Source organism: Cornus florida, unplaced genomic scaffold, assembly GCF_030987335.1.
Source record: "Cornus florida cultivar Cherokee Brave unplaced genomic scaffold, ASM3098733v1 CherokeeBrave_3.0.0_Hap2_Chr06, whole genome shotgun sequence".
Lineage (NCBI taxonomy): Eukaryota > Viridiplantae > Streptophyta > Magnoliopsida > Cornales > Cornaceae > Cornus > Cornus florida.
The window spans coordinates 53,633,862-53,704,996 of NW_026775576.1; the positions used below are offsets into that span (position 1 = coordinate 53,633,862).

Here is a 71,135-nt window from a genome sequence, read left to right on the forward strand (position 1 = left end):
GATATGACCTCTGAACAGAAAAGAAGGGAGAAGACGAACCAAAGAGAATGGAGGAGATGAAGAGAAGAGAAGGGAGGAGATGAAGGTAAAAAAGAAATAAAATACGATACCGAAAGACGAAGCCTCTGAACCAAAGAAAATGGAGGAGATGAACCAGAGAAGGGACAAGGGAGGAGACAAACCAGAGAAGGGAGAGAGAAGATGAAAAGTAAAAAATCATAAGTGGGTCCCAAATATAAGTTAATTTTGTATATAGTATTCATAAATGGTATCAATTTTGTATACAATATTCATACATGGTAAAAGAAAGTAACTTTCATACTTCAGTGCTGGGTTGGCGCTTAGTAGGCAGTGACAAGGCAATGACAAGGCAACTTTAGCTGACTTGGCTTCATCCTAACCATTGGATCTGCCATGGACACCCTCCAGTGAGAGGTGCTATGGAGAGAATTTGCGCCCTCATTTATATCATTGATTCCAATGATATGTCATTTGCTCATCTAAAAATGAAATGAAAAATGAATGAATGATACCACTTACAGAAAAATGTTTTGTTTTTGAAGGGTGACCAAAAAGAAATTTAACAAAAAAAAAAAAACATATACCTGTATGTTTGTCTCATAGGTGGTCTATAATTTGGACGGTTTTGATTTATGATTTTCTCATCTCTGACTGTGCCTAATAATTTAAAATTATTTTTCTTTATACTCTGTATACTGCAGTAAAACAGAATTGTGATATAGCACTGTTCTAGGTTTGTGAGTCATCCATTAGCAAATTCTTACTCAGAACTATAGTTGTAGTATGTGTAAACTGTCTTCATTCTTTTGCCTACGGAGCCGGTATGTGCCTATGGGGCACATGCCCCCGGCCTGCCCGTCAGGTATAAAATATGGTTATTTTTTAATTTAGTTTTATATTTATAAGAAATTTTTTATATTATACTCTTCTTAAAAATTTTAATTTCTAAAATTATCACTTTTTTTTTTCTTTTTTTTTTTTTCTTTTTTTATCTCTTTTACTCTTAAAATTCCTTTGATTTCCTTTCTTCTTCTTTTTTTTTTTTAAAGAATAAATTTTCATTATTTAATCAAAGTCTAATTTTATTTTATTTTTGTGCAATTTTTTTTTCTCTTCTTCTTATTTAAATTTATTACTATAATTAATAAAATCAATGGGAATAATTTTAATGCATCACTTTCAAAATACAAAGACTTTATATTAAATAAAAATATTAATTACTAAACAATATTTTAGTTCTTACTAATATTTTTTATACTAAAACATATTGTTTTGCAATGAATTTTTTACGTTAAATTTTTTCTTTTTTACACTGCCCTCCTGAATTGAAATCCTGCCTCCGTCCCTATAAGAAGATAATATAGATGAAGATTTTCTTCAATAAAAATTTCTAAAGCTCAATCATATATATATATGGTAAGGTGAGTTAAGAATTGAGATCTAAATATATGATTTTAAGAGGCTCAAATTATTATTTTAATTAAAATTTTCAATGTTTGGATTTTGATCCTTATAGTCTTCAAAAGAGTAATCCAATAAGGATTACACAAATCGGTTTGTCTTTTTAAAAATCCTACATAGTTACCTCAATCATGTAATTATTACAGTATTACTTGAGTCAATTTTTACTACAGTCGTCAAGTTTGTTTTTCTTTTCAAAGATTGCAAACAGTTTGATCAATGAGTAATATTTGCAAAACTAAAATGATTTGATTGAAGTCTCGGTGGATCAAAAAAATTCAGAATTCTTTTTCTTGAAATCCAAAATAGCTGGATCAGATACTCATCCACCAAAACTTGGAATATAACTCTCCATCAAAAGCTCAATTAGTTGCTCGCTCAATCAATCAAAGTGACAGGCTTTTTTACTTGATCTAAGGCTCGATCAATCAGCATGTGCAGGAACATACTTTTGAAAACACTCTCAAAGCATATTTTAAAAAGATCTTACATTTGTTTTTTCAATTATTGAGCCTCAATGAGTGTCTCCCTCACGCTCTGCTATGTGGGACTTAGGTTTAGCATGAGTTTATGACAAAAGGAACTGAAAAATTCTCAAGAGAAAATTTGGTTAACGTGATTGTAAATTTCTTTATGTGGCATTTATTTTCTTAGGTTTTTCACGTAAAAAAATAATAGTAATAATCTTGTCGGAATTTTACATTATTTACTGATTTATGTGTCTCTAATTGCAATTGAGATACAAAACAAACTAAAAAACTGGATTTAAAATAAACATTAAATGAATATTGAAAAGTTAGGTTGTTGCAATTTGATATCCATAAAGCTTATCCACTTGCTCGGATTTAATTAATAATCATGGACTCGAATATATAACATTGAAGATAAATTAACTTCTTGAATGAAATAGGGATATTTCATGAATATATATATATATATATATATATATATATATATATGAAGAATAATGATGAAAAACCTTAACTAGACTGGGGAGAAAAAAATGGTTGGCTAAAAGTTAAAAAAAGGAATTGTTTTTTGAGACAAGTCATGCATAATATTTAGGGAAATAAAAAAATAATTAAAAAAACAAACATTTGTTGTTTGGGAACAATTTCCAAAAAAAAAAAAATAAATAAAAATAAAAACTATATGAAATCATTAGCATGAGTTATGGAATTTAAGCAAACATTTACAAAAACAATTCAAAGAGCAAAAACACAACGGCAAAGAAAAGAACAATACTATGAAAGCTCAAATGTAAAATTCTAAAGCATTTAAAATCAAATGCAATGAGTCACCAAAAAGGCATCAAATACAGGAGGACGTTTAGAACACAAGAAATATTACTACGATTTATTAGGGATGGTTTTAATAGTTTTGATTTATATTTTCTCACATAAGCAAACTGCCTTTCTTCTCTCCGAGGGCAACAATCTTTCCACCTGATTTGCCTTCAATTATTTTTCTCTTGTACTCTGTATACTAATTGTGACATAGCACTCTGTTGTTAGATTGGTAAGTATTTTTTTTGTTTTACTCAGAACTCTGGTTGTAGTATGTGCCAAATGCCTTGATTCGTTTGTCTACAAATCATAAGATGGTAATGTTGCTATAACATTAATTACTCTTGTTGTAGTAATGATATTGTATCACAAACTTATTAAATACGTTAGTAATAGAACACACTAAAAATAAAATATTTTTATTTATATAACATGATATAATTAATTGATAACACAGCTAACGAAGTATTAATGTACATAAAAATATTTATGTAATGTATCACATATATTGGGTAGGGTGAGTTGATATATATATATATATATATATATATATATATATATAAGGCTCAATAGGTGGTGGTTTTTTTTTTTTTTTTTTTCGCTAGCAGACTCTAATAGTAAAAGGTAGAGGCCAGATAAAAAAAGGGGATTTGTCAGGATTTTAAAAAGGGTAGATTATGTCTTTAACTGTCTACCTCCAGTGGCGGAGCAACACTAGACCCAGTGGGGGCATTACTAGTAATTTTCAAACTATAATTTTGATAATTCTAAAATGACCACACTGAACCCTAAAAATGCTACAAAAGCTTTTTAAAAACTTTCAAAATTCAAAGATACTCATTTAACTCACTGGTCACTACCCAACAAAATTTTCAAAAACAAGACCTAACTTTTTCCTCCTCAAATGAGTCTCACAAATTTTTTTAAAATAACATTAAAAAAAAATCCTTCGTTTTGTATTTATATTGCTTCAAATTTTCTTACCACGTTATTATTTATGATTGTCCACTCTGAAGTGAATTCCTGTCTTAGCTCTTCACGCGGAGTTGACTCTCTAGTTACGAATAAAATGCACATTACAAATCAACTTTTATTTGGAATAAATGAATGAAATATTTACAATAATTTAGTATTATAGAATTATCAAACAGTTCCTATTTTCAACTCTTACAATGTTTTGAATAAAGGTCAAACTTTCAGAGTTTAGAATAATACAAACCTCATAATGTTATGCTAGAATGGGTCAGAAAGTAAATTGATCACCACACTGGTATCTCATTTCAGTTTTTAGAATAATTCAATAATATCATGTGAGAATGTATCAGAAAGTAAGTTTTTTTTTTTTTTTTTTTGGGAAAATAAAGCAACCAAATATATATATAAAAGGATAATTACAACCAGACCTTAGGCCGAAAACCAACCCAAATAAAATGGGATACAAGCCCAACTAGGGCAAACAGCCCATGGTATTCAGCAACCAATCTTATCCCAACTTATTCAGAAAGTAAGTTGATCACATGCACCAACTGATATCTAATTTTAGTTTTCATGTTTAGTATCAGTGTGTTTAGCTGATTAAACTAATTTATAGTTTCCTCTAATATCTCAATTAAATATTGTTGCCCTTAACATTTTTTTTGGGTACTCTGATAAGAAACATATTTCTAAAGATACTATTCTCCAAAATTATTTGAAAGCAAATCATTCATTTATATCATTGATTTCAATGCGAGGTAAATGATGTGTCATGCCAGAGTTATTCATCTAAAAAAAATTGAATGAATGATAGGACTACAGAAAAATGTTTTGTTTATGAAGGGTGACCAAAAAGAAATTTAACCAAAAAAAAAAAAAAACATATACCTATATGTTTGTGTCACAGGTGTTCTATAGTTTGGACGGTTTTGATTTATGATTTTCTCATCTCTGGTTAACAACCTTGCCTCTTGATTGTGCCTAAAATTATTTTTCTCTTCTACTCTGAATACAGCAGTAAAACATGCAGAATTGTGATATAGCACTGTTCTAGGTTTGTGAGTCATGCATTAGCAAATTCTTACTCAGAACTCTTGTTGTAGTATGTGTAAAATGTCTTCATTCTTTTGTCTACAAATCATAAGAAGATAATGGAGATGAAGATTTTCTTCAATAAAAATTTCTCAACCTCAGTCATATATATAGGGGTAAGGTGAGTTGAGATCTGGATATATGATTTTAAAAGGCTCAAAATATTATTTTAATTTTTCAATATTTGGATTTTGATCCATATAGTGTTCAAAAGTGTAATCCAATAAGATTACATAAATCCATTTCTGTCATTTTTAAAAATATCTTATGTGTTTACCTCAATCATGTATTAAAAAAATTTAGAACCTTTTTTTTCTTTGAAATTCAAAATAGCTCGATCAGATACTCATCCACCAAAACTTGGAATATAACTCTCAATCAAAAGCTCAAATAGTTGCTCGCTTAATCAATCGAAGCGACGGACATTGGCTTGGTGCAGAAACCTACTTTTAAAAACACTCTCAAAGCATACTTGTAAAAGGATCACCTCAAATAGTGCCGTACTCACGCTCCACTATGTGTAACTTAAATTTGGTGTGAATTTCTGACAAAAGGAACCGAAAAATTCCCTTCTCAAGTGAAATTTTGGTTGACCAGATTGTAAACTTCTTTATGAAGGTGGATTGTTCGTGGCTAAACGGAGGTCTGGGGCATTTCTTTTCTTAGGTTTTCCACGTAAAAAAATAATAGTACTCATCTTGTGGCAATTTTACATTATTTACTGATTTTTGTGTCCGTAATTGCAATTGAGATACATAACAAACTGGAAAAACTGGATTTAAAGTAAACATCAAATGAATGTTGAAAAGTTAGGTAGTTGCAAACCGATATCCATAAAGGTTATCCACCTGCTCAGATTTAATTAATAATCATGGACTCGAATATATAACATTGAAGATAAATTAACTCTTGAATGAAATAGGGATATTTCATGAATATATATTTATTGAAGAATGATGATGAAAAACTTAGCTAGACTTGAGAGAAAAAAATGGTTGGCTAAAAGTTCAAAAAACGAATTTTTGTTGTCATGCATAATATTTAGGGAAATTAAAATATATATATATATATATTTGTTGTTTGGGAACAATTTTCGGAAAAAAAAAAAAAAAAAAAAACTACTTGAAATCATTAGCATGAGTTATGGAATTTAAGCAAACATTTACAAAAAATTCAAAGAGCAAAAACACAACGGCAAAGAAAAGAAGAATACTAAGAAAGCTCAAATGTAAAATTCTAAAGCATTTAAAATCAAATGCAAGGAGTGACCAAAAAAGCATCAAATACAGGAGGACGTTTAAAACACAAGAAATACTACAATTTATAAAGACAGAGAACCGATGACAATCAGATTCGCGCTTCTTTTCATTATCTTAAGGCTCCCTTAAAGTTAAACCTTCCCTAGGTCTTACGTTTTTCTTACATTAAACAAAAGGAATAGACTGCCATCCTAAATTCACCATGGCAAACTGGCTTGCCTACCCAAATCACAAAACCCTACCATGCATAGACATATAAGAAGAGTTTCCCTTTAAAAGAGGATGCATTCGATGTATGTATGTTAAGATTAAAATCCTCTGTTGCGCTATCGTGCATTTGTCTGAGCTATTGAAGAGAATGTCGGGATGCACGTTAGGAAAATGTTGGGACGTTTGGCCTTGCATCCCAACATTTTTCTCACCGGCTACGACAGCTGCACTCAACTTTTCAAAAATTGCATTTTTTGTGTGCATAATTCTCTAAAATTTTAAATTTCCCCCCTCAATTTTAAAAATTTTCATTTTGTATGTTTAAATCTTTAAAAAATAAAAAATTCGCCCCCTAAACTTTAAAAAGTTTCATTTTTGTATTTATAATTTTGTAAAATTTTTAAATTACCTTGCTTTAAAATTTTTTACTACATTTTGCCCCCAAACATAATTTCTGGCTTCATCCCTGAATACACTGTAGCCTAAGAGAGGATTTTGAACCATGTATGTTGACCCCACTGGTAGTTGAGTTAGCATAAGAACTCTGGGCGCCACCCGAAGATGTTGAGTTCAACTCTAGGTGGTAAGTCTCTACCCTAGGCTTGCTTGATACCCGTAGTTTGAGGGAATTAATTGTAGTATCCAAAAGGAAAAGTCCACCCCCAAAAGGCAGGAACACACTCCATTACTTGAGACAAAAGTGTGCATATGGAAAGAGAAACACACAATAAGTCAAACTACATTCAGGCTCACTAAGTTGGAGGAAAATTCTCCAACTTAGGCACCTAGCCAGAATGCTCATCAAGCATAGGATTGGCAATGGATCCCAAACTTCATTCTGGTGGGACAATTGGACAACAATAGGGCCTCTCAACTTTAGATTTCCACACACTCTTCTAACTGAGGCTGGGTTTAATGATGGAACCACTGCCAATTCCTTTATTGTTGATAATACATGGTCTTTCCCACTTTCTTTAACCTCTGCCATACCCGAATTGCTCTCCTTACCACCACCATGCCCCTCTAGAAATGACTCAAAGAAGTGGATTGCATCTCCAAATGGGCAGTATTCTTTCAAGCATACACTACAGCACCTTATAGGGGATCTCTCATCAGTACAGTGGCACAATTTGGTGTGGGATTCTCCAATCATACCAAGAATGAGATTTAACCTTTGGATGGCGGTTCAATCAAGGTTGCCTACCCTGGACAACAAAGCTATGGCCAGACATCAAAACATTTGTGCTCTTTGCAACAATTCAACTGAATCTCATGATCATTTGTTTTTCAACTGCTCCTTTATCTCACCAATTTGGAGGTTCATCACTTACAAATGTCAATTGGTCATCCCAACGGCAAATTGGGAAGTGCTTGTTCTACAGATCAGCAACAATTGGAAGTCAAACACCCCTTCAAACATGCTTCGAAAATTGGCTCTCTCCTCAGTTGTGTATCATACCTGGGAAGAGAGAAATGCTAGGATTTACAAAGGAGAAAAGTCATCTCAACGAGTTGTCTGCTCCAAAATCTGTTCCACCATCTCTGCCATTCTCAAATTAAGGGTTCTTAGAAATTGCTCAACAACTTCAAAGATCCTCAAGGACTGGAATCTCTCCCCATCATGTTGTCGTCCTCCCCTCCGGCCGCCTCCAAGACTGCGGGATTAGCTTCCTTCGCACAGATGTGCAGCTCCAATGCCATTACCGGAATGCTCTCTAACTACCATTAACGGTTTGGTACTGCGACTGGTTGTTAGCTTGTTCTCTCAATTGGATTTGGTTTGGGCTAGTCCCTTGTTGTATTTGCCTTTGGGCCTATTGTCTCTCACTTGTAATGGCCGAAGGCCCACTATTGTAAATATTATTTTTAATTTATGACAGTAGCTTAAAATTTCGAAAAAAAAAAAAAAAAAAAAAAAAATCTATGACACACAAAGTATGTACATGCAGGGGCTGAACCAAGATCATGAGGTTGGGGGCGCCAAAATGATAAACAACATTACCTAGTTAGAACATTTGAAAAAAAAAAAATTAATCGTAGGTAAAAAAATTTACTATTTATTATATTCATACAAAAATATATCTATCTAAACTTTTCCCAATTTATTTAAATAAAAAAACTAGTTATTTAAAGAAATTTATTATTAAAAAATTCAATTAAATAACTCTCTTTATTTACCGAAAAGAAAAAAAAAACAAAATTAACTTCTTTTTTTAAAAAAAAAAAAAAAAAAGTAACAATTGAAAATCTAACAAAACAATAACAATGATAAAAATTAAAAAAAAAATAAATAAATAAAAAAAAACACAAACAAATTAATAAATTAAGAATTTAGATTCTTAAATCATCGATTTTTGTTGATATTCAAAACTTGAAATGAAAATTTTGTTCTAGATTTTGTAAAAATTAATTTCTTATAGAATTCTTATAAAAGCATTCCAATAAAAATAAATAAAATGAAAAAAAAAAAAAAAAAGTAATGGAAAGAATCATGTATGAGATGGAATTTTAGGATAATAAGATTATGTAAAAAATCTTGCTTGAGTTGGAATGATTTTAAGATAGTCACATTAGTGAAAGAACGGTATTTGAGTTGAAATTTTAAGATAGCTACATTAAATTTTTATATGAATCAGTTTTTATCGGGGATCTATAGTCATCAATTAAATCACTTTCTTTTAGTTTATATATAAACTATCTTTTGTTAAATGCTAATTAAAAGAAAAAAAAATTTCTTAGGGTGGCCATGTATAGATTTTATACCATATATGCTATACTATTTTATTTTTACCTATACTAAAAAAAATTTCAAAAGATTAGGGGGGCCATGGCCCCCACCAGCCCCCCCTTCCCTCCACCCTTGTGTACATGTGAGCATGGTGGCGGTGGTAGTGGTGGTGTGTGTGAATGTAACAAGGGAAGAGATACAGATTTAGGAATCCAGAAAAAGAATTAAGCTCAAAAACCTAGCATCTTACACATTCTATGCATCGACTACACTGCGCAATAATAATTTTCAGGACGATTCATTTTTATTAGTTGAATCATATTTAAATCGTAGTCGACTATGATATAGCCTGTTGACCTTAAGGATTTCATCCAATGACAATCTAGGTGTTTTGATGATAACAAACCATTAATGGTGTTTAAGGACTAATGTTTACATTGAGTGTTATATAGATTATTCACATTCAAAGAATGACCTCAATGAAGCACTAAAGATCATTCAAAGTATTCCATTATTCAAGATCACATCAAGGAAAGAAATGGATACAATGAAGACCTGAAGTTGCAAGGAACAAAATGCAATGTCCAAAGATAGCTTGAACTTCAATGAGCAAGAAAGCAACTCAAAGGAAGAAAGAAAGCAATACTACCTCAAGCCTAAACGATCATGGACAATGCATGAAGAAAAGGGGTAGATAGGATGGTGAGTGTTTTGGATTCAATGTCAAAGTATTTATGAATCCATTTGAAGCTCATCTCTATAGGATCATGCATATTATCATCATTCACATATTCCTATATCCTTAGTAATAGACTTTGCACTTCATTCATAGATATTGTCATATGAAGTCTTTGCTAAGAAAGGGTTAGTTCAAGCTTGTATAAGCTTTGAAAGAACTCACAACTTAAGCTAGAAATGCTAGGACCATGCACATTAATCATAAGATTTACTTTGGTGTCTAGAAAGAAAAGGAAAAGGCATTGAACTTAATATTTCATCTTTAAAGCCTTTGTTGCCATAATTTAGTAAATGACTCTAGGACACAATGCACTTGAAATTTATCATCTCCATATGTCCCTAGACTCTTAGAAATAGGTCTTGAACAAAATTGAATCATTCATCAAAGTCCTAGGTGCTAGAAAGATGGATATCTCAAAAGAAGCTATTTTCAGCCTAGAAAATTTCAGACCAGCTTGCACTAAAACTGCTATAACTATTTGTGTAGTTGGAATTTTTACACAAGGTCAGTGGCATTGGAAAGCTGACTTCGAGCCCTTGAGTTTAGACTCAAATTTCACCTAAATTGGATTAAAAATGACTGAGATATGAGCTTCACAAAATACATAATTCTGCTCTGCGAAAATTCTGACCAGGTTGCACTTAAATAGCCATAACTTCTTCTGTGTTTGGAATTTTTGAGCAAGGCCAGTGGATTTAGAAAGCTGACTTCAAGGCAATAAATTTAGACTTAAATTTCACCTCATTTGGAGTTTCATGGACTGAGTTATGTCCATTTGAAGTCATGCCATTTTCTGTCAAAATCCAAAACAAGGTGTTGCCTCCATGAAAACTAAAGCAAGCACATTTTAAATTGGAGCCGCCTCCCATTTTTATTGGAGCCGCCTCCCAATTATTGGAGCCGCCTCCCATTTATTGGAGCCGCCTCTCATTTTTATAGGAGCCGCCTCTTTGCACTCCAGTAGCCAAAACTTATGTCGTAGAATGCATTTCATGGATTGGAGCCGCCTCCCAGTTATTAGAGCCGCCTCCCATTTATTGGAGCCTCCTCCAATATTTTGTAGAGCCGGCTCTTCTAAGATATTTGAATCTACAACGGCACTTTTCTGCATTTAAGTCTTCCAACTACTTCTAACAGACATATTAAGCTACGGCTGTCTATATAAGGAAGGCTCATTTTGCTGAAGCATACAGACCACCATTTTTGAGAGACATAATATTACATTTCAAGAGATCTTTTGTTCTCTCATCTTCTCTTCTCTCTCATTTCACTCTTATTCTATTTTGAGAGATTTAATTAAGCATTAAAAGGGCTTTTGCTCTTGCTTTAATCTTCATAGAGTTTTTTGCTCTATTATTCACTTGAGAGATTATAAAAGCTTACATTCTTCACTTATATCATCTTCTCTCATTCATATCATTTATAGAGTTTGAGTTTCACTTATATTCATATATACTCTAGTTGAGAGCTAAAGTTTGTACATCAATCTTTGAGAGATTTTTCTTGTAAGCTTGCACTTGTATATCTATCTTGAGAGAGATTTAATCTTGTATTTCAATTACAATCTTTTCTACAAACTTGTAAGGGTTGGTGTGACCCAAAAGAAGCCTAGGAGAAGGGTGTTCTCCTAGCAAGGAAAAGAAGCAAGGTCTTGCTTCATGTAAAGGTTTGCTCTCCACCCGCAAGGAGAAGCTATATTGGATTGGGAAGTCTCAAGAGGGATCTTGAGCCGAGGAGTAGGAGTTTCCGAACCTCGCAAAAATCGCCGTGTTGTTGTTTGCAATTTCTCTTCCCTTATCTCTCTTATAATTATGCTTTAATTGCTTATTCCATATCTTGATCTCATATCTTGATTATTGCATAATTACTTAAATTGTTAAATAGAAATTGTATTTCTATATATTGCGAAAATTATCTATTGTTTGGCATTGACTCTATTCACCCCCCCTCTAGAGTCAATTCTTGGGCAACAATTGGTATCAGAGCCTAACTCTAATTAATGGACTTAATCGTCTTAGAGTACGATCATGGCCAACAATGGTAGTATCACCCACTTAGAAGGACAACCCAATGATCTACCTCCTTGTTTTGATGGAAATGATTATATCTATTGGAAAATTAGAATGAAAGCCTTTCTAAGAAGTATTGATATTGATTTATGGAAAGTTATTGAAATTGGTGATCATATCCCAACCAAAGTTATTGAAGGGAATGAAAATCCTAAATCAAAAAGTGAATGGGATGAAAATGATCATAGATTAGTTCAATGTAATGCTTTAGCCACATGTTATCTTTATTGTGCATTAATCAAAAATGAGTTCAACAAGATTATCTTTTGTAAAACGGCTAAAGAAATTTGGAACTCACTTGAATTAGCATATGGAGGATCAATTCGTGGTAAGGAATCATATATGCCTATGCTTATTGAAAAAGACGTGTCTTCCATCATAAATGAAAATGAATCAAGTAGTGAGATGCATTCTAGTTCTACTAACATTACTAATCATTTGAACTTTCTTAGTAGAACTTACTCTTATTCCTATAGTGAAGAAAATGAAGCAATGCAAAAGAAGAGTATAGACCTCCAAGCTTCTAGCAAAGAAGTAAGTTGCATAAAAGAGGTGGTTAATCTTTGTCTCATGGCCGACAAAGATGAGGTAAATTCTAACCATGATGATTTTGATGTAAATATTTCCTATAATGAGTTAGTGGATGAGCACAATGAATTACTTGATGCATTTAAAGAATTACAAGGTGTGTTAGAAAACATGCTTGTGAAATGTGCTTCCTTTAAAAAGGAAAACCATGATCTCCTTCAAAGACATGAAAAAGTTCAAATGGAAAATGACTTTTTGAAAAAGGAAAATCATCATCTTGTGCAAAAATTAGAAAAGATTCAATTTGAAAATGAGTCATTGAAAAATGAAATGAAATGTGTATTTTCTAAAGAATCTTCATCAATTGATCTTATTCCTGAAAATGAGTCTTTAAAGAAAATAATTCATGATCAAAATGACATGTTAGCAAAGCTTACCAAAGGAAAAGAGAATTTGAGTACTATACTTAGAAATCAAAGAGATGTCTTTTTTAAAAATGAGATACAATATAATCCTCACACTAAAGATGCATGTTTGTTAAGAATAAAAAGGCCTTTGTATGATCATTTTGTCAAGAGTGGTCCCCAAACCTCTAAATGCAATTATTGTAAAAGATTAGGACATAAGATTCATGATTGTCCATTTAGAAAGAAGTTGAGGTCAAAGAAGATTTGGGTTCCAAAAGGAACTTATGTTCCATTGCCTAACTTATATGGACCCAAGAAAATTTGGGTACCAAAAGAAGAATATGCAACCCTTTCTTATAGGGTTACTTAAGGGCATCAATTAAGGATTATGAAGGAAGCATCACTCTTGGGAACAACTTCAAGGGCAAGGACAAGTGGATTCTCAAGTTGGTGCCTAGAGCACAAAAGAAATATTATGCCAAGAATTTCTCAATCACAAAATGGAAAGGATGCATCACATTGAGAAACAACTCCCAAGCTAATTAAGTTAGCACCATGGGTAAAGAATTTCTTTCTTATTAATGTGCTTTTATATGAAGAATTCAATCGTGAAATTCTAAGCATGACATTCTTAATATGCTACTAGTTGCTAATAGATGTAAAAATGTACATGTTATAGATTTTGATTTTTTTTTTTGCATGAAAGTAGTTTGTTTTGGCATATGAGTTATGAACATGCTAACACGAAATGATACTCTATCTTCCAAATAATCTTTAGATTAAGTATTCTCAATCTTTGTGAAAGATTTACTTTTTGGAAGATATGCCATCAAAGGAAAGCATACACTATCTCATGAAGACCATTAATGCTATTTCATTTGAACCTTATCAAATCTATCAAAGTAGCAATGTCTAAAACATCATCTATATGCCTTTGTGATCTTAAATGCTTTATCCATTTTATTGTGTCACTTCCATGCATATAGAAAATGAGGTTGTTCATCTTGAAAAGGTTTAGTTGGGCTTAACAAAATAAGAAATCAAAGAAATCCTCAATTGAAAATCTCAAGGAACAAAACTCCATGGAAGAGCCATCTCATAAAATCTAAGAGTGAGAGTTTATAATGCCTTCCTAAGAGTGTTTGAATAGTTCACTTCATTATTTCGATCCATCATTGGAGAACATTCTATATGTGCTTGATAAAGATCTGATTCTCTCTTAAAATTGTAAACTTTTATCTATGTTTCTTTTCATTCACATCATGATAGTTAACATGTGTCATCATTGGCAACTAAGCTAGAATATCTCTCCAAGTCTTCAACCTTGAAGAAGGAATTGAATGAATGACTTTGTGCACATGTGACTTTGATTAAAGGAACAAAAATGCTATATGTTTTTGCATGAAATGATTTGTATCAAATGCATTTTTAAGTGACTTTAAATTCAAAGGTCTCTAAAAATAAACCACACAGATTTAAATTGCACTATATGTTTAAAATGATCTCTAGCCTATGTGTTTTAAAAATAAGCTCCTAGAGCTCCTTTCAAAAGGCTTTGTGGTTTTCTAAAGAATGATGGTTTTTGAACAAACTTAATATCTTCATATATTATAGCTTTCAAAACCATTGCTGAAAATATGTTGATTGCATTTAAATTTTATCCTTGAATCAACATTCATGATTTACGCAAAGATGTTTACCACTAGCATGCAAAATGATTTAACTTAGCATGTTGAGTAAACATGAATTCTTCTAAGGATTAAAACTCCTTAAGTATCATAAAAATAAAATTTATATATTTATTTGTCAATTTAGTCTTGGGAATAAGTTATTCAAATAACAATTTGTTCTAGCTTAGATGACTAATGTAATAATTCAAGTGCAATATGCATCTCTAAAAAGCATTCAAGAACAAAACATATAGAAATTAGATACCATTTTCTTAGGGATCATGTTTCTAAGGGTGATATTGATCTTATTTTTGTGACTACTGAAAAGCAATTAGCTGACATCTTCACAAAACCACTCCAAGAGGAGAGATTCTGTCTACTCAGAAGAGAAATTGGAATGATCATAGAGCAGAATGTCCTGCAGTGAAGTAGCAGCAGCAGAGCCTGCTCCAATCTAAATAAGAGCCGCCTCTATAGAAAACAAGAGCCGGATCATCTCATTCAAGAGCCGCCTCTCCAATCTGCATCCAAGAAAATCACAAATCCTAACTCTCGGTATCTCTAGAGCCGGATCACCAAATTTCATGAGCCGGCTCCCCAAAACCTGCATCCAAGTCCTAACTCTCGGGATCTCTCAAAGCTCATCAAGAGCCGGCTCCAAAAATCAAGAGCCGGCTCCAAAAAGCTCTTGAGCCGGCTCCAATTTTTCCTTGAGCCGGCTCCAATCAACTAAATCTCTTTATATTACTCTCGGCACTTCATCATGTGAGTTCTCACCTAAAATTCTAGAGAGCAAAACTGACTTGGGGCTTCATCTTGTTTTGAGCATTTCAATTGAAAGTGAGCTGAAATGAAGAACACTCGAGGGACCAAAGAAAGATATTTTTCTGAGTGTTTAATCTACCAAGAGAGATGAATTTGATCTGCGTATAGCTCTAGCATGCGTGTACAGTTTGAAGATGAATAGTAATGCTGATTGGTGCTGATTTTCTTGTGAAAAGAGAGGCTGAGGTGATTCAAATTTTGCTGTGGACACTTCTAAAGGTTGAACAAGGTCTGAGCACACATAACTTGGTGATATACAACTGTTGAAGGGGCTTAGGACTACATATTGCAGCTGGTATTAATTTCTATATCTCAAACCTCAAGCTTTGGTTATTTTCTGGTTTAAGTTTCTGGAGATGAGTATATATTGTCATAATCTTGCTATGCTATGATTTTTAAACATCTGAGCATGATTAAAATGTTGTTTTAAGGCTATCAATGTTGAGTTTTGAACTAAGGAGTGACCTACACTAGTTTTGTACTTTGAACCACACATGTTTTAGCTTGTAGTAGTTTTGCAAGGCTGGTTTGGATGTTGAAAATGCATTATATTACTGTGATTGTTGTGCTACTCATTTGAGCATGAATATATAGTTAATATACACTTGAGAGAACCATAATCCAAAATTTTGAAGTGGTGAAAAACCAAAAATACCCTTATAACAGTGCTGCAGCAAAAATCTGGTATATATGCTGATTTTGGGCTTTATAGTGATGAAACCTTGCTATAATCTGAGAGGCAATGATGTGAGCAAGTGTTATATGATGAAATTCAGCTGTGGGAGCTAAATTCAAGAAGGACCAGCCACGAAATTATAGATTTGCCCTCTAAAACCTAAAGGTAACAGGTGCAGCAAATTCACCTGCTGCAAGCTGTTGTTTGCTGCCCTTTTTGTGCTATAAATTGTTGATTCATTGATCCTAAATTATGTCCAAACTTCAGTATAAGTGTATTTCATCTATGTCAAGCTGAGGGAACCTTTGACAAAAGAGAAGTTGACTATTTTACCCCTCAAACCATAAAGTTACAGGTGTAGCAAATTGCACCTGCTGTGAGTTATTATTTTGTTATTTTATTAGCTGCAGTGTTAAGCCCTTGTTGATATAATTTGTCTTAGCTATAGAAAAATTTTAATTCATTATTTTCAAGCTGAGGGAGTCCTTGGTTGTTGAAGTGTTTGTGTCTTCAAAGGCAGTGCTTGATAAAACTAAGATTTGTGGTTTTTGGTTCTAATAGTGCTGCTGTGAGCTTAATATATATCATACCTTGCTATATAATTTGTTCTGAATTTATAAGCAAGTGTATTTGGCATATTGAAGACTGGGGGAGCAGTGTTTGGGTGGTCCTAGAGGCTAAATTACAAACTTACCCTTGAGAGGTGAAGTTGAGGGTTTTGAAGAAGAAAAGGCTATTGTGCACTTATTTTGAAATACATTGCTTCATTATTCAATTAGTTGCATAATCTTTAAATAATATATGATGTAAATGGAAGCATATTGATAGGGGGAGATTATTAGTAATCTCTTGTGAATGAATATTGCATGGTTTACTAAGCTTCATTGACTTATCTTGAAATTGACAAGCATGCTACAAAATGACTTTTTGGTCATTAGATTCATTCCTATGAACTTTCATGACTTTGATGATATTTCCCTCTTTCTTGAGGATATCAAATGTGAAGAAATATATTAGGGTAGAAGTAGTCTTGAGTTCTAAAATTTGCCTCTAAAAGGTTGTTTGCCTTTATGCTTATTCTAGTTTATGCTTCATTTTTGTTTCATGTTTGATTATGTATACTTTTGTATATGACATGAACCTTAAATGATGATTCGAACTCATGTTGTCAATGAAATTGGCCTCTTATGATATAATTGCTTATATGTTTCATCCTAAAACATATTATAGTAACAACTACTATTGCCAATTCTTGATTATCATTACATCACCATGTCAATTCTCTATGCTAAATGATCAATACTAAAAGAAGATGTCTTGACCTCCCACCTTTTTGAGATGCCAAAGGGGGAGAGAAATGTGATGTGTTAAATGATCTAAAATGATTTATGATATATCAAGCATGCCATTTTATAATGATATATCAAGCATGCCATTTTATAGTGATATATCAAGCATGCCATGTTCAATGAATGCACTTTGATAGGGGGAGCATTTTTCAAATGCTACTCCATTTGCTTATGAACACATCAATGTTTTGTCATCATCAAAAAGGGGGAGATTGTTGACCTTAAGGATTTCATCCAATGACAATCTAGGTGTTTTGATGATAACAAACTATTAATGGTGTTTAAGGACTAATGTTTACATTGAGTGTTATATAGATTATTCACATTCAAAGAATGACCTCAATGAAGCACTAAAGATCATTCAAAGTATTCCATTATTCAAGATCACATCAAGGAAAGAAATGGATACAATGAAGACCTGAAGTTGCAAGGAACAAAATGCAATGTCCAAAGATAGCTTGAACTTCAATGAGCAAGAAAGCAACTCAAAGGAAGAAAGAAAGCAATACTACCTCAAGCCTAAACGATCATGGACAATGCATGAAGAAAAGGGGTAGATAGGATGGTGAGTGTTTTGGATTCAATGTCAAAGTATTTATGAATCCATTTGAAGCTCATCTCTATAGGATCATGCATATTATCATCATTCACATATTCCTATATCCTTAGTAATAGACTTTGCACTTCATTCATAGATATTGTCATATGAAGTCTTTGCTAAGAAAGGGTTAGTTCAAGCTTGTATAAGCTTTGAAAGAACTCACAACTTAAGCTAGAAATGCTAGGACCATGCACATTAATCATAAGATTTACTTTGGTGTCTAGAAAGAAAAGGAAAAGGCATTGAACTTAATATTTCATCTTTAAAGCCTTTGTTGCCATAATTTGGTAAATGACTCTAGGACACAATGCACTTGAAATTTATCATCTCCATATGTCCCTAGACTCTTAGAAATAGGTCTTGAACAAAATTGAATCATTCATCAAAGTCCTAGGTGCCAGAAAGATGGATATCTCAAAAGAAGCTATTTTCAGCCTAGAAAATTTCAGACCAGCTTGCACTAAAACTGCTATAACTATTTGTGTAGTTGGAATTTTTACACAAGGTCAGTGGCATTGGAAAGCTGACTTCGAGCCCTTGAGTTTAGACTCAAATTTCACCTAAATTGGATTAAAAATGACTGAGATATGAGCTTCACAAAATACATAATTCTGCTCTGCGAAAATTCTGACCAGGTTGCACTTAAATAGCCATAACTTCTTCTGTGTTTGGAATTTTTGAGCAAGGCCAGTGGATTTAGAAAGCTGACTTCAAGGCAATAAATTTAGACTTAAATTTCACCTCATTTGGAGTTTTATGGACTGAGTTATGTCCATTTGAAGTCATGCCATTTTCTGTCAAAATCCAGAACAAGGTGTTGCCTCCATGAAAACTAAAGCAAGCACATTTTAAATTGGAGCCGCCTCCCATTTTTATTGGAGCCGCCTCCCAATTATTGGAGCCGCCTCCCATTTATTGGAGCCGCCTCTCATTTTTATAGGAGCCGCCTCTTTGCACTCCAGTAGCCAAAACTTATGTCGTAGAATGCATTTCATGGATTGGAGCCGCCTCCCAGTTATTAGAGCCGCCTCCCATTTATTGGAGCCTCCTCCAATTTTTTGTAGAGCCGGCTCTTCTAAGATATTTGAATCTACAACGGCACTTTTCTGCATTTAAGTCTTCCAACTACTTCTAACAGACATATTAAGCTACGGCTGTCTATATAAGGAAGGCTCATTTTGCTGAAGCATACAGACCACCATTTTTGAGAGACATAATATTACATTTCAAGAGATCTTTTGTTCTCTCATCTTCTCTTCTCTCTCATTTCACTCTTATTCTATTTTGAGAGATTTAATTAAGCATTAAAAGGGCTTTTGCTCTTGCTTTAATCTTCATAGAGTTTTTTGCTCTATTATTCACTTGAGAGATTATAAAAGCTTACATTCTTCACTTATATCATCTTCTCTCATTTATATCATTTATAGAGTTTGAGTTTCACTTATATTCATATATACTCTAGTTGAGAGCTAAAGTTTGTACATCAATCTTTGAGAGATTTTTCTTGTGAGCTTGCACTTGTATATCTATCTTGAGAGAGATTTAATCTTGTATTTCAATTACAATCTTTTCTACAAACTTGTAAGGGTTGGTGTGACCCAAAAGAAGCCTAGGAGAAGGGTGTTCTCCTAGCAAGGAAAAGAAGCAAGGTCTTGCTTCATGTAAAGGTTTGCTCTCCACCCGCAAGGAGAAGCTATATTGGATTGGGAAGTCTCAAGAGGGATCTTGAGCCGAGGAGTAGGAGTTTCCGAACCTCGCAAAAATCGCCGTGTTGTTGTTTGCAATTTCTCTTCCCTTATCTCTCTTATAATTATGCTTTAATTGCTTATTCCATATCTTGATCTCATATCTTGATTATTGCATAATTACTTAAATTGTTAAATAGAAATTGTATTTCTATATATTGCGAAAATTATCTATTGTTTGGCATTGACTCTATTCACCCCCCCTCTAGAGTCAATTCTTGGGCAACATAGCCCCTACTTTCTTCTTCATGGGATATTTGAATAAGCGTGCTGAAAATCAAAAGCGCGCAATGACTGATGAAAAGCCAACAACTCGTTACGAATAGGTTATTATTTTTATTACTACTATTTTTGTATTTGAATCTCACACATTAACTTTGTCCCAGTCGAGACTTGAACCCTCGACATCCTAATTAGTAAGATTTGGAACTTTATTATGCACTCAACTTATTCTTAATTTGTAACTACCAAATAATTAAGCCTGGAGTTTAAGGAGGGAACACCCATCCAAAAGCATTTGGCAACACTTGTTTTTATCTTTTTTCTATGGACTGCATAAATATTTTCTTCCCGCCTAAAAGAGATCTCTCATTGTGAAAGAGGAATTGGAAAGTTTGGGATTCTAATTTTGCAGGAGTATTATGATATCCTTGTGTGCTTCTTTAGAATTTTTGTGCCATGTCCAAGATTTTTCCAATAACCAGATGGGTGTATTATTATTTTTTTCTTCTGATATGAATTATCATAACAAAAAATTGTAAGGTGGTCTATAGTTTGGACGGTATTCATTTATGAACATTACTCAGTGGTTTAGTTGGTAGAACGCCTATCTCCCTCGAAAGGAAGTAAAAAAAAAAAAAAAAAAAAAAAAAGAAGTTTTTGATTTATGATTTTTTTTCATCTCGACAAAAGCAAATTGCCTTTCTTCTCCCCAGGGGCAACAATGAACTCTGGTTGTAGTATGTATCAGGAAACTTGAATTGTTTGTCTACAAAGATGAAGAATTCCTTCAATAAAAATCTCTAAAGCTCAGTCACATGTTTAGGGTAGGGCAAGTTGGGATCTAGATATATGATTTTAAAAGGCTCAACATATTGTTTGATTTAAAATTTTCATTGTTATGATTTTGATCCTTATAGTTTTGAATCTTGAAAGGAGTAATGTTAAAAAAATAAAAAATCTATGGGTTTTTGTAGCCCCACTCTAATGGATAGAGTATTGTCAGCATTTAAAAAGATAGATTTTAATTACCTTAATTATTATTTGCCACGTGAGTTGGTTTTTAGGTTATATAGTTAAGTTTATTATTTTCCTCGTCAAAGAGTGCAAATAGTTTGATCCACGAATAATTTTTGCAAAACTAAAATGGTTTAAATTTGATTGAAGCTTCAGTTGATTAAAAAAATAAAAAATAAATAGTGAAAGATTCTACTTTAAATCCAAAATAACTCCATCGTTGAATCAATAGAAGAATCGGACATTTGCACTTGGTCAAAGGGTCCATCACAAAAACCTACTTTTGAAAACATTCTCAAAGCAAAGGTTCTTACCCCATATAAATAAGGAGTTCTAATCTTAATTGTTGAAAAAAATAATTAATTAAGTATTTGTAAAAAAAATAATTAGAGGACCATTGCATTTCTCTTTCTACCAAACTGTTTAGAAAATACATTCATCTTCAACCTGTCAATAAAAATGATCCAAATATTCCCATTCTGTTTATAATACACTCAAAATTCAAAGAATCAATGAAACATTAGAAGGCAATTAAATACAAGTTACGTTTTAAAAACACAATAATTCAAAAGAAAATTGATTATATAACTAGTATGTTTGCAGTGTGTTTAACTGATTAAACAAATTTTTAATTTTCTCTAATATCTCAATTAAACAGTATTGCCAAAAAAAAAATTTGTGTAGTACTCTTATAAGAAACATGTTTCCCAAACGTACAATTTTTTAAAATTATCTGAAACAAAGCATTCATTTATATCATTGTTTGCAGTGACAAGTTTATGACGTGTCATGCAAGAGTTGCTCATCCTAAAAATGAAAAATAAGTGAATTATAAGACATAAGAAAAATGTTTGGTTTATGAAGGGTGGCCAACAAACAAACAAATAAATGTTTGTTCCTCATTTGGCATGTACTTTGTTTTTGGTTAAAAAAAAAAATAGTATTTTTGTTGTAAGAGTGTTTTGGAAAAAAAATTTGGAAGCACGTTTAGAAATGATATTTTGCTAAGAAAATGTCGAAAACAGAAACATGAACATTTATGGTTTTGGACCATAAATAGTTGTCAAAACAAGAAAAAGAAAAAAAAAACAATTTTTTAGTGTTTTGGTTTTGAGCTACTATTCACGAAGTATTTTAGCACTGTTTAAAATAAAATAAGGCCATACCAAACATGCTTTAGTTACTAAAATCGCAACGCATGTCGCATGCCAAATGGGGCAAGTTTTGTGTATGATTTTATCATCTGAGACTGTCTTTCTTCTCTCCGGGGCAACAATCTTGCCTCTTGTTTGTGCCTTGAATTATTTTTCTCTTCTACTATGTCTACCGCAGTAAAACAGAATTGTGAAACAGCACTGTGTTAGGTTGGTGAGTTATGCATTAGCAAATTCTTATTCAAAATTCTGGTGGTAGCATGGGTCAGACGTCATGAATTGTTTGTCCACAAATCATAAGAAGAAAATGGAGATGAAGAATTTCTTCAATAAAATCTCTAAAGTTCAATCACATATTTAGGGTAGGGCAAGTTGAGATCTACATGTATGATTTTTTAAAAGGGAAAACATATTGTTTAATTTAAAATTTTCAATGTTAGGATTTTGATCTGATAGTTTTCAAAAGAAGTAATGTTGATCGGTTTTTGGAGCAACAACTTTTAAAAATGATAGATTATACCTAACTCAATTATTCAATTACATAAGGTGGTTTTTACCGCCTTTTTTAAAAAGTGCAAATAGTTTGATCCATGAATAATTTTTGCAAAACTAAAAGGATTTGATTGAAGTATCAGTTGATAAAAATAAAATTGGAGAAATATTTTACATTAAATCCAAAATAGTTTGATCAGATCTCAGATCTAAACTTGGACAGTTAACTCTTGATTAAAAGCTCATTCAATCCAAGCATCGGACATTTTCACTTTATCAAAAGCTCGCTCGTGCAAAAACCTACTTTGCAAAACACTCTCAAAAGCACACTTTTAAAAAATAATTACATTTTTTTTTTTCAGAAGTTCTATATCCGCTATATAAATTTTGAGTTCTAATATATTATTGAGCCTCTCTTTAATTGTTTATCTACTGTATAGAAAACAGAAAATGCATATAATAAATCTAACTTTTATTTGGAATGAATGATGAAAAAATCACATAAATATATAAAGGCAATTAAATGCAAGTTACTCATTTGTTAGAACTCATTTGTTGAAACTTTTGAGAGTAAAACAATAATTCAAAAAAGATTTAAGTTTTATTTTAAACAAACTCAAAGTTGAAAATATTTTAAAATAGAATCGTTCATTAAACAAGTTCGATATTGGTCTGGATTTTATTTTTTATTAGAACTTTCTGATTTTTAAGTATCTATGTTGTATGTTTTAATTTCCTCTAATATCTCAATTAAACACTGTGGACAACAAATTTTTCTATTCTAAATAACATGTTTCTAAAGGTAGATTCTCCAAAATTATCTGAAACAAAGCATTCAATTATATCATTGATTGCAGTGTCACATGTATGATGTGTCATGTAAGAGTTCTGAAAATGAAAAATGAATGATGTGGACATACAGAAAAATGTTTTGTTTATGAAGGGCGGCCTAAAAAAAATGCCGTGCCTCTTCATTGCTGATATACGTGTTTTAGCAAATTCTTACTCCAAAACTGTGGTTGTAGTACGTGAATGTCTTATTGTTTGTAAGATAATGGAGATCGAAGATTTTCTTCAAAAAAAAAAAATCTCTCAGGCTCAATCACATATATAGGGTAAGGTGAGTTGAGAGGTTTAGAAAGGCTCAAAATAAACTTTTGTCAGTTTTTTAAAAAGAATAGATTCTCTCTCTCAAGTGTTTACTTTAATCAGATAAATAGATTTTTTTAAATTTTCTCCGTGTTTACCTTAATCCTGTATTGTCACGTGAGTTGGTTTTTTCGTCAAGCTTTTATCGTTTTTCTTTTCAAAGAATGCAAATAGTTTGATCAACCAAATTAAAGCTTTATTGTTTTTCTTCTCAAAGACTGCAAATAGTTTGATCAACGAATAATTTTTGCAGAACTAAAATGGTTTGATTAAAGTCTCAGTTGATAAAAAAAATCCAGAATTTTTTTTTATTTTATTTTTATTATCGTCATGAAATCCAAAATAGCTCAATCAGATACTCGACCCACCCCGGACAAAAACACTCGATCAAAAACTCAATCCATCGAAGCAACGAACATTTTTACTTGATCAAAGGCTAGATAAATCAGTCTGGAAAAACATACTTTTGAAAACACTCTCAAAGCACTCTTAAAAGGATTCTGCAATTTTTTTTATTTTTTATTTTATTTAGAACTTTTATATTGGTTATAAATATGGAGTTCTAATCTCAATTATTGAGCCTCTCTCCAATCTAGGGTTTGGCATAGATTCATTCCGTATATGTGGTCGAGAGATCCAATCTAGGGTATGACATAGATTCGTTCCATATATGTGGTCGAGAGATTCAGAGCAATGTACACATAAAAACCAACTAAGGGCATATTGTACGACTAATGAATTTGTTGACGGATCAACTGCTTAGAGATGAAAACACTTGTTTCTCAAATAGTGCCGCTATCACGCTCCGGGAGCGCTCTCACTTCCATAGAAAATAATCTTCTCTCAATTTTACATTATTTAATCATGTGACTTTGATATATCGGAGCAGTTCTATCCTCCCACCTGCATGAATATAACATTTGAGGATAAATTAACGTCATGAATGAAACTATATATATAATTTGAAGAATAATGATGACAAACCTTAGCTAGGCTTTGGAGAAAAAATAGTTGGCTAAAAGTTCAAAATGTTAATTTTTGTTGGGACTAGTTATGCATAATATTTAGGGGAATAAAAAACAGATGTTTGTTGCTTGGGAATTATTTGAAATCATTTGCATGAGTTATAGAATTTAAGAAAACATTTAGAATATCCACGAATTGTTCAAACATATCATATATACTAAATATTGAATAATATCATATGTTATTTAAGGCTGTCAAGTAACCCTGGCTTGGCTGACCCAACCCGACCCGGACCCGGACCCGGACCCGTTTCAGATGAAGGCAAGGACAATGAAGAAGAAGAAGTAACCTTGGGCTTACTAATTTTATAAAATTCATTTAATTTTCAAAGAAAATCTGAAGCATTTCATGACTCATAAATGTGATAAAAGGACAGAAAATGTACACCAGTAACACTGCACATGACCCTTCTATGTTTCACCACAGAAAAATGAAATCATATACAGGGAGTCACCGAAAAAGCATCAAATACATGAAGACATTTAAATGAAATACAATTTATAAAGACAAATAACAGATGGCAATCACATTCTCGTTTCTTTCCATTATCCTAGGGCTCCCTTAAACCTTCTCTAGGTCTTAAATGAATTATGTACATTTTTATTTACATTAAACAAAAGGAATAGACTACCATCCGAAATTCACCACGGCAAACTGGCTTGCTATGCGTTCCACGTATGTATGTTTACCCCACTGGTAGTCGAGTGTTATAAGACCTCTGAGCATGACCCCGAGATGTTGAGTTCAACTCCTCGGTGTCAAGTCTCTATCCTAGGCTTACTCGATACCCTACGTTACTTGCAAAAAAAAGTATGCAAACGGAAAGAGAAACATAGGACAAGTCAAACTACATTCAGGTTCACAAACTCTCGCACAGAAAGTATGCACGCATGTGTGTGTGGGTGGTGGTGGTGGTGGTGGTGGTGTGTGTAACAAGAAAAGAGAGACCAACATAGGAATCCAGAAAAGGAACTAATCTCAAAAACCTAGTATGTGCACAATCTATGACTGCCCAAGTGCAACGTTCAAATCCAAGTGTTGGCTTTCTTGATGGCTAAAAGTATTATTCGATTAACCAAAACAACACATGAAAAACTAGGCTATAATAGGGCTGCTCCATGTTACTCGTTAAGGGTATTGTGTATCATGAAACAGCATTTCAACTCTCATCTTGCAGTTCAAAACGATTAAAGTTACAGGATAACACCCTTCCAATGTCCCAAAACACCCACAAAACATTAAAATTAACAAGATAATATTTACTAAGCAACTAATTTGTATTAGTGTGTGGCCTAAGCAGTAAATGATGCCAATTATATTCCTTGTAGCAGCCCATTTTTGGTGCTTTAGTTTCTGTAGCATTGTAAACAACATTAAATTACCTTGATAGCCAGTGCAGTATCTGATGGAACCGTCGACATCAGAAATTCAAGGTTAGAACCCAAGGTCCACTCTGGATTTATGTTAACGACATTGACATAAACGCTTTGTTGATGAACAGTAATTTGAAATCAACAATTTCATCACTACGACAGCTCCACCAATTGTCATTTCTTCTAATTTATCTTCAGTGTACCCCATCATACAAAGACGCTAAACTTGAAATCAACCACCAACACATTATAAGTGTCATTATGCATCATCTAAAAACCTGGTATGTGCACAATCTAAGGCTGCCCAAGTGCAACTGTCAATCTAAGTGTTCACTTTCTTAACGGCTAAAAGTAATATACACTAATCCAATACAACATATGAAAAAGTAGGCTATAGTGGGGCTGATCCTTATACTCGTTAAGGGTATTGTGTACCATGAAACAGCTTTTCAACTCTCATCTTGCAGTTCAAAGGGATTAAAGTTACTTGTGGGATGAAATCCTACCAATAGTCCAAAAACACCTATTAAAGATCAAAATTCACAAGATAATATTTACTAAGCAACTTATTTGGAATAAGAATAAGCAACTTTTTTGTATTAGTGTGTGGCCTAAAAGGTAAATGTTACCAATTGTTTTCCTTGTAGCAGCCCATTTTTGGTGCTTTAGTTGCTCTAGCATTGTGAACAACGTTAAATTGCGTTGATCTATCTGTTGACATCAGAAGTTTGTGTTTTTTTTTTTTTTTTTTGGTAAGTGTGTTGACATCAGAAGTTCAAAGTTGGAACCCAAGGTCCACTCTAGATCTATGTGAACGGCATTGACGTTGAGGTATTGTTGATGAACAATGGTTTGGAATCAACAATAACAGCTCCACTAATGGTTATTTCTTCCAACTATCCTGAGTGTCCCCGATCATATTAAGACGCTAAACTTGAAATCAACCACCAGCACACATTATAAGTGTCATCATGTATCATCTAAACATTTTTCCAACCCAAGCATGTGAAGATGTTTCTAGAAATAGATAAAGTATTATAAAATAGAACCACCCAGACATAATAAGTGTCGTAATGCATAATCTAACATTTTCCCAATGTTTCCTAGAAATTAGTTAAGGTAAAGTAAAATAAAATATAACCATCAAGACTTATAAATGCCATTGTGTATCATCTACACATTTTTCTAATGCAAGCAATATGTATATTTTCCTCGAATTAGATAAAGCAAAATAAAATAGAAATATGAAAATTATCCTTACAACATTTGATGGGCAACTAATTGAACTCAAGCTCAAAAAAAACACAGAAAGCGCCACAAGAAAAATGAGCAGCTTATTTATGAGTAACAAAATAAATACTCAAACAAAGCATAATACATATATGAAACACATGTGACTGCCTATAAATTAAAGGGGTTTCCTTCAATTGCTCGAAGAGTCAATTTTGTTTCCTAATAAGTTATTAAACAGGGCTATTAGACATCTATGCAATCCACAAACTTGATAAGAACATATGAGAAAGTCACCAAACCTTTTTAAACTTCAAATTTACAATAAAATCTTCATCTTGCTCTTATGGTTCACCATCATCTCTGTCACAGCTTCCCCAAAAGCTTCCTCTTTCTCTTCAAAAGCACCATTTACCATTACATCATCATCACCACCACCACCACCACCACCACCGCTACCACTACCACTTTCTCCTTGGTTCGCAACCAGTCCCATCACCACAAGTGTTGCCCCCTTCATCACACACTTCGACATCGGCAGTTCCAACACCGGCACATACCACTGTCTCGCGCTCACCGGAACTTCAATGCTCTTCAACTGAACCCCTAAAGTCCCCAACGACGAACCCATCCAAGCCCTCAGCTCAGCAACCTGTTCATTCCTCGCAAAGAGCCTCCCCTGTTTCTTGGAATCTGTAATTTCAACATGTTCAAGCATCGCGTGTTGTTCAATTAGAAACAGCAACATTCGATGCCTCACCACTGCATCTTTCAAGCACTGAAATGCCAAATGAACTCTGAATTTCAGCAAATCACTGGTCAACTCCGACTCTTCGTCGTCGTCGTCCTCACTGTGACCACCACCAACGCCATTGAATTCCTCCAGACTTGTAGGGTAAAGAAACAAGAAGCTCTCGAGTTTGGTCCCAAACCTAACCCTCCATTTCAGCAACGAATCTTCACCGCCATGGCCAGAAGACGGAAGCTCGATCTGCAGAGAGCGAATATCTCGGAATTTACTCAGGAAACAAACAGCGGAGCGGAACGAATCGCCGTAGAAGGCGGAGATCGAGGAGGGGACAGGCCTGGGAGCGACGATTTGGCGGATGAATCGGAAGGGTTTGGAGACGATGTCCTTGAGGAGGAACCGGATGAGTTTCTTGGAGAGGTTGTCGGAGGAGTCGGAGGAGTTGCTGGCGTGGTCGTCTTCTTCGGAGGAATTGGGTTTCCGGCGAGGGACAGCGAAGGAGACGGAAAGGACCTGAGGGATTGCGGCGGCGAATCGGGTGGAGACGAGAGAGGTCCGGCAGAGGGTTTTGAGATCGAGGAGTTTGTTGAAGATGACCAAAACGACCTCGTCTGGTAGTCGGTCGAAGTGACTTCCGTCGTCTCCTCCACCTCCTTGTTCTGTGACTTTCTCTGTGTTGTTCATATTTTTACTTCTTTGCTACGCCCAGTTCTCTCTCTATTTTCTCTCCCTATATTGGCTCCCACTCACCGTGTAGACCCCGACTCATCGAATGTGATTGGGCCCCATGACCCTCCTCAACACACCGTCGGTGAATCGGTCAATAAATTTTTTTTTTCATTTATTTATATTATTTTCTCTTTTATGATTTTTATACATTTATTTATATTATTTTCTCTTTTATTAGTTTTATATATTTATTATTTATATTAATGCACATGTTATGTGACGAAACTATGAAAAATTAGATAACTAAGAATTCTATTCCTACTTTAAAATCTACCAAATCTCTCCCCTACTCCCCTTCAACACAATCTTATTTGTTTGTTTTTAATGTTTTTTAATAGAATTGCATTATTTGATAGAATAATACTTGTGTTTGTACTAGGCATTTGATCCGTCTAGAAATTATACACCATGAAGAAGAAAGGAATCTCGGATCCCAAAAAAAGTGAAAGACATAGAGTGTTGAATACCATTTCAAGCAGCCATGCCCAAGTCTATGGCCACAACAAGCGACTCTCATGACCCTGGTCAACTGTAAGTAACTTCAATGAGAGGATCAACTAATTGTTTTATCAATCAACATATGAATTCTGGAACAAAAAGACTAAGGCAAAAAGAACACGAGTACTTAACAGTTGAATAAACGTCAAAATCTGTCACATCCGTGTCCGTCAAAGGATGATGCATTATGTGTGCCAATAGCTCTTCATCACAATTGTACAAGTAACGAGAATCAATCTAATCGCTATAAAATATAACTCATTTATGTTTTTCATATATACTGAAATCTGTATTCTCTAGCACTATGCCTTAAGTGCATTTGATCCATCTAAACATACACTATGAAGAATGGAATTTAGGATCTCAAAAAAGGTGGAAGACGTAGTGTTGAATACCATTTCAAGCTACATCAGCATAATGCAACCATGCCGAAGTCTATGGCCACAATAAGCAACTCTCATGACTCTTGCCATTTCTGTCGCATGTAAATAACATCAATAATTCTTCTGTCAATCAATGTATGGATTCCGGAACAAAAAGACCAAGGCAAAAAAGACACTTGAATACTTTGACAGTCGGATAAACGTCCAAGTCTGTCACAACAAACATGGGTAAAGCTAACAGGTCACATACGTGTTAGTCAGAGAATGATGCATTACGTGCATTAATAGTTGTCACGCATCAACTTCATTACAGCTGTACAAGTGGGGACAATCTAACCGTGAATCTAGTTTCTCCACCACTATAAAATAGAACTCATTTATTATGGAGAAGATGTGTGGCACCAGTAGGCGTTTTTCATATATTGTAGCCTCCTATACATGGCTTTTATAGCTTTCCTTTACAATACTGTGTAATCTTAGAACTACATTTCTTTGCACTTATATACTTTGATAATGTAACCTATGACCCTAGGTTTACTCTACTCCATTTACATGCTTTCTTATTGGAGCTTACACCTTCATTTGGAGCTTGAAATTGTTAGTCAATAGCTCAGCTATTGAGTCCTTTGGCACGTAATTAAGGTCACATCCTTTGTTCCATCCAAGAAACTCACATCAAGTTTAATAGTCCTTTTTTTAGGATGGAAGTGATATGAACCATTGCAATGGTCATCCATTGCTTTCCACAATCGCTCGTTAGACAAGTTAACCACACAGTTGACCACAGTGACAACAATAGAAATATTTGCTTGGCTTTCACGGTCAACAAATTGATGTGATTTATAATATAAAAGAGAAAAAATTAACACTTTAAATTTAGAATGGATATGTATTGTGAGGTTCTCCTAACAGGTGAGAAAGCAAGTAACAACTTATATATATATATATATATATATATATATATATATATATATTTGCATGCATTGAGAATTATTAATTCTCATATTTTTGAAAGATGATAAAATGCCTGGATTATTTCTTGATTTAGGAAACTAAATTTTCTTCAATTTTAAATTCAAGAAGTGGATTAGGTATCCCAAACACAGAAATTTTATGTTGGCTTGAAATCATATTGCTTCATTAAAATATTCTCAGAATAAGAGAACAATGAACATCAGGCTTCTTACATCCAAGTGAGACAGAAGAAAACCACCACACAAATTTCAATTGTTGATGTTTGTTTGTTATAAATGTGATCACAGTATTGGATTAGATTTGCTGCTGCCTAAAACCTCCTCTATATTTTGTCTTGTATTCAGATTATGGGTGTCCAATACTTATTGCTTACTCGTGTGTTTTGAGTAAACCCTGATATAATGTAGTATCAAATTCGTTTGATTATAATAACTGTGAGGAAAAAAAGATAAACTTGCATTTAACACCTATTAGAAAGGATTTGTTACACGTTTATTGTTATGTTTGGTTGCACCGAATTGATGTTTTATATTTTGAATTGGAGAAAATTTAATACAAAATTTGAACTAAATTTCCTCCGATCTCAGATTCAATTCAAATCACCGATTCGGTACTCCCAAACATTTCAAACCCAATTCAAATCACCGATTCGGTACTCCTAAACATAACATATGTTATATCTTGATTTGGAATTCAAAGTAGGTTAAATCAAATATAGTAATTGTAAAAGCTCGAGGTTTTTTCAATGTGACCGTTGATGGTGGGTGTATGCACACATACTGATTTGAAGCATATGCTCTTGGGTTACATTTGGAAACATAAGATCTCAAATCCAAATCCAAATTGCTAATCTTAGGTTGCTTTTGGCAACTTGGATTTAGATTTGACACTTAGACTCCTTTTGTTTGGATATAAAATATTTTTTAGAAAGTATATTTTTAATTTATGATGTTTGGCTGTCGTAAATTATTTACGAAGAAAAAAATATTAAAATTTAACAAAGATAATTTATCCATCAATTTTTGAAAAATTATTTTACATGCCCGATAGACTCCACCTCAATTTCGATGTAAACCTTTATTAAATACCGAAAAAGTAAAAATAAAATAATATTTTACCTGAAAAAAGAAAATATTTTGAAAAAATATATATTTTACGTCTAAACAAACCGAGCCTAAGATCTCTGGTTTCCAAACGTAACGCAAGTGCATAAGTTTCAAATCAGTGTGTAAATACACCCATCATCAACAGTCACAGCTGGATTGAACACCATTTGACATCTTAGGTTGCGTTTGGCAACTTGGACTTGGATGATTTGAAATACCTAGATTCAAAATCTATTGTTTGAATCAAAACTTCAAATTGTTAAATTTGAAGAAAGGATTTGGAAAGCAAAATTGCATCTCACTCAATTAAGTATACCAGAAAAGTATGAAACAGACTTCAAGCAAGCCATACTTGGAAACTAGAAGCAGACTAAAGGGTGACTCAATACAAGCATTAGAATCAACCTTTCCTCATAGTTCACCCACTTGTTTCATTGAGCCTGAAATCCATTCTCATCAGAGTTATAACCACAACCAATGCTAAAACGACTCGGCCTCACACTGTCCTTGGTTATGCAATGGTGAGAGGAGAGGAAGTAACAAACCACAACATAGTTACATAACTGTATTTATTTATCGGGATTCGATATTTCAGAAGAGTATCACATAATTGCACAATACATAGGAAATATGATTGCACAGATGACATAATATTTAATCGAAATAACCATTTACATATTTAGACCTATCTGGACATATAGGTCATTCGTCCAACGCGGCATGTACTTCAATATTAGGTGCAAGCCAACGTTAACTGTAAGTCACCTGAAGTTGGAAAAGGACATCAATTAATGCAATAAATTAAACAGGGCCAGTAATCTTAAAAATGAGAAGTTATTACATGGTCCCGGGTCAATCACAGTTGGACACGTAAGCAATTGTGTTGAAATGTGTAAGCTTTTTTCAGTTTTTTGCTTACGTGTCCGTTGCAGATTGGTTGGAACCAACGGTTACCGACCATGAAAAGAAGAAAACATAATATATAGCTGCAAAATTAACCAGAAGATTGTTCTTGGTGGCAAAGGTAACCATCAGTACAAGTTTAAGAAAATCAGCCTGCTATTAGCACAAAATTACAGAGAAATATATGACAAGGTCACTCATTTGAGCTCGTGTCCTTACCCATTAGATCGAGAGTGCAGCGACGTCACACTCTCCACCTAACAAATGAGGCCACGAGCTCAAGGTGAGCACACACTTATAATAAACTTGCTCAAATTACGGACAAAATCTTCTAAGAAGAGTCTAAAATTATGAAATCAAATTTAACTCGCTGTTTCTGCCCTCAAAGTCACCAATGTGAGGCAACCTCTATAGATTGTCCCACCAGCAAACAAGGACAAGTTTTGGTGTACTCAGTCACAATCAATTCTATGTCTCCATGTCCACTATCTAACACATTTATCTACCTATGGGAACCAAAAATGTTTTGGTCAAATGAGAAACACTACCTGAATACACTTCGGATATCACAACTAAATCTTATAAGAGATTTTTATGGCAAAAAGAACGAAATCTAATTTTCTCAAGGAACAGCAATGCTATTACCAGCATTTTCAAGAAATTTTGGTACACCTGAGGTCAAGAGTTGACACGTAGAAAGGGGGGGGGGGGGGCAATTAAAAGCAGTTGTTTTTTGCTTCTTATGACATTATTATCCATTGGACAAACAGCATGTTGAGTTGTCTGCCTCATTACATCTTTCCTAATTGACTATCATTGAAAGAGAAATCTCCTCGCACTCCAAATTGTCAGAAAATTTTCTAATCCACAAAGAAAGAACTAAGCAGGACAATGAACGTTATTCCTATGCTTGAAGAAAGTATGAAGTGAACAGGCTCACACATGACACACCTGTAGACACATGTGAGTGCATCCATGCATGAGGTTAACACACAGTTGTTTGGCTATGCATGGGTACCTTAGTTCCAAGCAGTTCAGAGTTTCCATATTATAACCTTCCTTAGACCATAGGCCTCTCAGTTTTATTAACACTCATATGCCTTGGTACTTAATTAGACAAAAAGCAATGTTCAGGGAACTTCTTGAGCTCAAAAAATGATTACAATGTCATTTATCATACCACAAGTTGTAAGACCAGGTGATCATGGTGGTCTAATTACTGTACTGAAATCCCCTTTTGGAATCTTAAGCCAAAGGCAAGTGTATGTGTTTGATTACCCAAGCCGCACACATTTTGTACGCAAATTTCACGCTTGCGCTACTAACGTTCTATGCCTTGGAACATATGATCAATCTAGTAGAGACAAACACTAACGCTGTGGCACTCGAACATAAAAGGAGGCTTTCCCCAAGTACAGGACAAATCATAGAATAGGTACTAGAGTTCAAACCCTACCACTCTATACTCTACTTGGACACCAGGGATTGTAGCCTAGTGATTTTTCCTTAACCTCCCAAAGTGAGAGGTGAGGGTTCAAGTCCCTATAGGGGCAGATGGATCAGTGAGTTTCTTGCTAGGAGAAAAAATAAAAAAAATAAAAGCCCTCTCCTGGCACATTGCAGTGGAAAATCCATGCTATCAAGGTCAGACTGCCTCAAGACTCTTCATCGGTTTCCCTCTCAGCAGATTGCCTCATCCTTTACCCCTCCAGAACCTTCCAAATATTTTTTTTACCCCTCCACACCCATAATAGGTTAACAGGGTTGCAAGTTCATTGCTCAATAAGCTTTTCTTCTTTGCAATGGTAAATAACACAAATCGTGTACATGCTGGTTGTCAAAGATGGATAATTTTTTTTTTGATAAGTGTTGTCAAAGAAAAGATGGATATGATCCATATTATGCTTGGGCTCTCCTTTAATCACATCAAGGCTTATTATAAAGAACTATTGGAAGTAATTGGTAGAATCAGTGGGAATTCTGTAGAAAATTAGATTATAAATTCGTATGCTGCAAGGTTGCAAGTTGCAACTCATTGTTAGTTCTCTTTGATTCAACTTTATTAAAGCAACGCATTTATATTCTTCCAAAGGAAGTTGTCAAGGAACTGAGAAAATTTAAAGAACTCTCTCATGTAGAAGCTAGCAAGCAGGCAGCAAATTACCCCATTGAAGAAGAGGCACAGGGACTACAGCAAAATGCCATGAAGAAAATGAAAACAGACAAGCACATATCATCGCTGTGAAGGGAAAAAAAATTGAATAACATGTAAACAGAACCTAGATGAAAGAGACAAAAAAAAAAAAAAAAACCCTTTTGGACCAACCTATTTTTACTAAAGAGAATTAATTAACAGTACACTGGAGATGGGAAACTTGCCTCCCTATGATTTATCAATTTGCATTTATTTAGTCTACCGCATCACTTTGGTGATAAAATTTATGCTTCACGTTTGCTGACAGCAAAACGAACTGACCAGTACCTCACTAAAAAATTCCACGACCCATACCATCAGCTCCACCAAATATTATTCCTTACTCTTCTTAAACAATCATCTAAAATCCCCTTCTAGTGGAAAAATTGTTAAAGCTGTCCAAACAGGCCCACTGGGCAAGAAAGTAAAGTTGGGTAGCCCCAACTTCAAAGGGAAATCATTCATTGAAATGGCAAGGGGAGCATATCTTATAACCCTGATTTGACGTGTGTGTGTGTGTGTGTGTGTGTGTGTGTGTGTATTTGATAAGTACCCGAAAAGGAATTTTCATTAGTGACTAGAAGATAATGGAACCATAAGAGTTGATATAGCTAGAACTGAGATAAAAGTTGCCAATATCCAAAGAAATCAAATTGGCCATGGTGCAAGATGCATGATCCAGATGGGGGTGGGTATCAAACTCAATTCAAGGTGACTCAAGTTATAAATTCACGTATGTTATATTCTTATTTGCTGGGTGTTCCTGTTTTGTTATTTTATGCACTCCAACAGTGAATATAATGTAAATACCAAGCAGTTCTTTTGTAGCAATAGTGACTAGAAGATAATGGAACCATAAGAGTTGATATAATGCAAATACCAAGCACCTCTTTTGTTGAAAAAATAATGCAACTTTTTTTATTCTTATGCTCCATTGATTCTTTCTTCATTAGTGGGACTACCTAGGATAGCTACTTTGAGTGTTATATTGTTGTTTGTCAGTAGTATGACATTTTCTGTAGGCAACAGGTTATGAATTCATTGGATTTTTTATTTTTTATTTATAAATGAACTCGTTGGATTTTGTTTCATAATAAACCTGTTTACCACCACACCCCCACTAGAATAAAGAAAAAATAGGAAAAATCAAAACAAGTACACATGAAATAATCAGACGTTAGAATGTATAATGGAACATTAACCAGGCTTCCAACCACTAATATTGCATTGAGAATATCCTCAATCATGTAATTGTTGTCTGTGCTTGTTTAAAATCTAACATATTACGCATTCATTATAAACTTGTAGAAATTTAGAACAGAGATATATATCTTTAAGTTAAACCTAATTCAATGTTGAGGCTGAAACTCTTTTTCAATTTAAATAATTAGGACTCATTTTCATTTTTCAAGCCCATGTTTGTGAAGTGCTTAAAGTCTCCTCCTCAATATACCTTTAGATTAACTCATATTTCCATTAAAAATAATAATCAAGATTGCGACTCCTATAGCTTTATAGGATGTTGAACTTCATATGGCAACATACTGATGTTGAACTTCATATGGTAATCAAATGCAGTAATCTTTTCTAGCTACAAAAATACTATAATAAATCACAACCAAGAAAGAAAATCACGGAGAGAGAAAGATACTAAAATGATATCCAATGCATTGATAGAAAGAAAGAACACATATATACTGCTCCTATTGAATTAAATTAAGTAAATATAATGAAACTACATGGATTGATTTCAGCACAAATCAAACATCCACAGATAATTCATAAACTAACACAAACTTAACATCATTATACAAATGAAATTCGCATTTCACAAACAAAATTTCATACTTTAAACCAGAGCGAGCCATGCGTGTTCTGCATTATAATAGTTACCTAGCTAAGCACTAGAGGCCGAAGGGACTTCGGAGATGAGCTTGAATTCCTGCAACTCCTTAAAGTTCATCCATAGCTTCACCCACACCTTCGCCTCGTAGACTTTCTTCTGACCACCATCGTTGGCCTCCAATTCAATATAGTATATAGTACCAGCAACCACTTGTTCCTTCACATTCACTACCTTACCAAACTCCAGAACCGCATTCTGCACCAACAAGCACCAAAAATCATAACAATTCACTATTACAATAAAAATACAATCCATTTGCAATTAACAAATATATAAATAAATAAATATATATATCCATTATCTGATGCACAATCCCATGGTTCAAAACAATCCACGTCAGCTGATTGACTTTTCTTCAGATTTCTTGAAAATAAGATATTTTAGGTTATTGAAAGGTGAAGACTGTTTGAACATTATATCATGTTTATACAACAAACAACGAGTAGCAAGCAATTAAACAAAAATTAACCAAAACAGAAAGAAAAGAAATTTTGAGATCTATATGACACCAAGCAACAATCGGATATAAATATGTGATATATGCGTGCGTGCGTATATATATATATATATATATAGAAGAGAAGGAGGAAAAAGAACCTGTTTCTTGTTGTGTTCATCGACGGCGAATCGAGCGAGACTGTCGATCTCTACACTGTTCTCAAATCCCTTGGATTGCTTAATTCCTCCTAGTGTTGCCATTACTGTGTGCTTTGATTTTGCAAATGCAGAGGCAAAGTGGTGGTGGTCCTTTTATAGGATAAAGGGGATGAAGGACATAAGTGGAATTTAGGAAATTAAAGTCTAACACGAAACGTCGTGTGGGTTGTTTTTGACGCGGATGGCGGCTCCGAATAGTATATTTATTAGTCTATCCCTTCGCGTTAGTATTTTTATTAGTCTATCCCTTCGCGTTGTTTTTTACGCGAATGGCTCCGAATAGTATATTTATTACCCTATTGCTTCGCGAGTGGCGTTTGGCACACTGTTTAAGAGTCGATGGAAATCAAACTTTCTGTGTATGGCCAGTTTGATCCTTTCATTGCTTAATGCTTAAGGATCGAGATTCCACTTTTTCTTCATCAGGCGGGTATGAAATTTTGTATATATCACCATTGCAATAGCAAGTTTTACCAAATTTTAGTGATGAATTTTCATGAGAAATGTGACAATGATGAAATATCACAACTTCAAATGATGCAATTTAGAGTACAAACATTGTGATTTTAACAAATGAATGATACAAATAAGATTTTAACACTTACCTATTTCAAATATTATAGAATTACAATTTGGGAGGACTAACCCAAGTCCAATTTTAATTTTTTTCGAACTTTGGTAATATTATTTGAAATTCAATATAGGCTTGGTTTGAAAAAGAGAAACTTAAATTCATTAGGCTCACGAAGCCCAACTTGAACATGCCCCCCATATGCATATTTATAAGTAGTTTATAATATTTGTATTGGTTGCATATTGCATTGTTATTTCACATTAGTTTTTTACTTTGAGCTTACAAAGCAAACGGACACTATGTGTCAAATATGGAGATGTCAAAATATGTTTTCGAATGCGGTTAGAAATGTTAATTTTTTAAATAATTAGTTATTAAGACGAACACAACATAGACATGACCTGAATATGCTAAGAACACAGCTGGATATAATAAGATCAATTTCTGAATATTTTTTAAAAAACCATGGGACTCAATTTAATATTTAAAATCTAATAGGGGTAAAAATGTATAAAAATAAAATTAGGCTTAAAAGTCCCAACAACAGAAGGATAATCACACACACACACACACACACACACACACACATATATATATATATATATATATATATATATATATATTTGAAAAGGTTTTGTTTTCCCTTTCCAACTAAATGACAAAAAGGATTTATGATTTTAGACCTTATTTTAGAAGCAGGTTGTGGTTTTATCATAAAAAAATAAAAGTATTGAGGTTTTTATAATTTTAGCCCTAAAAATAATAGCGGAAAAAGTAAATCTTTCCCTAGAATATGTTCGTATAATTGGTATTATAGAGAGATTGATATATATATATATATATAATAATAATAATAATAAATATATCCTTATCATGTTCATTATTTATTTATTTATTATTTTTTAAGATTTGTCATATTGTCGTGTTCTTATTGTGTTGGATCCCGATTTCGTATTTGTATCTCAGATTTGGAGATAGGTCGTATTGATAATCCGAAAGAACCTAACTTCCGAATATTAAATATCAAATCGAGATGAAAATTCATATTTAACCGAAGTTTTTAAAATTTAAGAATGAACTAGACTTGGATTGAAGGTAAGAACATGATTGAACATTTTATTTATCTGGGTGTACCCGAATTGTATCTCTTGACACATTCATTTCATCAGAGTTGCAACCTAAAACAAATAGAGAGTAAGGTTGAAGATTTTCAAGGTTTAAAAAAAAATCACATCACATTATATTAAAATGATTGTGTGTACGTTGTAAACACATTTTGGATAATTAGAAAAATAAATGAAAATAAGTAATAAGATAATTACTGACTTTGATAGCCCATCTCTTTTTTCTTTTTTTCTTTTTTAAAAAAACAAACAAAATAAGCAAAATCCCTCTTCATCTCATTTATTTATTTTTTTCAATTATTTTATTTAAACAAGGTGAAAAATAAAATAATAACAATAAAAATCAAGTCAAACATGAATTATCAATTTCGTCAAATTTAGTTATTTTTTTATTTAAAAAATATAGATTTTGATTTTTTATTTAAATTTTGATACTAATTTTTGATAAATTTCTCTCCAAATTCGAGATAAAGAGTAGAGAAGTGGTGAGTTGTAACGAGGTGCACCTTAAACCCCTTTATAGAAAGGAAGTGAAGAGTGTGGCTCGAGGGGATTTCCTGCTTTCTTTCCACTGCTACTCTGGCCGACTGATGTGCCTCTGAGCACGTCGATAATGGCTCTCTCATTTACTCAATCCCACCTCTTTTCGAAATCCTCTCTCTTCCTCCTCCACAGAAATGAAGGTTTCAGAAGCTTTGCGCTTTCCGTCCCCTTCTGCACTTCTTCTGCTCTTTTTGCAGACAAATCTCAACCTCGCAAAAACTGGAGACAACCAGTGGTCTCTTCTGCTCTGGAGCTCGGTGGAGTCAAGATTGCTAAAGATGGTAACATACCCACCTCACAAAATCGCATTTTATGATCTTGGTCTGTTGAATTTCTTGCCTTTTCTTGCTATAAATATGGTGCAATCTGAATAAATTCTTGTTCTGGGTTTGCAATTTTATCATTTGGGCAGTCTAATTTTTCTAATTTATGGGTAATATTTTTGGGTCAATTTGTGATATGAGAAAGCAGGGTTTGCATTTTTACCACATGGGTTGGATGACCTTTTGCATTTGCTGAAACTTACATTTTGATGCTGCGGTATTTGAAATGTCGATAATTGGAATTGTTTCTTTTGTGTGTGTTATAATACTTGGTAGTATGTGTTTTAATTGGGGTTTGTAATTCTATAGTATTGGATGGTAGAATTATTAACTTTCATTTCGTCCTCGTCCCAAATATTTGGTGCAACTTGAGTTTATTACCGGGCTCTGAATGTATTTTTTGAAACTTGGAAGGTAACCTCAACCGTATTTATTCTATACTCATAAGTACCAATACGGAATGCATGGTTAATATCATTTGCTATGAACGAATATGTCCATACTTGTTCATCATTGGAAGGACCTATTCGTAGTAATTTATAAGTTTGTGATAAAATGTGATAAAGATCAATATTATAACGATAATAAACTGATTGTTACATTTCTATATCAAAGTGAAATATAGTACTTATTTCTTTTTTCTTTCATTAATGCCTGTTGGAATGTTGTATTCTTTTGTTATACTGTCCTGGGTGTTGGGGAAAATAAGAATTTACATATTGTTTTTTCTTTTTCTTCCCCCCTTTCCAATTTAGCACACTGTTTGATGTATTTGGATGATTGAATTTGCAGATGTAGTAAGGGATGACCCAACAAACAATGTTCCTGATACGATATTTACAAAACTTGGGATGCAACTTCATAGGAGGGATCAGCATCCACTTGGGATTCTAAAGAATGCAATATATGATTATTTCAACACCAATTATCCCAACAAATTTGATAAGTTTGATGATCTCTGCCCAATTGTTTCTGTAAAAGAGGTAACAGCTGTGGCTGCATCAAGGAAATTTCATAAACACCACTTATTTTTTCCCCATTAAAGGTGTTTTCCTGTGATTCTGTGTTACTTTTATATTTTCTATTCAAATTGTTTTTATATTGTTTTCCTGTGCACTTCTTTCCATCAAAGTTCATTTCCTGTTTCTTTTGCATGTTGGGCTAGATGTTGGACATTGAAATACATGTCATTAATTTCGTGGGTCCATAGCTGATAACAATTGTGTCTATGGGCAATAAACTAAGTAGGAGTTCCGTATTTAAGCTTTAGTAGTAAAGGAAGTCATTAGCATGCACTAATTTCTTTTGAATTTTGTTGATTTACTATTTTCCATTAGCTTAGTTCTACCCTTTTTATTAATTCTATGTGCCTCAATGGATGCCAGAAATTAATTTGGAAGAGTAAAGGTGGGTGCTTATGTTGTTCCCTTTTATCTAGTGAGCTTTGAGTTGAACTGGCTTCAGTCACAAACCATACAGCAGCTATACAATATAAGACCTCGTCACTTGAAACACAAGAGACTTGTCCTCCTTGACTCACCCAAATTTTCTCCTGAAATTCTATTAGCCAGCTTTTCTAAACAGCTTACTGAGGGCTTCTCTAAACGTGATTGAGATTAGAGGTAATAGTGCGTCATATTTTAGATCTAACACTACCAAGGAAGATTTTTTAAGAAGCATTAGAAGGATACTAAGATATTTAGAGATCCATCTTATCACTTGTCAATCAAATACATACATATACAGTGAGAGAGAGATCCATCACCATCTCTCTGTGGCTTCCATTATTCTGAGATAATTGGCAACATTTTCAATTGGGACATCCACATTCATCTTACATTCTTAAAAGCAGGCATGGTCAAAATTACTTAAAACGTGGTTCATTCTGGTACACGTTTTCTAAAACAGGGGCATCAATAACTACTACTGAATCCTCTACATAATCTGGGTAGGCTCATTTGGATTCCCTAATTGGAATATGCATGTTTTAGTGCTTTAAAATACATATATGCATTAGAATTTTAAGTTATAGTATAGGAAAAGTTCTTGAATTGGCTGAAAGAAAGGCAATACATGGACTTAATATGAAGAGTAGAGTGTAAAAGTGCATGAAATAGTTGTTGTTGAGTTAATTTATTACATATGAATTTTGCTAAATAGAGTATAAGAAGATCTTTAACATTTTACTTATATCCGTTCTGCAAAAGGGGTACTTATAATGAGCTTTGTGGGTAATTATATAGTGTAAAAGACGTGATGTTACATATAATACACAAAGAGAGTATTACGCTAAGGAAGAGAGGCCATTGTTTATATTTTTCAGCTTTTCGCTTATACCTGCAAGAGGACAGTGGGTGAGCCTCTGGTCCCTGTTTTCTGGATATACATCATATAACATAAACTACTTTGGAATCATCAAATGCTTAGATGATGTGGTGGCAAATGTTGTTAGCATGATACATTATACATATACATGCCATTTTGACACATGTCCTCCTTGTGTATCTTGAGGTACAAGTTTATAACACTACACGGGCATGTAGGACTGCAACACTTTTGATAGAGAGTAGTGGAAGGCCTGAGATTTAGATCTAAAGGGGGGTGAATAGGTCTTGAAAAGCTAATTAAGTAATTTTAACTAAATTAATAGCAATTTAAAAATTAAACCAACTACCAAACTTGTAGACCATCTAATCAATCATGCAATCAATCACATAAACACACTAAGATTTGTACGTGAAAACCCCAAAGTAAAAAACTGTGGGACCTAGTCCAGGCAAATCAAATCTGCTAATGAAAAAGAAGTATTAGTATAGGTTAACCAAAATTTTCAAACCCTAGTTACCTCTCGACACAGGCTGATGTCAAAATTCCATTCAAGTCTCCAGACTGTTTGCTCGCTCTGTTAAGAAATTTGCTCCTCACAAGATTTGCTTCTCCACAATTTCATTGATCTCCATGGCTAGTTGTCCAATCTAAGTATTCTGTTTGAATACTCCTTGTTTGGTGTTAAATACATTGTGGGCTCAACAGTATTAGATGATCAACACCCATAGCATACTCACCAAGCTATATGCAGTGATGAATATGAAAGAAACAAAATTCTGGCAGTTTATTGCTAGAATGCACACTTAACTCACTCTGTACGCTCTAATTATGCTCAGATAGTAGCATATAGCAGCATTCTAAACAACAGCTCTCTTTTTTTCCCGGACATTAACAAGAGGTGTCTTTACTCTTTATATAGAGCTTAGAGTCATAACAAAATTAGGGTTATTGATTGAGACCGGGCCAGTGGCCTGATCCTTCGATCAGTCGAAGTGCCCAGTCCTTCTCCAACTTGGAATCTATCTTAAAGAAGTTTCCAAAGACATCATTATGCATATCAATAGGCAGTTTTCTTAATCAAACATGGAAAACATTAAACCCTACATGAACCCTAATTGGTGAGTGCATGTAAAGTGTAGAATTAACCTTTTTGGAATGTTGCTTTGAATTTCATTAATATCGTTGGAGAAGAGGTAACCAACTAACTCTATCTAGAATTCAAAAATCTAACTAAAAAATAAAAACAAAATTATAGACTCAAGTCATAACCATGTATGGATCTGTCACTTGATATTAAGTACTCTAGTTGTTAGACTCCTACTTGTAGTTAGTTTTTCATCACTTGGAACACACAAAAAAAAAAAAAACAATCCAAGAGGTTGTGTGCAAAATCAATATATCAGTCATTGAGATTCTCCACACTGCAGATGCTCATCATATAAGCATGTCAATTGCCTTGATCTTGCACCATATGTTTATCCAAAGGCAAATTAATCCTCTATCTTGTACGAATATACTCGCTTACTTCCAAAATGATTCAAAATTATCAAATACTCAACCTGACCGAACTTTTAACATACTAATGACCTACTCAGTACCAACCAGCATTGTTCTGCCTTTCTCAGTTTTCACTGTCCTTCTGTTGTGGTTCATGTCTTGTTGATAAATTTTGTGATATCTTGTGTCGTTGTGGTTGCACAATTTTATGGTAATTTTGGGTTTTTGTAAAGCATGTTGTGTGCATTTTTTGATGGTAGATCTACTTCTTACAGAACTTTGATGATGTCCTGGTACCTCCTGATCATGTGAGTAGGAGTTACAATGACACATATTATGTGGACTCCCAAACTGTGTTGAGGTGCCACACAAGTGCACATCAGGCTGAGCTATTGAGGAATGGGTATACTCATTTCCTTGTGACTGGAGATGTTTATCGTAGGGATTCTATTGACTCAACTCATTATCCTGTATTCCATCAGGTTCTCTTATCTCTTACTATAGCACCATATTTTTTCTGCTATCTTGTTTCTTCGTGTTTTAATCTTCTTTCGCCTAACAGTTACACATCCCATCCATGCAGATGGAAGGGGTTCGAGTTTTTACTCCGGATGATTGGGAGACATCTGGCACTGATCCCACATCTCATGCAGCTGGGGATTTAAAGAAATGTCTTGAGGGTTTGGCACGCCACTTATTTGGTAAAGTTGGAGTTGAAGTTTGACTTGAGCTCTGGAACTGTGACACATATGAGATTTATTATTCATCATATTTAGTAATTCAGAACCAATTAAAAAATCTATATGGTAAAGAAGGATGGCTCTATCTTTTATTTGGCAAAGATGCTCCTGGGATTTTCTATACTGATGGAAGAATAATAGGCCACTTCTCCGAAAAAGATCTGACAAAATGGCATTGGGTTTGGATATGGATACCTTGGGTTACTACACTCTCTGCCATGCTGCCAGTTACTCCCACATTGCCAACTCTGCTCTCTTTAATAATCAACCATTTTATATTTGGCCAATAACTTGAAATCTCAAATTGATATAGGTAATATGAGCAACTCAACCATTTTATATTTGGCCAATAACTTGAAATCTCAAATTGATATAGGTAATATGAACAACCGAATTTCTTCTTTAATAATCAACCATTTTATGTTTGGCCAATAACTTGAAATCTCAAATTGATATAGGTAATATGAGCAACTGAATTGCCCATTGGATTGGAAGAGAATGGACCCATCAACAAGATGCCAAAAACCATTGAAAATGCAAATCTGATGTAAAGAACCAGAATAAACTGAAATTGTCCCTAGAATTTTTTTTGCCAAGTAAGGTCCCAGGCCTCAAACCCTGTTCAAAGGGTTGAAGTACAAATAGACTCAACCCAAACAGTCTTGCAAGGATTGGTAAATTGCCCATATAATTGGAAGAGAATGGATCCATCAACTAGATGCCAAAACCGATGGAACATCCAAACCTGATGTAGAGAACCAGAATAACCAATAAGGTAATTCTCCGAGATATTACACGCATACAAAGAGTTTATCTATTTGTTTGTGACACTTTATGCATCTGCATTAAGCTATAGCTCAGATTACGGAGTTTTCATGAAATACCTGTCAATCCTCTACAATATAGGAGCCTACAGTTTCCATATTTATATGCTTTGTAGGCACTGTATAAGGAAATTTGATGATGTACTAGTTAAAAGAAAGGGTAGTTCTGTCCACAAAATACAACAGAGTGACCAAATTGTACCAAGCATCAATTTTAATGGATATCGGCTCAGTTTGAGAAGTGCGAGTCTTACTGTTGCCAAACCATGTGTATATCAAGGCATGCAGATTACCAACTAGTATTGTAAATAAGTTGGAAATGATAAAAGAGCTAATGAGTGGATAAAAGTATATCATGTTATGAATGGAGCAGTAGATGATGTCACTCATTGTAGCTTAAACAACGATGTTTCGGGATATGGAATTGTTCATGATATGGTAAAGAAAGAACTGTTTGTGAACAAAAAAAAAGGAGGCCATTACTAGGTCCTACCTACGTGGGATGCTGGGAGGTGAAGACTGGAGTAGACATTATTTAGCACAAAGTGGCTACTCTAAGACTTAAATTTGGGTCCTCACATTTTTGAGTCCAAACTTTTATCATTGCACCAAGCAATGACCCTAAAAAGAAGGCCATTCATAATTTATGAACTGAATTATATGCAGTAATTTTAGGTCAAGTCTGACTAAGAAATTTGAGTAATAGTCTGGAATTTGGATTTTATTATTATTATTTTTTGTCATCTGAATAACTAATTGTCTTGATTTCTACATTAATTTAGATTTTTATTGGCTGTTCTAATCTTGGCATTTATATTGGCGTGTGTAGTTCATATTGTTTACTAAATCCCCTTAAGCTTAAAATCTGCTGAAATTTTCAGGTACTGTAGAAATGCGCTGGATTGACACTTATTTTCCATTTACTGATCCATCATTTGAACTCGAGATATATTTTCAGGTATCAATTTTCCTTTTTTGCATAAATTTGTTTATGCTTAACTGCAATTGTTTGAGAAGTTTGATATCTGACTGAATAGATTTCACTCCTGTTTAACCTTGGATGTTCCGTTAGTTATATGATAAAACATTTCTGATCTTTTAGCACCGAAGTAGAGGAGAAATGGTGTAGATAGCATATTGACATGAATTGTAACAAGTTTTTCAATATGTTATGATTCTGGAAGTTTCTTGATAAGGGATTGCATTATAGATAACCACCACATGCGTCAACCAGTGTGCAGACAAGGTATATTGCAGCAAGCAGATCGCCAAAAACCGGCCCCTTAGCCCGAAAAAGTTTCAAAAATGAAAAACCCTAGAAGATGACTTCAAATTTTTATTTTTTTAAAAAAAAAATTCCAGCGTCTTTAGGACACCTCTTGGCCTTTTCCGACTCTTTTGAATGCAAAGGTGTCCTTCCGATGTTGAAACCTGGCTCTAATACCAAGTCAAAATACTATTTTGATTATATTTTAGGCTGTGACTAGGATTTGAAGATAAAGAAAGAAGAATAGGAGAAAGAGAGAGTAAGAAAGTGTTGTAGGATGATACTGACATCTCTACACCCAAGTATTTATATTAGGGTAAAATAAAATTAACAATAATACCTCACGTGGTAAAATCGCACTAATTACGCTCACTACACAAATATCCCAACATCTTCCAACAGAAACAATTATGAAAGATTGAGAAACACCTCCTTTATTTCTCAGGCCAGTTATATGACTAAAAGTTCACCTTTTGACCTTCTCCCCCAAGGATGGAGCCGGTTTACTTAGAAAATTTCCCCATCCTTTCCTAATGCCCTTCTATAACCATACTCTATATGAGATGATGAGATCCTTACATCCCTCAATGTTTATCCACATTCCCTCTCCCCTAAATTTGCCTTTGACCACCCTCTTCAGTAAGAGTGCCTTTTTGTACTTGAAAATTGCTTTCCCAACAATTATGAAGAACCAAGAGGAAGGGCCAAATTTGAGGTCGGGAAAGATCCTACCCACAGGACAGAATCACCGCCAAACCATACACACCAAGATAACTCAATTTCTCCACATTTACTTTTGACCCTGGAGTCCACCCCAAAACACACACAAATGCACCACAAATACTGCATCTAGTCATCTTCAACTGCACACAAAAGTGATTATACCATCAATAAAGAGGGTTTGGAAGATAAAAATTGTGCATCCCACTTCACTAAAAAAAACTTGAAGCATACTGACATCTATAGCTTTAACTATTATCCTACTGTGGGCATCTATCACCATCATGAACAACAGATGGTAGAGGATTCCCTTATCTCAACCTTCTCGGGCTGCCAAAGAAACCTACCAAAGTGCCATTTGCAAGAATCGAGAGCCTGAAAGATGAAATGCATAAACAATTTTCCTCCATTCACATCAAAGCCCATATGCTCAATTACATATGACAAGAATTCCTAATTGACATGATCACAAGCCTACTCGGGTCAAGCTTGCAAACAACCCTAAGAACCCATTTCTGGAAGGTGCAGATTTATCAAGCAAAAACATTTTGTTTTTCCCTAAAAAGGTATTAGCTACAAGTTGATCCGCACTCCTTGCCACTCTTTCTTGAGAGGGAAGTATACAGGCTGCGGTTAAAATTCCTCAAAGTGGCCACAATATTGCCTTTGAACACACTACTGCTGAAAAACGTGAAAGACATGCCATCTGGGCCAGGACCCTTGTCCCTAACGGCCTAACGTAATACAGGACAATATAGCTCTGATATCAACTGATGTAGAACACAAAAGGGCACCGAAAGAATTTGTTGTAGAAGAAGAAATAAAGAAGGGGATGAGAGGACATGGGATGAGGGCAGACAAAAGGATGAGATGATAGATGAATGGGGTGAGCAAACAGACGAATAGGATGAGAAAGCAAGAATAAGGAAGGGGAAAGAAACAGGAAGAGATCTCTGAAAACCACAATAAGCTCATTATCAAAGTCTAAATTATTTATTAGAAGAGCCTTCCAAAACAGCACCAAAATAGGAATAAAAGAAAAATACCTAATAATCCCATAGAACTAATACTAATTCTTTTTTTGATAAATAGAACTAATACTAATTCTAAGTGAAAGAAACTCTGAATTATTAAACATAAAAACCTAAATATGATAAAAAGAAATTTCTCTCAATGCAAATCTGTCTTTCTTTTCCTTGATGCTTGAAGTAAATGAGAAGCACGTGCAGCACATGGACTTCTTGTTCTCCATTCCTTACACATACAATTAACTCCTGCTTTTTCAGGAGAAATGGTTGGAAGTTTTGGGTTGCGGGGTGACAGAGCAGGAAATATTAAAAAGAAGTGGCAAAACAAACAATGTTGCTTGGGCGTTTGGACTTGGATTAGAGCGGTTAGCAATGGTCCTCTTTGATATACCAGATATAAGGCTTTTCTGGTCAACCGATGAGCGATTTAGTTCTCAAGTAAGTCCTGAATTTATTAAAAAGTGTCGGTTTTCTCCTCATTTCTCGTGTTCCTTTTGTTGTAGATAATTTATTTCTAAAAATTGAAATCCTCATAACAGTATTTCAGCCAAGGAAATCCTTGAGAAGATCTAGCTGTCTAGCATCTTGACTCTTGAGTAATTTGATTTAAGCTGTTAGTTCTGGTTTTCATGCAGTTTTCGAAAGGTCAGCTTGGGGTAAAGTTCAAGCCATATTCAAAGGTATGAATAACATCTTTCACAAGTGGGTAATGCTTTTATGGTAGTATAAATTTCTTTAAGCGAAGGTGATATCATTTTCCGAGGCTCGAAATTGTTGAAACTATTAATTACATCTTGCAAAAGTTTCTTTAATGCTTAGGACCCGACACATTAAAGATATGCATTTTAGTGCTTTGTCTATTAAAAAAGTTAATTTGTAAGTTATAACTTGGTTTATAGATTGTTTAGCACTTATGCCTCTTTCATTGGGGGTAGACTTGAAGGTTTAATTATTTACATTTAAAATTTTACAGTATCCTCCTTGTTATAAAGACATGAGTTTCTGGATCAATGATTCATTCACCGAGAACAATCTTTGTGAAATTGTTAGAGCAGTTGCCGGTGATGTTGCAGAGGAGGTACGTCCTTAGATATCTTTGCAGACAGGTTTCATTATGGAATTATATCAGTGATGAATGGGTAGAAATATATCATCTATTTCTGTCTTTTGTTATGAGTACTTTGAATTAATCAACGAATAGTTTAATGCAGAATTATTGTTCCATTGAAATGAAATCACTTTATTAATGACAAAATTATTGAAATTGGTAATCGAATCAATTGATTAAAGAATTGGGAATACACTCTTATATGTACATCAGAATAATGCTATTCTAGGAAGCTAATAAAAACTGATCCCTAGAAATCAGGGATTGCAATAACTAATAAATCTCTAGCTATTAACAGCAGCCTGTAAATCTCTAGCTATTGACAGCAGCCTGTAAATCTCTAGCTATTAACAGCAGCCTGTAAATCTCTAGCTATTAACAGCCTGTACACAACTAATAAATCCCTAGCTATTAATAGCCTGTACACGATTTCCTTATACAAGGAAAGAATCGTATTTTCCCACACTCCCCCTCAAGCTGGTGAATGGATGTCATCCATTCCAAGCTTGCTGGTTATTCTCTGAAAAACGGTACCAGGCAATCCTTTGGTAAGCACGTCTGCTAGCTGTTCTCTAGTAGGAACAAAAGGAGTACAAATGAGGCCACTATCCAACTTCTCTTTAATAAAATGCCTGGCCACTTTAATGTGTTTTGTGCGGTTATGTTGCACAGGATTGTGTGCAATATTAATGGCTGATTTATTATCACAGTAAAGCTTCATTGGACCTTTCCATCTGACTCTCAAATCTTCCAAGATTATCCTCAGCCATAGCAATTCACATATCCCAAGTGCCATCGCTCTAAATTCAGCTTCTGCGTTGGACCTTGCAACCACATTCTGTTTTTTGCTTCTCCAAGTAACGAGGTTACCACCTAGGAAGGTGCAATAGCCCGAGGTTGATCTTCTGTCAATCATGGATCCTGCATAATCCGCATCTGTGTAGGCTTCAAGAGTTAGTCCTTCCCCTTTCTTAAACAGAATTCCTCTTCTTGGCGTACTCTTCAAGTACTGCAGAATTCTATACACAACTTTAAGATGTGATTCTTTGGGATTGTGCATGAATTGACTCACAACACTCACAGCATAAGCTATATCCGGCCTGGTATGTGACAAATAAATTAACTTCCCCACAAGTCTCTGAAAAGAGCCTTTACCCACGACCATGTCTTCTGGAGCATCACAAAGTTTGTGGTTTGACTCCATAGGTGTCTCAACTGGCTTACATCCCAGCTTGCCTGTATCAGCCAATAAGTCTAACACATATTTTTGCTGTGATATAAAAATCCCTTGCCGAGAGTGGGCTACTTCAATACCAAGAAAGTACTTCAATTTTCCTAGCTCTTTGATCTCGAATTCCTTCACTAACTGTTTCTTCAAGCTCTCCATTCCTTCCAAGTCATCTCCTGTTACTATGATGTCATCCACATAGACTAATAATACTATCACTCCCCCTGATGCTAAATGTTTTACAAACAATGTATGATCACCTTGACTTTGCTTATATCCCATACTCACCATCACTTTAGTAAATCTCCCAAACCAAGCTCTTGGGGATTGTTTCAATCCATACAAAGCTTTTTTAAGCTTGCATACCATTCCTTCCTTTTCATTTGAGCCAAACCCAGGTGGAATCTCTATATAAATCTCCTCCTCAAGATCGCCATGTAAGAAGGCGTTCTTGACATCAAATTGCTGTAATCTCCAGCCAAAATTTGCAGCCACTAATAACAGAATTCTCACAGTATTCATCTTAGCAACTAGAGCAAAAGTCTTAAGATAATCTATGCCGTAGGTTTGTGTATACCCTTTGGCAACTAATCTTGCCTTATACCTTTCCAAAGAGCCATCTGAGTTGTATTTTGTTGTGAACACCCATTTACACCCAACCGGCTTCTTCCCTCTAGGCAGTCTTACCAAGTCCCAAGTCTTGTTTTTCTCAAGTGCTTCCATCTCAACCTTCATAGCATTTTCCCAATTCTCATTTCCTAATGCATCGGATAAAGTTTTGGGAATAGGGACTATATTTAAGCTAGTAAGAAAGGCCCTATGGTTATGAGAAAGATTCTTATATGACATGAATAGATAAAGAGGGTGTTTGGTACAAGTTCGAGTTTCTTTTCTAATTGCAATAGGGACATCATAATCATTTTGTTCAGAGGTTTCATTAGAGTGTTATCATTGGGTTGAGTAATTACCTCGACATTATCAGGAACAGATTTGGGTGATTGAACTTGCACAGGTTGAGAGATTGGTGCTCTTTTCCTTGAGTAAATCTGCAATGGACGAGTAGAGTCTCGAGTTTGATTCCCATGTAACACTCCTTGTGATTTGGGTGTATGAGGCTCGGCTTCTGACCGTGTGTTTAGCTTGAACTGAATGTTTGGGAGTATGTTTGACTCGGATTGATGAGAGATAGGTGCTGGAAACTCAAGGAGAAAAAAATTCTTATCCTTATCTTTTATGAAGGATGTCTCCCCCTGAAGATAAGGACCGGTTTTGAGAATGCACATGAACAAAGGCAACACAACCAAATATCTTTGGAACAAGATTATTAGATGCGTTAAACTTGGGAAAGAATTGTGTAAGGACCTGCATTGGACTTTTAAAACCAAGGACTCTTGTAGGAAGCCGATTTATGAGATGAGCAGCGGTTAAAACAGCCTCCCCCCAGTATTGTTTTGGAACATTTTTTTGGAACAAGAAAGCTCTTGTAATATCGAGAAGGTGGCCGTTCTTTCATTCGGCCACCCCATTTTGTTGAGGTGTGCTAACACAAGAGGATTCATGTATTATGCCCTGTTTTTGGAAATACGGAGAGAGAATTTGATTAAAGTAGTCCTTAGCATTATCAGATCGGAATCTCTTTATCCCCACACCAAATTGAGTTTTGACCATATTGAAAAAAATTGGAAACACATAACTCACATCCGATTTATTTTTTAACAGAAAAATTCAAGACACACGAGTGCAATCATCAATAAATGAGACAAACCACCTTGCCCCAGAAACATTAGTAATAGTGGAAGGTCCCCAAATGTCACTGTGAATCAAGGTAAATGGAACAGAAGTTCTTTTATTGCTAATTTGAAAAGAATTACGTTTGTGCTTTGCAAGTTCACATACGTCGCAATGAAAATTTTCAATGGATAAACTTTTGAACAATGAAGGAAACATTATTTTGAGAACACTAAATGATGGGTGACCAAGACGAAGGTGTTGAAGCCATATCTTATCTTTATTGGATTTGAATGACTCGGAAAGAAATGATAATGGTGACAAACTCTCAACTTTATTTTGTCCATTTGATTCTTCAAGGTAGTATAGACCATCCCTCTCCCTAGCATGTCCAATCATCCTCTTCGTGCCCTGTTCCTGAAATATACAACGGAGAGGATAAAACGTCACACTGCAATTAGAATCTGTAGTGAGTTTACGTCACACTGCAATTAGAATCTGTAGTGAGTTTCTGGATTGACACAAGATTGGTGCATAGTTTTGGGACATGAAGGACATTCTTAAGTGTAAGGTGGTCATTCAAAAAAAAATATCTCCTTAACTAGCCACGGTTGTCACTGAACCATCAGCTGTTATTATTTTCCTATTGCTAGGACAAGCGGTATATGAAATAATTTTTTTTGAGGAATGGGTCATGTGATCTGTAGCTCCTAAGTCAATGACCCAGGAGCTTGAGGAGACTAAATCCGAAGCACTAAAAACATGAGAAGAGGGGGAAGGAGAGGAAATACCTGAGAACACCAAAGAACAAGTACCTGCTGTAGACGGTTTCTCCAACGTTCCCAATAGGCTCCTTAATTTCTCTCTCTCTTCTTTGTTGAATTCAGCAAATGGGATTGAAAGATTGTCTTCACTGTTTGATTGTGTGGTTGCCACATGTGCCTGTCCCTGTCCTCTTGGCTGTCCACTCTTTTCTGACCAGGCTTTGTTCACAATTTGAGGCTTGCCATGGAGCTTCCAGCACTTCTCCTTAGTATGGCGGGATTTTTTGCAGTATGTACACCACAGAGAATCCTTGTTGAATGGTCTTGACATATCAGTTTGCCCATTGCCTTCTCCAAAACGCTGTTCGGAGCCATAATTCTTCATAGCCGTGTTTTTTGACACCAAGGCCGAACTCTTTACTGTGTGAGTTTCAATTATAACACCCCTTCTTCCTTCCTCAGCAAGAACAATTGCAATTGCCTCATTTAAGGTTGGCAAATCTTCTTTTCCAAGTATTTGCAATCTTACAGCATCAAATTCGATGTTTAAACCTGCAAGAAAATCATAAATTCTGTCCTTTTCAACAAACCTCTTAAGGATAGCTGCATCTTCACTGCACTTCATCTGAATGCACTGATAATGATCCATCTCCTACAATAGACCCTTCAAGAGGTTGGAATATTCGGTGACTGACCGATTACCCTAGTTGGTAGCGGAGATTTTGGTCTTGATCTCATAGATCTGTGCAGCATCACGTACTTTGGAATAGGTCTGCTTGACTGCTTCCCATATCTCCTTGGCTGTGCTAAAAAACATACAAGTGTCGTTGATTTCTGGTAACATAGAGTTCCATAACCAGGACATAACCATAGAGTCTTGTTCATCCCAAGCATCAAACTTAGGATCCTCCTTCTTTGGACCATTACCAAGCAAGTGGCTCAGTTTCCCTCTTCCCTTCAAGAACGTGCGGACCATTTGAGACCACTTCAGATAATGTTTCCCGTTCAACCTATACGCCGCCTGGATATTCTGCAATTCTCCTGTTGGGACAGAGCCGTTGCTTCCAGTTACAGGGATCTCTGAAGTGTCGCTGGTTTCGGTGGATGCTGACATGGTTTAGAGAGAGGTGAAATCCACAGATTTGATAACACTGGATTTTCACATAGAACAAGAACATGAAGAAAAGGACTAGCAAAGAAGGCCAAGGGAATACGAAATTGGTAATCGAATCAATTGATTAAAGAATTGGGAATACACTCTTATATGTACATCAGAATAATGCTATTCTAGGAAGCTAATAAAAACTGATCCCTAGAAATCAGGGATTGCAATAACTAATAAATCTCTAGCTATTAACAACAGCCTGTAAATCTCTAGCTATTGACAGCAGCCTGTAAATCTCTAGCTATTAACAGCCTGTGCACATCTAATAAATCCCTAGCTATTAACAGCCTGTACACAACTAATAAATCCCTAGCTATTAACAGCCTGTACGCGATTTCCTTATACAAGGAAAGAATCGTATTTTCCCACAATTACAATCCACAAAGTGCTTGAAATGAGCGAATTTCCTTTTTTTCCCCCTTCCAAGTGTCACTTTTAGTGTATTGTGAAGTAATTGCTTAGTTCTACTATCATTTGGGGCAATAGAATCGTATTCAAAGTTACTTTCTTCTTGATATCTGAGGACATTGATTTAGAGTGAAGAAAAATAAAAGAACAAACCCGATGGCGGGGTCTGGGAAGGGTTAGATGTACCAGCCTTACCACAGCATGTTGAGAGGCTGCTTCTTTGTTTTGGACCCATGACCTCCAATTCATAATGGACAACCTTACCGTTGGATGAAGGCTCAGCCTTAGAGTTAAGAAAAAAAAATTTATATTTTTTTAAAATTTGGAGGATTCCTATAATATGATGCCTATAGATATAATATGATGGATTTCAGAAAGTGAAAATGCAAACAAATATATTTGCATGATAAAGGATATATTTGATGAAAGTATTTGTCTTAGTAAAAACAAGTATAGGAGAAGCAAGTAAAATGCCAGCAGGAATCAACATTAATTTCCTATAGTTCATGCCTTATTTTTGGATGAACTGAGTAGTTTTTTGTTTTAATTGATGATACTAAAAAAGTTTTAAATGCTAAATTAGAATTCCAGATTCAAGTCATAATGAAGAGATAAGTTGTTTTAAAACTGAATTTATGAAATTTTACTTTAGCAAAGCTAGAAGTATAAGTGGTAATGTAGTGAAAATTGAGGGTCGAGAGATACCATAGAACGAATATTTTTGTTACCTAAGCTTTGATTATTCGAGATTTGAAGTAATGTTACTTATAAAGTTGAGTGCTTCTTGCATATTGCATGAATTGAAATGTAAATCTTCTTAACAATTAGTAGATTAGACATATTTTATGGGACAAAATATTGAACAGCTAGAAAATATATTTTATAAAATGAGTGCACCAAACTAAAAATGTTAAGATGGACATGTGGTAAGTTGAAGGATAAAATTATGAATGAGTACATTTGTGACATGGTTGGCCGGAAATAAAATGATTTTTTTTGAGTAAAATGAATATCAGAGAGGGAGAGATTGAAGGCGATGATGTCTTATATAATTGTTGGAGTGCTTCTGATGTCTTTGTTGAACTGAAAGGTAAATGTTATAGGACAAGTTCTTTAGGCTAGCCATAATTTATGGGATAAATTACTTGATGGCTAAAAAACATATTTGTAAAATGAGCACCCCAAAATTTGAATGTAAGATGGATAAAAATGTGGTAGGTCAATGACAGTAAAAAATGAGACCATTTGCGACACTGTTGAAGGAGAAAATTATCAGTGTGTACATTTGTGACACGATTGAAGTAACATTGGCCAGAAATAAAATGAAAGAAAATTAACTAAACTGGATACCAGAGAGGGAGATGGAAGTTGATGTTACTTGTATATTTGGAGTGCTTTTGGTGTATTGTTTGAATGAAAAAGTAAGCTTTTATAAAATTGGTCCTACTTTATGGGACAGAATATTGAATGGTTAAAAAGTAATAATATATTATATAAAATGAGTGTGTCACAGTAAGAATGTAAAGATGGATGGAGATTTGGCAATATAAGGATACAATTAGAAACGAACACATTTGAGGCATGGTCGAAGTAGCATTTAAAATAAAAAGAGAAAAAAAAAAAAATCGATTAAAATGGTTTGATTGCATGGAGAAAACTATTAATAGCAATAACAAGGAAGGATGGCATTAATCACCTTGAAGATGATGTTGTGGCAAGGGAAAGACCAAAATAAGAATTGAGAAATGGTTGAAGTAGCACCCACTTAAAATAAAATGAGAAAACAAATCGATTAAAATGGTTTGATCGCATGGAGAAAACTATTAATAGCAATAATAAGGAGTGGCGGCATTGCATTAATCACCTTGAAGATGATGAAATGGTAAGGGAAAGACCAAAATAAGAATTATGTTGAGTGGCCTTAAGTTGAGTAGAATGGCAAAACAAGATTCATCTAGTTGACTCCAAATAATCGGAACAAGATTTTATCTGTTGGTGTATTCATTAAAAAATTTATAAAGGTTGAAGGAGAAAAAATTTCGGTCTTCACAAGTTATGTAGTTTTTGGTTAAAGATGTTTATAAAGCAAGTATACAACCAGGTTGAAAGTGGTCAAATTACAATCTACAATATATTTGCTGAAATGGCCCGACGTCTAGTCTTTGAAAATTTTATATGCTCATAATATCTTTGTATTCACTAATTGTGTTAGGAACTTGAGGTTTCGCTTTCGAACCGTACTCCTGACTTGAATGATGCGTATGTTGTGGGGCCGATACATGTGTTCTAAGAAAAAAAAAAAAAAAAAAAAAAAAAAAAAAACGTGTTAGGAACTTAGCTGAAAGTATGGTCTATGATGGAATGAACTTATGTTTTGAGGTAATCTAAGATGTTAAATCCATCTTTTCATGTCAGGTGATATTGATTGACAATTTCACCAACAAGAAAGGAATGACCAGCCACTGTTACAGGATTGCATATCGGTCCATGGAGCGTTCACTTACGGATGAGGAAATAAATCAGTTACAGGTATTTTTTAGAAGGAATCTTATGCAACTGACTGTTTTTCGTTCTAAAAATAATAACCCTTAATTTGTTTATGATTGTGGGTGCAGTGGAATGTGAGAGAACAGGTGCAGAACAAGTTGAAAGTTGTTCTGAGATAAAACTTTTTGATTCCAGAAATCTGATAGTGCAAGTTTCTTCATGTAATTTTATCCCCATTTTTATAGAATTCTTTACTTGTAATGTTTTTAGATTATCAAAAGGCATCAAATTATTGGCCGCAGATAATCCATTTAGGCTTGGAGGTCAGCTCGTACAACAAAATATTGTATTTCCTTTCTTCTTTTTTTGATAGGAAAAATTTTCTGCAGTCTGGGCAAATCACACACGAGTAGACTATTGAACTTTTATTACTTTGACATCATCTGAGATTTGGTACATATACTTAACACCACCCTAGCATTTTCTTTTCCATAGACTTGATCAAATTTTATAAAATGACAATTTTGCCATTATCTTGTAAAGAATGTAATATAATATATTAGGGTTGGTAGATGCATAATTTAAAAACTCGCAGATAGGTGAAGGTTGTTAAATTAATGCACTATCTCATAAGATTGAGATAGGCTCTATATATTACGATAAAGATCTATAGATTATGATAAGAATTAAGTGTACAGATTACTATCTCATAAGATTGAGATAGGTTCTACAGATTACGATAAGAATTAGGCTTTACAGATTATGATAAGGATTAAGTCGATAAATGATTAAGCTTACAAATTACGATAAGGATTAAGTCGACGGTAATTCTAGGTTACATTCTGATCGACGTTTTGAGGTATGCAATAAATCTTAACTCAATATTTTGATTCCAGATAGATTACTTGTTCCGCAGAATCTATCGTCAATAAGGGTTAAGTGCAAAAAAATCTCCTTGTACAAAAAAATATGCAAGAAACACACATTAGAATATTCATCATCTTTTGAGCGTAGTCTTAACCCATTTTGTATGTTGTGACAATTTTGCCCTTCTCTTGTAAAGAAGGGTATTAATGGACTAGTCACATTGAAAGTCAGTTTATGAGATGTCAATGGGATAAACATGGAATGGTTTATTGGTTTATCGTGTTCATGAAGTCAGTGTAATTTATATTTTTCAATCTAACTTATCTAGGGGTGGTTTGATAAATTAATGATGTGATCAGTTTTGTTCTCGTCATGGTTTGTGAATTTTGTGCGGGGAGAATGAGTATCGAAGGAATCAATTTTTTCCATCTTTATATTTCATGGGAAAATGATGGAAGGAGAAAAATACAACTCAATTAATTTTAAACAAATCTTGAAGAGTAATGATATAAAGTCCTTATCTAAGTCACATAAATCAAGAGTAGATTTGAGTTAGAACGTGTTCGGAACGATACCCATTAAATATGTCCTATTAAATTTGTGCGACGTCATATTTTTGTCATCTTTCATTTATATAAATAGGTTGGATAGATTCAAAAATCAAAGTATTTATCATTATTGACAAAAAATTTATACCGAGTAAATATTTGTGTGTAATTTTAGTAGAGTCTTAATAAGAATTAAGTGAAAATAGGTATTGACTTTTGACAATAGAATCTTCCTAATAAGAAATTAAGTGGGATGAATATGAAGGTATTGACTTTTGATAATGTTTAGTGCTGACTCAGCAATTGGATCATTGCCGATAGGTTCAAGTCTCACATTACTTAAAAACCTAACGAATTTAATTTTTAAGTTAATTATAAGGAAAGTTTTATAGGCATGCTATAATGTAGAGATGTAAAAGATACTAGGTGAATATGAACTGCCATCGTTATTATTATTATGTTTTTTTTCTGCTTTACCAAAGTATTAATAATGGGTAGGAAGAAGATTGCAATAAAGAAGCAAGAGGATGCCAGAGGTTCATTACTTTCTCTGAGAGACGCAAAGGCATGTACAACAAGGCAAGGCTACAGAACTCTGCATGCGTTTCGATGCTCAACTCGCCATTCTTGTGTCCTCCTCTGACACGAACCAGTATTTTTACTCTATTGCTTGCCCTTCGATGGATGCCATCATCGACGTGCTCACCACCGGTTTCTTGCTTGTCGTGGAGGCCAAGCAAGCAATGAGCGCACAGCATCTCGAAATCAAAGAGCTCGAGCAAACACTTGCAGCGGAGAAGGCAAAGCTGAAGAAGAAAATTGGCGGGCTTTGGTGGGAATGTGAAGATTTCGAAAGCTGGGACTCCGTGAAGAAGTTGGAAACCTTTGGGGATGCTTTGGAATGCTTGAAAGAAAACGTGACGAATCGATTAAATGGTGTGGCTCCTGATACCGTCATGCATATATGGAGAGACTAACGATAGTTCTAATGTGGTACACTCAATCTCCGATTCTGGTTAATTCGGGATTCGACGCTGAGGAACTTAATGAATTGTTCACAGGTTCCAAAGAGGGCGATCGTAGTAATTTGAGTGTCGTGAATGGTGATTGTGGTGTCACACAGACTCAAATTTTCGCGGATTTAGGAGTGAACATTGACAAGCTTAATGAATTTTGGGCGAGTCTGGATAACACTAATGGCTTGGCTCAACCAACTAATTGTATTCCAAAATTGGCTAGTATCACGAGTAGTTTTGCTCCGAGTAATGATGTTCACACTCGGATGCCCGTTGGTAACCCTATAGTGGGCGAGTTTGAACAGAATTTACTGAGTAATTTTGGTTCGAGTATTGATGTTCACACTAAGATGCCCCTTGATAATCTGACAATGGGTGAATTTGAAGAGGATTTACTGGACTAGAATAGAGAGAGGGCTAAAGCAAAGATGCTCGTATCAATTCATAAAGTGAGGGCGAGACAATCTCTTTGAAAACTACATCTAAAAACATTGAAAAATGAAATTAGTAATGTTGATGCAAAAATCCTCGCGACTCGAAACGACGGCGTTACCTGCAGAACAAAGGGACGTCACCTCGAATGATACCGGTGGGGTGCTAAGGACCCTCCGACGATCAAGTTAGTACTTGTAATCGTATCACATAATAATTATGTATATCATGTTTAGGAGTTTTTTTACATGCCTTCTTTAACGGCTCGGTGCCCTATTTATAGCTGTCGATTGGAATCAAATTGGTCCTGCAGGAGATCCGCTTGTGCAAGATCAGAGGAGATCGTTTGTTGCCAGATTTGTCGATGATATGATTTATTCCTTTGACTTTATCAAATTGTGCCCAGACTATCCTTACCCTATTGAACCACATCGTCATTTATTATCCTGAATAAGAAATCTCATCATTCTTATCCGATGGAAATCTTTATCTCTGATAACGAAATATGTCGAAGAGGTCTGGCGGTTGGTCAAGATAGGTTAGGTTTATTTTTCCCTATCAGTGGCCCCTCATTCCCAAGCTTGCTTATCTAGCTTTGGGAATGTAAATTTTTATTTTATTTTTTTTTTTGCCCTGGGTACTGTTCCCTCGGGAATAGTGCCTGCGTGGGGTGGGGGATACTGTTCATGTGAACAGTAATTTCTTTTTTTGGCCTTGGGTACTGTTCCTTCGGGTATAATGCCCGCGGGTACTGTTCATGTGAACAACAACTTTTTTTTTTTTTTCCCGCCCTAGGTATTGTTCCCTTGGGTACTATTTTTGGTACCATTGGGTAATCTTTCCTTGGGGTACTATTTTTAAAACCCTTTGGTACTCTGCCCCTAAGTACTATTTTTGGTACCTATGGGTAATCTTCCCCTGGGTACTATTTTTAGTACCCTTTGGTACTCTGCCCGAGTACTATTTTTGGTACCCTTAGGTAATCTTCCCCTAGGTACTATTTTTGGTACCTTTGGGTACTCTGCCCCTGGATACTATTTTTGTTACCCTTGGGTACTCTTTCCCTGGGTACTATTTTTGATATCCTTGGGTACTCTGCCCCTGGGTACTATTTTTGATACCCTTGGGTACTCTTCCCTTGGTAAGAGAATAAATTGTACGAGTTTCACTCAAATCGTCACTCCTTTAATAAGGGGATTAAATTTTACAAGCTTTATTCAGCTCGTCCCTTTAGTAAGGAATTTTTATTTATTATATCTCATAGTAAGGGAATATTGATTACTGGATTCATTCAGCCCGGGTCTTTTTAGTACATGACACTTATTTACTATCCCTTATAGTATGGGGATATTAATTACGGGATTCATTCAGCCCAGATCCTTGTAGTACATGACATTTATTTACTATCCCTTATAGTACGGTGATATTAATTACGAGATTCATTCAGCCTGGGTCCTTGTAGTACAGGATATTTATTTACTATCCCTTATAGTATGGGAATATTGATTACGGGATTCATTCAGCCCGGGTCCATTTAATACAGGACACTCATTATCATCCCTTATATTCCTTTAGTAAGGGAATTAGATTTTTGTCAAGCGTCGGGAATGCCAAGTCCTACTGAGCTAAGCATGTTTGATGATTACTTTCTTGACCCTTTTAATAAGGGAAGTGGATTTGCTCGAGCGTTGTGAGTTCTCCCTTTAATAAGGGATTAGTTAACCCGTCGTCTCTTTATCAAGGGAAGAAAATAAAGTTGACCCTTCGTTCCTTTATGGGGAAAGAGGTGCAGTCTGAAGGAAGGTGACCTCTTTAATACGAGAGGTAGTCGTCTCGTCTTTTTAGTAAATGAAGGAAGCTTTAATTATCTCACCTCTCTTTGTAAAAGGAATAGTCGGCTTCTTGTCCCTTTAATGAGGGAAAAATGTGTTGTTGGCCTCTCGTCCTGGACAACTAGTGCCCTCGAGGGGTCGCTAAAGGAGAGAGACTAGAAACCCAACTAGCTCAATGTACCAAGGTTGGTACGTCAATCTTCTAAACCTTGTCATCATATGCAGATCGACGATTAATATCGTGTGATCCACTATTCTACCCCCGATGGTGGGATCTTGGGTGATGACCCATTCTATAGATGTTTATACAGCGGATGGGGTGTATGGTGCTGCAACAATTTACAGATGTCTAAAAATATTAAATTGTGTTAGAAATTATTATTGAAAATTAACCTGCATTGGATTATCAATCCAAAGTTCTGCATAATTTGAAGTCGATAAGCAATTCCTGCAAAGGAAGAGGGCGACAACTGTCGTCTGGTAGGTGGAGGGTTGGTGTCTAGCGATTAGCGTGATGGGGGCATGGTACCCAACGGCTGACAGATGATGGTCTTGTGGCCAGTACCTCGTTGGGTCCAATGATCGCCCTTCACTTAGGAACCTCCTTGGAAATACAGACCTCATGTAATGATCCGGTCATTTTCCTTCCTTTTATTTTTCTCAGATTTTCACGGATATTTTTTTTACGTTGATCTTTTCCTTTCTGAGTTCGGTTTCTTATCACTTAGTATCATCTTGAGTGCTCGGGGATGGTTTCCGAGACTCTTTCCCTTGGGTTGACGACTTCCTCTGAGGACCGAGTTATTTTCATATTTTCACTTTTGTGACACTGTTCACTTTTCGTCTATTTCTCGATTGTCACTTTGTTGGCATAACATCACTTTTCGTGTTCGGATTTGGTTTCGGTTTTGCATGCATCCACGATATTTAAATTCCATTCTATGTGTATTTTTACTTTTGTAGAAAAGCATGCTAGTTGTGTACTTTCTTCCTTAGGGGTGTGGATGCACACTTCTTTGGAATTTTTCTTTCTTTTGGGGTCATTTGTGTAATTAATGTAAAGTAATTATTTTTCGTCTTAGGGACCATTTTGCAATTTAATTTGGAAGATATTTTCAAAAAGAACCTTTTTGCAATTTCCGAAAAAGTGTGACAAGTGTCACACTCTCATTGGTCCACTTGTTGACATTTGTGTAGGGACACTTTCATGCCTTGGATCATGACATGTGAAGGGTGGAGATTGAACTACTTGTTGACCTAGGATAGGTGCACTTGTTGGCTTGGATGGTTGACAAGTGTAAGCTTAGGATTAAGCCTACAATGGATGCTTGAATGAGTGACATGTGTATGCTCCAAATTAAGTGTTGTAATTATTTTTGGACCACTTTGGGATTATGGTTTTAAAGAGGGGTTTTTTGTGCAATTGACCAAAACTTGTATTTGTTGTCTAAACTATGTAATGTGCACTTAAGTGCACATTTTGACACTCTTCGGATGTATATGTAATGAGGCCAAGGGTCAAAGACACTTATATGACATTTATGTTGGTTTAACTTCATAGTTTGTTTATGGAATTATGGAATTTCAAGGATTGAGCCTAATTTGTAAATAATATGCTATGAGGCCTTAAAGTCATCATTTGCTTAATCTTTTTTGTTGATTAAAATCACTTTTAAGTAAGTTGCACACCCTTAAAAATGATTAATTAGGTTCATCCATGTTTCCCCTTGATTAGTTTCCACATTTTGGGGTTCCAGTCCACCCCACTACTGCATTTGGCTGACCCCCGCAGCATTTGGCTGGCGCCCGCGGGGATCTGCCACATTTGGCGGGCCCCCGCAGCATTTGGGCGGGCCCTCGCGGGGACCTGTTCCTGCTTCAGACATCTTCCTTTAGAGGGTCATATCTTACTCGTTTCAACTCTGAATTGGTCCGTTCTTGAGTCTAAACTGACCGCGTCGAAATAAGATTTCCAATGGTACTAATTAGAGCTTCAGATTCCATTTTTAACTCAAGTTATTCATATTTTAGTGAGGCAGTGTTAGGATTTGGTTTGAACCGAAATGGGTTTTTTTTTCCTTAACTTCAAGACTTAATATCTTTTTCGTCCGAACTCCGAATTAAGTGATTCTTGAGTCCATTTTAATTCAATTTTTGTTGTCTTTCCAATGGTATAAATTTCAGTTTTAGATTCTTCTTATAACTTGAGATATCCTTGTTTTAGTGAGAGGGTGCCAGTTTTGGTTCAAATCGAGATAGGGTTCATTTGGGATTTCACTTCCTTTGGCCTTGGTACTTTATGTGAAGTTACCAAAGGATGTTTTTGGATGTTTTTGATCTCATTTTACTTGTTGGAGTCAAATTCCTTTCTCTTAGGGTAAAATGACCATTTTACCCTTGGTCCTTCTTTCGGTAGGGTTTTGATACCATTGTTTCCGTTTTGCTTTCGTTGAGTCTCGAAACTTTTTGAAAGTCCATTCTTGTGTCCTAGGGATAACGTACATCTCTATGGACTTGTTTTCATTTTGCTTCTGCATTCTGGATCCGCTTCGGGTCATCACAGGACACACACTGGGTTGAAAAATCCAGGGTCATTACAGGTGGTATCAGAGCTCCTAGGTTCGAAAATCGTTGGACGATGGGTTTTGGGTGCATATCATACTTGTGTTGCCTTGCTCTTTGTGCTTATATGCTTTATGATAACATGTTTTGGTTTGATAACATATTTATATGCTTACGTGCTATATGTGGTATGCTATCTGTTTAGCCTGTTTTGATTCTAATGTAAAGAACATGACATATGATGTATACTAGATTTGATTTGTATATGTATGATTGTTTTGCATATTTGACAGGGCTTGGGATTAATCATGGGATGTTTGACTTGAGGTTGGGTTGTTTGGTGAGTTAGCACTTAGTGTAATGTTTGGTGTGTCTGGTTTTGTTTAGGTACTCTTCTTTGAGGTTGTTGGTGATTGTCTACATGGTTTTACGGTAGTGTAGGTTGTTGTCGACCTAGCATTAGTTTTGAGGTAGGTGGTGGGTCACCTTTTGTTTGGGCTCTCATGAGGTGAGTCACTTGGCGTTGCCGTTGTGCTGGATTTGTTAGTTATGAACCTCTTAGGATCCTTGGTTGTTCGGGATGGTTCCTCTGAGATTGCAATTTTCGTGGGCGGGTACGTTTGTGGGTGAGTGCATGGCACTGTCATGCTACCGTACTGGCTAGCTATGAGTGCAGTTCGAGTGGGATCAGCGTTGGTTTTGTTCCGATAGGCGTAGTCCTTTTGGTCAGTGATTGATGATCGTTTCGGGATGATTCTTGAGATTGATTTGGTTGTTGATGGCATGGCTATAGGTGCCATTTTCTTTGAGTTCTTCTTATGTGATAACGCTTTTGTAGTCGAGTCGATTGATCGATGTTTCGGGTTGGTGAGAGCATTGCATTGTTACTGTCACTCATAGTGTCACCTCAAGATTCGGAGATGGATTGTTAGAGTCTTACTATTGTGGTAAGGACTTATGTTTGTTTTGAGACAGGTTGTTGTCGCCTTGGGTTTTGGAGTCAGATTATGGCTAAGACTGGTCTTTTCTTTTACCTGGACACTCTAGGACACGATGTCCATAAGGTTTATTGTTGCATCATTTTTATCTTCTGCAATTTCGTTTACTACCATGTTAGTAGCATGACTTATGATATTGTGATGCATGAGTAGGTGGAAGTGTGTCCATATTTGCTTTCTTGTTGTGTGGCATTAGCATGCCTTTTTTATATGCTTAGAGATGACATGTTGTTGTTGTGCTTTAGTGACATGCTTTTGTGGTTACGTGGAGACGTGCCGCATGTACCTTTGATTTTATCTATGCGAGTAGATTTACTTATTTGGTAGTTGCATTCCTTATCATTTACATGACTTCCATGTTAGTTATCCCTTTTTGTTCCCTTTTCGTATTTGTCGTGTTGACATTTGTGGGAGAATAGGGCTTCTCTTCTTTCCTTGGTTTGAGTAAGGGACTTCATAAGGAGTGAGTCTCTTCTCTTTGTTGCGTTGCTCACAACTTTGGGGTTGGCTAGTCCGTGAGGATCACCATTGTTGTCTTGAGTCCTTGGTGAGGATTTGGTTGATTTTGGTCGACTTACTTATATGTAGGGGGTGAAGTCTTTGACCTTGTTGCCTTTCGTTTCAGAGATAGAGTTGTGGTGTTGTCCTTCTTAGGACTGGTGGTTCCCTTTCTTTCGTGTCTTCCCTTAGGGAGTTTTACCGTGGTTGTTGACGGGTTATGATGCTCATAGTGAGTGGATTTGTGTAATATCAGTTTACAAGGACTTGTGTCCATATCATTGAGGATTTTTTTGATTTGTAAGGTGAACTCGATGCTCTTTTGAGGATGTATTTTGGAGACTTACTTAGGTATTGGAGACCTGGATGTGGTCGACTCCTATGAGAAGTTTTGGAGGATCGTTGTCGGATATGGCTTGTTTGTGGAGTTTTCTTGTCTTAGTCATGACTAGGCATGGTTTTGAGGAATCGTAGTTCCAGTAGTAGTTTATGGATTGAAATTGAGGAATTTTGATTTAGCTTGGTAACGCCAAGCATGGTTTCGAGAGATTCATTTTGTGACCTTGGTTGTCAGGATTTTGATGTATGTGCCACTTAGTGGACTTGTATTCCGAGGATTTAGTTATTCATGATAGGGATATGGATCTGATGTTTGATTACAGTGTGATCTTGTAGTTGATCTGTTTCACGGAAATATGAAGGATTTTCGATGAAATGTCTTATAGTGAGGTTCGTTTTGATTTATGGAGGTTTTGATTTGCTTTTCAGGCTTTGGATTCTTGATTGATGTTGTTAATAGGAGTGTTTGGAGATACTGAAGTTGTTGGTTTTGTTGTATTAAGGATTGAGACCTTAGGCTGGAAGGTACCTGTAACATTACCGTTAGGATTTTGAGAATGGCCGAAATGTCAACGTCTTTGGACCGTGTCTCAACTCTTGCGGAATGCCGGGTTACCGGATTGCTTTTAGTAATGATGATTTACGACATTGATGTCATTTGTATTGAGAGGTTTCATGGGTAGACCTAGTGGGAGCAGGTTATGAACTGGTGCCTTATACTGTCATGCTACCGTACAAGTTGTGTACTATGGGCGGGTGCTAGTTGCCATCGATGCTACCTTACTGACGAGTAAGTGTAGGCGGGCAGTAGGCACTGTCATTGCTACGACACATTTGAGTACGTCGTGGGCGGGTTCTAGTCGCTATTCGTACTGCTATGTTGTCTTTGTTCAGTACCTTGATTTGATATGTGATTATCTTGGAGTTCTTTTGGTGGTTGTTTTTGGATCCGTATGATGGTTCGTTAGGAGGGATGCTTTCAATTGTTGTCTTTTGTTTCCTTGTTTGACTTTGGATTCTGTGTGTGAATTCTGACTTGTTGTTTAACCGTGTGGTCACTTTCCTTTTTAGAGGTTGTCTTGTCGTGAGCACGTGGGTGCGAATGACATTGGGTTGTTCCTTATCTTTCAGTTCTGTGATTGCTTTTGTAGCATGTTGTGAGTGATACTCAGAGATGTACTCCATAGTTATCCTGGTTTCGCCTTTTATTTTCTTGCGGCTGGATTTCGGGGACGAAATCCCTTTAAGGTAGGAAGGTTGTAATGACCCAGTCATTTTCCTTTCTTTAATTTTTCTCAGATTTTCACGGATATTTTTTTTGCATTGATCTTTTCCTTTTTGAGTTCGGTTTTTTGTCACTTAGTGTCATCTTGAGTGCTCGGGGATGTTTTCCGAGACTTTTTCCCTTGGGTTGACGACTTCCTTTGAGAACCGACTCATTTTCACATTTTCACTTTTGTGACACTGTTCACTTTTCGTCTATTTCTCAATTGTCACTTTGTTGGTTTAACCTCACTTTTCCTGTTCGGATTTGGTTCCGGTTTTGCATGCATCCACGATATTTAAATTACATGCTATGTGTATTTTACTTTTGTGAAAAAGCATGCTAGTTGTGTACTTTCTTCCTTAGGGGTGTGAATGCACATTTCTTTGGAATTTTTCTTTCTTTTGGTGTCATTTGTGTAATTACTGTATAGTAATTATTTTTCGTCTTAGGGACCATTTTGCAATTTAATTTGGAAGATATTTTCAAAAAGAACCTTTTTGCAATTTTTGAAAAGTGTGGCAAGTGTCACACTCTCATTGGTCCACTTGTTGACATTTGTGTAGGGACACTTTCATGCCTTGGATCATGACATGTGGAGGGTGGATATTGAACCACTTGTTGACCTAGGATAGGTGCACTTGTTGGCTTGGATGGTTGACAAGTGTAGGCTTAGGATTAAGCCTACAATGGATGCTTGGATGAGTGACAAGTGTATGCTCCAAATTAAGTCTTGCAATTATTTTTGGGCCACTTTGGGATTATGGTTTTAAAGAGGGGTTTTTTGTGCAATTGACCAAAACTAGTATTTGTTGCCTAAACTATGTAATGTGCACTTAAGTGCAGCTTTTGACACTCTTCAGATGTATATGTAATGAGACTAAGGGCCAAAGACACTTATATGACATGTCTGTTAGTTTAACTTCATAGTTTGTTTATGGAATTTCAAGGATTGAGCCTAATTTGTAAATAATATGCCATGAGGCCTTAAAGCCATCATTTGCTTAATCTTTTTTATTGATTAAAATCATTTTTAAGTAGGTTGCACACCCTTAAAAATGATTAATTAGGTTCATCCATGTTTCCCTTTGATTAGTTTCCGCATTTTGGGGTTCTAGTCCACGCCACTGTTGCATTTGATGGGCCCCCGCAGCATTTTGGCGGGCGCCCACGGGGATCTGCCACATTTGGTGGGCCCCAGCAGCATTTGGGCGGGCCCCAGCGGGGACCTGTTCCTGCTCCAGAGATATTCCTTTAGAGGGCCATATCTTACTCGTTTCAACTATGAATTGGTCCGTTCTTGAGTCTAAATTGACCGCGTCGAAATAAGCTTTCCAATGGTAACAATTAGAACTTCAGATTCCATTTGTAACTCAAGTTATTCATGTTTTAGTGAGGTAGTGTTAGGATTTGGTTTGAACCGAAATGGGGTTTTCTTTCCTTAACTTCAAGACTTGATATCTTTTCTGTCCGGACTCCGAATCAGGTGATTCTTGAGTCCATTTTAATTCATTTTTTGTTGTATTTCCAATGGCATAAATTTCAGTTTCAGATTCTTCTTATAGCTTGAGATATCCTTATTTTAGTGAGAGGGTGCCAGTTTTGGTTTGAATCGAGATAGAGTTCATTTGGGATTTCACTTCCTTTGGCCTTGGTACTTCATGTAAAGTTACCAAAGGATGTTTTTGGATGTTTTTGATCTCATTTTACTTGTTAGAAGTCAAATTCCTTCCTCTTAGGGTAAAATGACCATTTTACCCTTGGTCCTTCTTTCAGTAGGGTTTTGATACCCTTGTCTTCGTTTTACTTCTGTTGAGTCTTGAAACTTTTTAAAAGTGTATTCTTGTGTCCTAGGGATAACGTACATCTCTATGGACTTGTTTTCATTTTGCTTCCTCATTTGGGATCCGCTTCGGGTCATCACAGGACACACACTGGGTTAAAAAATCCAAGGTTGTCACACCTCATGGGATCTGGAGGGACATTAAACCTCCTTGGACCTGAAGGCCTCGATACATTCTTGGGTGTAGAAGGCTACCCTGATTACACGAACGAACGGAGTAATGAGACTCCGTTGCTAAAGACATCCTCAGTGGTAGAGGCTTTACTAGTACGTAGAAACCCCCTTGTTGCTAAAGACATCCTCACTTATGTAGGCGTAGAAGGACCAGGCCTTAGTTTTCAATGATCAGGCCTTGGTAGTTGGCTGCTGCCAGATATGATATAGAGTTTGGTCTTAGATGACTAAACGTCAGTAGTGAAGGGACCGAGCATCGCTAGATGGAAAACACCATACTGGATTGCCTGGGTTAACGTGCCAAATTTTGATTATTGTCATCATACACCGGGTGGCATCACGCAACCCACCATTTTGCCCCCAATATGATGGACGAGTAATCATGATGTAGAAACCCGTCCCTATATAAGAACATGGAAACCCGTTGTTAACTGATGACTTTGGGAAGGTTTCCATGATAGGAAACTTTCGTCTTGCCGTCCGAGCCAAGTCACGTCAAGATTATTATTTCTTTAGAGAACTAATCGTTCCCATAGACGGTGCCAGCTGTTGATGCGAAAATCCTCGCGACTCGGAATGACTGCGTTTACCTACAAAACAAAGGGACGTCACCTCGAATGGCACCAGTGGGGTGCCAGCCAAGGACCCTCCGACGATCAAGTTAGTACTTGTAATCGTATCACATAATAATTATGTATATCATGTTTAGGGATTTTTTCACGTACCTTCTTTAACGGCTCGGTGCCCTTTTTATGGCTATCGATTGGAATCAAATTGGTTCTGCAGGAGATCCGCTTGTGCGAGATTAGAGGAGATCGTTTGTTGCCAGATTTGTCGATGATATGATTTATTCCTTTGACTTTATCAAATTGTGCCCAGGTTATCCTTACCCTGTTGAATCACGTCGTCATTCATTATCCTGAATAAGAAATGTCATCATTCTTATCCGATTGAAATCTTTATCTCTGATAACGAAATATGTCGAAGAGGTCTCGTGGCTGGTCAAGGTAGGTTAGGTTTATTTTTCCCTATCAAGTAAAAACAACATAAATTGGTTATGATTAAACCCTTACAAAGGTGGAGTATTGGAGACTTAGAGTATCACCGAATCAAAAGATGGAAAAGAGTATTGAGAGTCAAAGTGAGGACAACTATTTTGAAGGGTTCGTTGAGCTGATTGAGGGCTTGCGGCTCGTTTCCTGAGTTTTTTTAGAAAATAAAATAATGTTATGGATCAGAAAATAAAATATTCATTATTCAGAATATTGACATGCATTCCGATAGCTTCCGCGTATATAAAAGTGTTAGAGTGTCCGATTCTGTCATTGACACTTTAAGAAAATTATTTGTACTCCTTAGGAAGAGAATGAGTATTATTATTATTATTTTTTTATGTTATGTTTTGTTTTGTTTTTTTTTTACACATTTCATTGCTTGAGAAAGAAAAGAAGAAATGTTTATTTTATTATTTTCAAACCATTATATCCTAGTTACCTAAACTATACA

General features: G+C 35.2%; 4 protein-coding genes across 5 annotated transcripts; 2 read left to right on the forward strand and 2 right to left on the reverse strand.

Moving 5' to 3' along the window:
* Positions 1-7,098: 7,098 nt before the first annotated feature.
* LOC132314116 (uncharacterized) lies at positions 7,099-7,971 on the forward strand. Its single transcript, XM_059813016.1, has one exon. It carries the CDS (start codon positions 7,099-7,101, stop codon positions 7,969-7,971), a length of 873 nt encoding a protein of 290 aa, XP_059668999.1.
* A 19,317-nt stretch (positions 7,972-27,288) lies between these two features.
* LOC132311541 (F-box protein At1g30200-like) lies at positions 27,289-28,780 on the reverse strand. The gene has a single exon (XM_059809465.1). It carries the CDS (start codon positions 28,731-28,733, stop codon positions 27,621-27,623), a length of 1,113 nt encoding a protein of 370 aa, XP_059665448.1. The 5' UTR covers positions 28,734-28,780; the 3' UTR covers positions 27,289-27,620.
* Positions 28,781-32,277: 3,497 nt separating this feature from the next.
* Positions 32,278-37,552, reverse strand: LOC132311542 (cysteine proteinase inhibitor A-like). 2 transcript variants are annotated; one of them, XM_059809467.1, is made up of 3 exons: positions 37,341-37,552; positions 36,727-36,938; positions 32,278-32,500 (listed from the first exon to the last, which is right to left on the reverse strand). In XM_059809467.1, exons 1-2 carry the CDS (start codon positions 37,440-37,442, stop codon positions 36,735-36,737), a joined length of 306 nt encoding a protein of 101 aa, XP_059665450.1. In that variant the 5' UTR covers positions 37,443-37,552; the 3' UTR covers positions 32,278-32,500; positions 36,727-36,734. The 2 variants fall into 2 exon arrangements, with proteins under 2 accessions (XP_059665450.1, XP_059665449.1); XM_059809466.1 differs by having other exon boundaries at positions 32,278-32,505; positions 36,731-36,938; positions 37,341-37,548.
* Positions 37,553-39,592: 2,040 nt separating this feature from the next.
* Positions 39,593-57,644, forward strand: LOC132311543 (phenylalanine--tRNA ligase, chloroplastic/mitochondrial). Its single transcript, XM_059809469.1, has 10 exons — positions 39,593-39,922; positions 40,757-40,947; positions 44,065-44,271; positions 44,373-44,490; positions 46,235-46,311; positions 48,627-48,806; positions 49,004-49,048; positions 49,342-49,446; positions 57,185-57,298; positions 57,385-57,644. Exons 1-10 carry the CDS (start codon positions 39,712-39,714, stop codon positions 57,433-57,435), a joined length of 1,299 nt encoding a protein of 432 aa, XP_059665452.1. The 5' UTR covers positions 39,593-39,711; the 3' UTR covers positions 57,436-57,644.
* The last annotated feature ends 13,491 nt before the right edge of the window (positions 57,645-71,135 follow it).

Bases quoted from the DNA above. Each gene is read 5' to 3' on its own strand.
- LOC132314116 (XM_059813016.1), top strand. From the start codon at position 7,099: ATGCTCATCAAGCATAGGATTGGCAATGGATCCCAAACTTCATTCTGG.
- LOC132311541 (XM_059809465.1), bottom strand. From the start codon at position 28,733: ATGAACAACACAGAGAAAGTCACAGAACAAGGAGGTGGAGGAGACGAC.
- LOC132311542 (XM_059809467.1), bottom strand. From the start codon at position 37,442: ATGGCAACACTAGGAGGAATTAAGCAATCCAAGGGATTTGAGAACAGT. The intron at 36,939-37,340 runs GTTCTTTTTCCT...TTGTTGGTGCAG, and splicing joins ATGAACACAACAAGAAACAG to AATGCGGTTCTGGAGTTTGG.
- LOC132311543 (XM_059809469.1), top strand. From the start codon at position 39,712: ATGGCTCTCTCATTTACTCAATCCCACCTCTTTTCGAAATCCTCTCTC. The intron at 40,948-44,064 runs GTAACAGCTGTG...TACTTCTTACAG, and splicing joins CAATTGTTTCTGTAAAAGAG to AACTTTGATGATGTCCTGGT. The intron at 49,447-57,184 runs GTACGTCCTTAG...TTTTCATGTCAG, and splicing joins CCGGTGATGTTGCAGAGGAG to GTGATATTGATTGACAATTT.